This window comes from Trachurus trachurus (genome assembly GCF_905171665.1).
Source record: "Trachurus trachurus genome assembly, chromosome: 5".
In the NCBI taxonomy this organism is placed as follows: domain Eukaryota; kingdom Metazoa; phylum Chordata; class Actinopteri; order Carangiformes; family Carangidae; genus Trachurus; species Trachurus trachurus.
Window position 1 is genome coordinate 4,208,430 of NC_139896.1, and position 65,307 is coordinate 4,273,736.

Genomic DNA, 65,307 nt, shown 5'->3' on the forward strand with positions numbered 1-65,307 from the left:
AAAACTTGTTCACCTGGAGCGCTGCTGTCAACTTCACCGGAAAGTGCAGATTTGAAATTCTCTCCCAGTTTTTGTTTGGCATTGATGGACCATGTAAAACCGGAGATATGATGGTGTTAATTTGATGTTACAAAAACATTTATTTGAGCGTAAAGATGGGATGAGATGAGCAGGCAGCGGATTGTTGTGTGTTTCTCTCGATATATTTGTCTCTTTTTTTTGTCATTTTGGTTTGGTTTGGTTTTGATGGAATCAGCTGATAATGCTCGATGTGATTTTTGTGAATTTTTGGGCCGAATATGTCAATAAAGTAGGTTAAAGTGAAAAAATAATTGTCATATCATATAGCTGAAGTTGTGCTGACAAAAAAAAAAGATATCAAACATGAGTATGGTGAATAACTTTCTATAACAAAACAACCAAAACAGGCTCAGACCTCTAAGGGTTAAACAGCAGATCATGTACTGGTTGTGTATTTGTATATGGGGGGGGGGGGTTGGATAATAAAATAGACGACATATCACATTACAGTAACTTGTTTTTTTTACTGTAATTACTGTAAGTACTTTCTCTAATGGCTTCAATCGGAGCAGAACGGTGAGTGGATGTTCTGTGGTGCAGGTTATTGCATTTGGTGAAACCATGTAAATAAGTCATCGTCACTAATAGACCGTAATAAAAGCAGCATTTTGCCGGTAATGTGGCACTTTACTGTACATGAACACCTGTGGACTCTCTCTCTCTCTCTCTCTCTCTCTCTCTCTCTCTCTCTGTCTGTCTGTCTGTTTCTTTCTCTCTCCTCATGTTTCCAGCTCGGGGAGTCACAGTGGTGTCCTGTGTCCTGTGTCCTGAGTGGAGCAGCCTGGGAAGTCTGCAGCGCTGCTCTGGGAGAATGGAGCCATTATGAGGCACAGAGAAACAAAAAGGCCCGAGAGGGGAGAGAGGGGAGGGAGGGAAGGGGAGGGGGGAGAGAGGCCCCTGGAGCTGTGACCTCTGGTGGCACCAAAAAAAAGAAGAAAAAAAAAAAACTGGAGCCCCACAGAAAGAAAGAAAGATGTCCGACAGCTCCAAGGAAACAGGTCGATCCCAACGTGTTTGCTTTGAGACGAGCTGCCAAGTGTTTGTCTTCACTGGGCCGGTGGTGAGCGATGGAGGGAGGAGCGGAGGAGGAGCGGAGGAGAAACACAACTATCTGTCTTCATGACTGGATGACTGGACTCTCTCTCTCTCTTTCTCTCTCTGGGGCCCTGAACGCCTCACAACTCGTCCCAGCTGACTCCCCCTACGAGCCGAAGTCGCCCGGCAACAAATTCAACACAAGAAACTAAAAGACTGAGAGTGGAGGAGTCGTGTTAGTGTCAGCGTTGTGCTTTAACACACTCACTGGGTCGAGTCTGACAAGCTGCTTAGCATCTGAAAACCACTGTCACCGTGGAAACTATTGATAAAACGTCAACGCAGTGCTTTAAAGAATCAATTCAGTATCAAACCATCAAGAAAACTTGCTCTAGTGCTTCAATTTTCAAAATACGCATCATGTGTCAGCTGCATATTAAGAGGCCATACAATAATAAAAGGCTGCTGCATTTCTTTACTGCCTGAAGGCCAACAGGAAGCTAGGACCTTTATTTTGAAGGGCGCCGTGCAAAAGTAAGTGACTGTAGCGAATCGGAAGCAAGTGAGGTGTTGGAGGCTCGACCACGGATGGAAATGAAATATTGAGTTGTAAATTTGTTTTGTCAATAAGAAGAAGTCAAATTTAGAGTAGGACAGTCACAATCATGAAATTATAGTTGACGATTAATTGCCGTACAAATAATTGCAATTAACGATCAAATTGTCTTTTTCTGATAATTTTATGCCGCTAGACAAATATAGTTTAATAATACACATACACCTTATGAAGAAGAAGAAGAGAATGCATTTCCAGAGGGAAATACGGGTGAATGCTGAAAGCTGGAAGCTGAATGAGCTGAATAAATTGTTGAAATGATGCTGAATTGCTGAAGCAATCTTGACAAGATGAAACAATATCTGAAGAGTAAAACTAAAACATGTAAGAAGGAGGCTGTACTGTATGAAATGGTTGGAAATGATCATCGAAATGTGGTCGCTCATGTGTCATTTAACCATAGCAGAAGAAGAAAGGGGTGTAACGTGATGATGTCATTAAAAGAGGACCAGTCAAACCTCAAACGGAGGAAAACGACGAGGAAACAGAGATGAAATCTGACATTTCTGTTAGTTTCATCCAACTACTGTTTTTATACAGATGAAGGCAAAACCATTTGAACCATTCTGCAAAATGATCGCGGACAGCTCAAATGATTGCTGCTACAGTATTAGGTCGACTTTAGAAGTCGATGAAAAGTGAGAAGATCCACTAAATTATACCAAATGTCACGCCGATCCATCAGGAAGTCATCTAAATATCAAACTCTAGAATCACTAAACTCTGAAGGATTCTTCCACTGATGACCACGAAGGTCTAACCTTGTGTTGAACACTTTGTAGAGATGTTCACCACAGTGAAACATCTCCAACGTGCAGCAGCAGCAGCTCTGAACCATGTTAAATGTGCTGAATTCAGCAGGAAGACACAGAAAAAGTATCACTGACAGTTCACAGAGGAGCCGACAGACAGATGGGGGCTGAGGGTTAAAACACAATACTACGTATCAGCTGCAGATGAGCTGTTGGAATATTGTGTTGCCCTTGAAACAAAAACTGGCCCCAGAGTAAACTCCCCCTGAACAAACACAGCAGGGGAGGAGGGGGGGGGGGGGGAGGAGGAGGAGGAGGAGGAGGCCAAGCGCTGCTGCAGTCTGAGTGCTCAGCTGCTGAGGAACAGGCCGGGGCGGCTGCAAGTTCCCCACATAGCTGATAGGGGAGTGTTTTTAATCGAGTGGTGGTGGGCATGTGTGTGTGTGTGCGTGTGTGTGTGTGCGTGTGTGTGTGTGTGTGTGTGTGATTGCAGCCGAGGATCCTGCTGCTGCTGCTGCTCTGACTTGACAACCCCGACCAGCTGAAGATCTGGACGTCTGACAGACGCACTTGGACGACTCCTGCAGGAATGTGAGATGAACACACCCGGCCGGGGGGTTTTTACACTCTGTGTGTGTGTGTGCTCGGCAGTTGTTGCAGCCGTTCATCATGGCACCTCCTTCCTCCTCTTCTTCAGCTCAACACACAGAAATCTGTGTAACATTCGTTCTTTCCGTTTTCAATTGGCAGTCAAAAATCCCCCCAAAAAGGTTCTGGTTATTTTGTTGCTTGTTTTTTAATCTAACACAAAAAACGAATAATATTAATATTATCATATCATATTTATATCATTAATATTTCATATTTCAATTTAAGGCTCAGATCAAAGATATGAAATGGAAAAACGGGCCACAGGACTGAATTTTTGAATTAAAAAAAAGTTCCACTACTGTTATTCATTTGCACTTGTATCGCTGCTATTGTGGTATTGTCACACATGTGGTTCATCTAAACCAGGGAGTGTGTTGACCGTGTGGCCCATGAGAAGGTACGAAATTACATTGATGACAAAAGAGACATAATATTGTTGAAAATGCATATTTTTCTCAAAAGATTTCCGGTTGTTCAGAATATATTTTGTAAAAGCAGTAAGTCAACATTTAATAATGTAGTTCTTTGCACTGAAACAAAGGGGAAAAGTTCTCATTATTTATAGGTTATTATGCTAATATTTTCCTGTTTGTGGCCCCTGAACTAAAATGAGTTTGTCAGCCCTGGTCTAAACAACACATAATAGTCCATGACAACGTATCTTTAATGGCTCATTACCAAACTTCAGGGTCACGCAAACCAACCGACCAATGAAATATTAAAATCAAATTCAGTCCTGTGGCCTGTTTTTCCATTTCATATCTTTGATCTGAGGAAAAACTTGACTTTAATTTGTTTTTTTGTGTTAGATTAAAAAACAAATTGGTATAAAACACTAAAAACTGTCACTTTTTCATTCATTTTTTTGTTTTTGATTGTCACAGAGGGCGTTATTAAAAAATGGATGCCATATTGCGCCAGGAATTAAACTAGTATATAAACATGAATAATAATAAATAAATCTACGCTGCGATCGCCACATCTGCTTTTAACTCCACGCTGGCTGGTGAAGACATCAGACGGACAGAGAGACTTCCTGTCTCTCTCCGGAGCAGGAAGTCAGGACCAGATGAGGAAGTGGATCATCAGGTTTCAGCAGGAACTGACCTTTGTGTCGCGTTGGTGTCGGTGGCAGAGCAGAGAGAGAACGGACCAACAAACCAAAGAGCTGGGTCATCAAACCTTTACATTTCATCTCAACTCAACAATTGGGACAAACTGGGAACGAGTGGAAGTGAATGAAGCAGGAAAAAGGCAGAGCGGAGCTGGCGATATGAAGAAATAAACTTGTAATCTGGATAATCTGTGCATGCAACACTTGCTATTGTCTCCCAGCGAGGCGAGTTGGTGCTGGTCGGGCTGGGAACAACAAAGCACCACACGATGACGTCATCATTTCACACTGTTTTAACCGCACACACTTGGGAGTTAAAGATCCGTGCAGCCGCGTTCACACTGAGCTGATTCACTGATTAATAACAATGTGCAACAATCTACAAGTTTACACAGCGACCAATCAAGTTTACACAGAAGAAGAACTGATAATAAAAAAAAAACCCCGAGGGCCCTGAACGCAACACGTTTCCTGTCACCAGAACAAAACCCGGCTCGTATATAGGAGCTGAGAGACAGAAACTCTATCATTATTATCCTTTTAATCCATATTTAACCTTTCACACACCTCACACACACATATATACATGCAACAGAAATGGGAATAAGACGGAGAGGAGGAAATCTGCTCCCTGAGTTTGTGGCTTAAACAAATCAGCTGTTTTTCTGTTGAGCTGCGTGCAAAATACAAAGTCGAACATTTGCATTCACAAACATGAGTCTCTGGCTGTCGCTGAGCTTTGAATGTGGCTCGAGTGACTGGGTCCCAGTGTTTGTGTGGACTTCATGGTCCTATGGTCCACTGGTCTGTCCTCTATCAGCACAGCTGCTTCTCCACTTCTCTATCACACATTCACCTACAAATACTTTAAACAAAACTCCAAACATGTGCAACTTTGTTAAAAAACCAGTCTAAAGTAATAAATGTTTCCCTCTAAATCCTCATAATCCACATATTTGTGACTACAGCCTCCAAACACGCAGCTTTCTGATCATTACACACTACACAGTTATGAAAATTCCTGATTATTCCCGACATTTTTATATATTCTCAGTCTCTCTCGTCTCTTGTCCATGTGGCTGTGGGCAGTGGACGCTGATAATGGTCACTTGTTGTCGAAGGTTTATTGGTACTATCTCACTGCTTCTCCCTCTTAATCTCCTCAATCCCATGCTCCGTGCAGACAATAGAGGCCTTTCAACTACAACAAGGCTGCAGAGCTACTTATAGAGAGAGAGAGAGAAGCATGAAACACAATGAGGAGCCTTTTGAAGAGAGTCACATGATGTCACTGCTGCATGTGTGGTGTATATTATACCCTATGTCAAGAGGCTGGAATCTGGATGTGGTTGTTAACGTAGTAAAATCGTGACAGAGAGGTTGAGTGCGAGGAACTGATCTCCAGCCAGTGAGACGGAGGAGCAGCTCCATGAGTCGGGGGTTTGTGGTGGAGAGTCCATATGTCAGAGAGAGACAGAGTGGATAGGAGATGATATACGTATGTTTAAGTGTCTCAGAGTGTTTCACCGACCACTGTCATGTCCAGACATGTTCTGACCTCTCAGCAGCAAATCATAGTCTTCATTCAATAAGTTAAAGACGAACTATACTGAGATATATTATGTACCTTAAAGGGATACTTCACCCAATTTCCTACTCACCGTCATGCCAAGGAAGGGTTTGGAGAACTTTCAGAGTCATCAAAACACTTTAGGAGTTCCAGTAATGGCGGCGGATAGAGTTCACTTTTGAATGGTCCAAAACACACACTATGAAACATCCAGATACCTCCATACTGCTCGTCTGTACTGACCCAAGTGTCCTGAAGCCGCCACATGGAAAAGTTGTTCAGAAAAAATTAATGTGATCTCTGTTTTTGCAAGATTTGCTGCAAGATGTTGGTTCGTCGTTGTAAACCATTGGATATATGATGTAAACACGGAAGAACATCTCACAGCAAATCTCACAGAGCCACTGGGAGCTGCTGCTACAAGAAGGATAAAAACACAGATCAAATGAATGTTTTCTGAACAACTTTTCCATGTGGCGGCTTCAGGACACTTGGGTCAGTACAGACGAGCAGTATGGAGGTATCTGGATGTTTCATAGTGTGTGTTTTGGACCATTCAAAAGTGAACTCTATCCGCCGCCATTATATGAAAACCCGTTGCCAGCCGAACCCCCCCTGGAACTCCTAAAGGGTTTTGATGACTCTGAAAGTTCTCCAAACCCTTCCTTGGCATGACGTAAGTAAAAAAATTGGTGAATTATCGATTTTGGGTGAAGTATCCCTTTAAAAAATGCCCCAAAAAATATACTTTGAGGGGATATTCCTCTGTAAATTTAACCCATGGTCTATCTCACCATGAGACCCAGTAGACCCCCCCTCCAGAGATCAAGTTACCGACTGCAAACTTCTCTAGTCGTAGCGACTTCAGCACAGACAGCCAGATAGCAAAACACTGCTGTCTATGGAGCCACCAGCCAACCTCCATCAAAAAAGCCGCTCATAGTCACAAATATTGCTCAGAACAGCACCAAACTTGACCAACAATACAAAGATGGTCCCATCCCATAATACGAGGCATCAAACACCTGCTAGCTTTGACTGGTTTATATTGAAAAGAGACGAAAACACAACTCACCCACTCTCCTCTGACTGCTTCCTACTGATACCGAGTGCATTAGCAAAGTAAAGACGACCAGTGACGTTTAGTTCCTAAAAGGAAGCAGCTTTTCTGGCTGTGATAGTTTGAGCAACTCTAATCATTTCCCTGTTTAACACTCGCTAGTTATCGTTAGAAACAGAGAGGAACACTGATGCACTCGGTAATCGACTAGTCAGGGCTTCCCCACAACTAGCGAGCGGCTGGAGAAGAGTGGGTGAGTTGTGTTTTTGTCTCTTTTCAATACAAAGTCGGTGAGAAGACAATCCGTGGAGCGATGTCTAGTACTCTGGAGCTTTTTAAGGTACGAATATAGCAGAGTTCCACCTTAAAGGAGACATATTCTGCCCCTTTTTCACAAATTAAAGTAGTTCCCAGGTGTCTTAAAGACACGTCTGTGACATGCTTCGATCAAAATCCCCCAAGGATCAAATATCACAGCTCTGTTTTCAAAACAGCCCTGTTCATAACGGCTGGTTTCAGTGCCTGTCCCTTTAAATGTAAATGAACCACTGCTTGCCCCGCCCCTTCTACCGGTCCCAGGTAGGGCTGGTGGTATTATGCAAATCTGAAAACTAGTTGCATTACATCACTGCCAGAGAACTGAGGGAACAGCTCGTAAAACCACGTGGATTTCAACCTCAGGAGCCTGAAAATGACATGTTCTTTTGTCAATTCTCACATTTTGGGACCGGAAGGCAAGACAAAAACACCCAAATATATGTTAAAGAGCCTTCAAAAAGTGATATTCCCATAATATGTCCTCTTTAATATCAGATTGGTGCTTCCCCAAGTTTCTGCCGCAGTCAAATCACATACATCAGTGAGTAAATGGTGATGATTTGTAGGTGGGTTTGCTGTAGCGGTTCAGACACAGTCGTGGTCCAGACCTCCGTGCAGAGAGTAGATATATATATTGATGTGTACATGTCTGCAGTACTTCCACTGCAGCTCTGGGGCCTCATTTATCATTGTGGATACACGCTTTTTTACACGCTCTTTCCCCCATTTTGTGCGTACGCACTTTTCTCCGCCTAATTTGGGATCTATCAAACCAAAACTTGTCGGGAGTAAGTGCAAAAATTTACGACCAGTCCGACCATGGCGTACCGGCATTTACACGCTTTTTGAAGAACAGGAGGAATTGGCGACGCCGCTGCAGAGTCAGAGAACTGCAGTATGCGAGGGAGAGAGGAGCGCGGACACTGTTTGAAGTAGCAAGTGGTGGTGATGATGACCCCCCCCCCCCCCACCCCCACCACCACCACCACCACCACCACCGCACACGTGTTGACGTCGGCACTTTACATGAAAGCAGCGACTCTGATTTTTCCCCTGTGCATTTACACTAGTTTACTCCTAAATACTGGCTTTATAAAACGAATTTCGTTTTCTTTTGATATCATATTGATATTTTCCCCCTGCATGTAGGCTACACCTCTTCCACAACCAGTCTGTCCAGTCTGGAAAATAATTTCTGCGACGTGCGTGTGTTAAGTAGCCAGACTGGACACACACAAGCAAGCAGCAAGCCCAATAATGTCGGCGCAAATCAAAGCAAATGAGAAAACATGATTGATATTTTTTGTGTGAATAATATTTATTGTATTTAACAAAAATGGGTGCTGCCCAACATCATTTTAGGAAAAGTCACAGACTGGTGGACTTCAATGTTTTTTTTTTTTTTTTTTTAAATATAAAGCTATGCACAAATGAAAATCAAATCTTCCAGTGAACGGAAGTTGGGGGTTAAGGGGTGCAAAGTAGTACTGACTGGCAGTGGAAACCCTGCTTTAAATTATTATGACATAATCTAAAATAAGGGGCAGAATAAATATGATTCTTCTTCTTTCTGCTCTGTTTCATTTAGATTTGGGAGTTTTTTGTTTTTATTGTAGCCTTTCAATGCAAGATGATGTTTCTGACTGATATTGCCTTGTTACCGTGTATCTCGCTTTCAGAGAAATTCCGCTTCTTTCTCCGCTCTCCGTCCGTCTGTTGTCTTCACCGTCTTCCACTGACGTCATTCCACAGGTTTCCAGAGCGCACATGGCTACTTAATATGCACGTAACTGATTTGCATTGACCACATATGGTTGTGTGGGGCTGTTTAGGGGGCTGGGTATGAGGCGTGTTCTCATCCACGCTTTTCTCAGGTCCGGTGTGATCTATCAAGGGAAATACCGTGCAGCCGTGTGTACGCGGAGTTTGATAGATCTGAAAAGAGTGTATATTTTTTGGTCGTACGCACATTTTGCCTTTCCGTCGTACTGAAAATTTAAGAGGACTTTTACACGCTCTTTGATAAATGAGGCCCCTGTCATTTAAAGCAGCCATTTACCCCTCTTTGTCAGACTGCACTCTGCAGTAATTGTACCTCCTACAGCGATCTCATCTCACAGGCCCAAAATATCACGTATGTCCTTCATTTTTGTTTTCCGAGGAGACACCAACACCCCGGCGATACCCGGTGTTTAACGGGCTATAAGTAGCTCCGGGGACGTATGGAGGCTCAAAATGACGGGTATCGCTTCTTCATGTGGTTTTCCTCTGTGACAATGGGGCTTCTCTTTACACCCAGGAGTCTCTCTCTCTCCAGACCAGATCAGACCAGATCAGACCGGACCAGATCAGACCGGACCACGGACTTGGACTCTGGGTTACTCGTTAACAAATACAGTGTAGGTTGATGTATTGAGTCGTACCTCAGCCTTTACCACACAACTAAAACACTGCTCAGGAGGATTTTACCTCTGAACGTTAGTTAAACTCACACTGACCTCTCTGTTACTCAACAACTGGTTTTTAAAAAGCCAGATCTGTTTTCTGAACAACGATTAAAGCAGATATCAGCTTCACGGCCGTTTCGGCTAATGCTGCGTTCAAGGCAGGCTTTTGAAACCGTAAGTTACAGCTTCAAGTCACAACTACGACTTGGTAGCGTTCCAGGTAACCCGTAGCTCGTGTTTTTACCATCCTGTTGTCTGTGAAAGTTCCCTATAACGGCCACTCGTAACTTCCGACCCGTGAACTCGTACCAGATCGAACTGGTACGACTTCACAGGAAGGAAAAACACAAAGTACGAGTTTCTTTGAACGCACCATGAGTTAGCAGCCCCCGCCCTTGTCAGGCATCAATTGGTCCTCGTGCTACGTCACCACATTCACGCGCATCCCTTGGCTGCACACACAGCCCTTCATGCCGTTCTCTCTCCTCATTGGATAACACTTGTATCCCACAAGGAAAATTTTCTCCTCGGGTTACAGCAGAGCAGAGTGACGGAGAGACTCGTGTTTAGGCTGAAATACTTCATGTAAGTGATTGCTGACGGAAAATAGGACTATTTAGGACTTATATTAACAAAAACATTCCACTGATATCTGCTTTAAGTAGAAGTAGAACGATCTAGTCCATCTGAACTGTTCTTAGGAGTTTTGTCTTTGTTGAAACCGATTACACACACAGCACAGCAGGCTCATTATTAGATTAACCACAGCCATGATGATGATGATGATGATGAGTCCTCATGATCATGACGAGCTCATCACTCATCACTTCATCAATCTGTCCCTGAATCAGACGCCCGAGCACGTGGACCGACCGCAACACAACAGATTAACTCATTAAAACAATCACCATAGTTAACACAACTAGTGTAAAACTACATTTGGATCTGTTGTTTCCTTCTGGTTTCTCCAGTTTATCAAACTTCATACTGCAAACGAACGGTCAGTTTCACTTTAAAAACTATAAAAAACGTCCGACGTGATGTTTGTTTGGTCTTGTACCAAAACAAACATCCGATTAGAATATGATTTGTTGTCCAAGGCGTCTCTATAGCAACACAACACTGACTAACAACAACACACAACAATGTAATGAGTCGACACATCTGTTACCTTTATAAATAGATATAAAAGAGTTGCCGCTCCTGTGATTTGGACATTACAACTGTGATCTTTACATTACATTACATTGCAATTAATAGTGCAGCCTTATAGTGTGTAATATGAGCACTAATTATAAAGTACAGCAAGCAGCGAGGGTCATTTTAGTCAGCTGTTAACTACTGTAGATGTCTATTGGTAAATGGATTTGCATTGATAGATCACTTTGCAAAGTCTCAACGACCACTCAAAGCACTTCACACACACTTCTATCTACATAGCAAATATCTTTCACACACACACTCACCCACCAATGATGTGTGACAAAAGAAGCCGAGGATCGAACCACTGATCCTCTGATCAGTGGACAACCATCCACCAGACTGAAATGGGGTTTTAATTAGGAACTATTCGTTAACCATCCCAATGTACGAACTAGAGCTGCAACAATTAATCGATTATTAAATTAACCGTCAACTATTTTGATAATCTAATAATCAGTTTGAGTAGTTTTTTAAGAAAAAAAAAGTCCAAATTCTCTGATTTCAGCTTCTTAAATGTGAATATTTCTGGTTTCTTTGTTCCTGTATGACAGTAAACTGAGTCTCTCTTTGGTTTGTGGACAAAACAAGACATTTGAGGATGTTGTTTGGTGGTTTGGGAAACATTGATTGATGTTTTTCAATATTTTTTAACATTTTATTGACCAAACAACTAATCGATGAATTGTTTAAATCATTGACGGGTTAATCGATAATGAAAACAATCGTTAATTGCAGCCCTAGAACGAACGATGTGGACGAGGAGGAGGGCAACAACAGGACACCAGCTTCATTAACAGAGTGAACTCCAGCCTGTGGCCCCGTTGTCTTCAGCAGCCTTTGTTTATAAAAGAGAGCAGATCCAAACAGCAATTACCCCCAGACTACAAATTAAATCTACTGTAGTTCTCATAAAACCAGAATCCCTCCAACGACACTCACTTTCGCTCGAGGACATTTCAGTGTTCGTCATCGTCGGTGCTTCCAGTTTTTCCTAAAGTTCATCTATATGGTGTGATTAATTGATTACTGGAGTAAAGATGAGTCAGAGTGGTGTTGAAACATCCCACAGACAAAAAGATGAAGATAAAAAATGTAAAAAAGGCACGACCCTGCTGTGAGCCTCTGGGTTAATTAAAGGCCTCCACGCGGCTTAAACAACATGTGCAGTCTTAACTTTCATCAGCCCTGCTCTCCTCTCCTCTTTCCCAGGGCAGGGACGAGGTTTCTCCTTCTGAAACCATCTGGTGCAGCAGCCAAGGCAGACAGGCAGAGAGCTGTAACTACAGACTCTATACTCTGTCCCTCCCCAGTAAAGACATGGAGCTGAAGGCTGTCATCATCATCATCACACTGGCCCCGAAAAAACCAAGCGGCACCACTCACTCACTCCTCCTCCTCCTCCCACACAGCGGAGCAGAACCACAGCACCAGGGCTCCCTGCACGCTACGTGGGCCCTGAAGGGTCATCAGATGTTTCTGGGTGTAGTTACTCTGCACACAGGAAGTTCAAGTGTCCAGATGTGGAGTTTATTATCATTATTATTATTAATAATAATAATTAATAACAAGAACTATTAATATTATTAATAATAATACAAAATGCATAAGATTTAAATCACAGAGGAGGTAAAACTGGCCAGAGCCACAGTTCTGCTGGGTTGGTTGGTGCTGCTGCTGCTGCTGCTGCTGCTGCTGCTGCTGCTGCTGCTGCTGCTGCTGCTGCTGGGGGATTTTGGTGTAAAAGCCTGGTTGGGTGCACAACAATAAAGCCCTTATTATTACGGATCATTATGTCTTTGTGCTGCACTGCAAAAACTCAAAATCTTACCTAAGAATATTTGTCTTATTTCTAGTCAAAACAAATCTCATTATACTTAAAATAAGACTCATCACATTAAAAAGTAGCTTGTTTCTAGACACTTTTTTACTTCTTTCAAGCCTATTTTCACTTGAAATAAGTTGAAAAATCTGATAAGTTTTTCTTTCTTATTACAAGCACAAAAACTTGCATTTCAAGTGAAAATCTGATTGAAATAAGTGGAAATTATCTAAAAACAAGTTAATTTTTAGGTGATGAGTCTTATTTAAAGTGGAAAGAGATTAGTTTTGACTAGAAATGAGACATTTTGACAAGAAATACATACAGTATTCTTGGACAGATTTTGAGTGTTTTTTGCAGTGTGTGGAGTTGACGGATAAGTTGCATTATCCCTCAAGTGCAGGAAAGTTTCACATAAGAAAAATAAGAAGAAGAGGAGGCAGCAGCAGCTACGTGTTAGTTACAAACATTTTCCAGCTGTGGAGTTTGGCTCTGATCAGTCGTCAGCAGCAGCAGCAGCAGCAGCATCTGGACTGGAGGGGGATCACTCATCCATAATCAATAATACACATATACATAATGAATATATATAATACCGCAGGGAGTTATTGTTTCCATGGAGGTGGTGGAAGTTTCAAACACACACAGGCAAACAGACAAACTTCATGTGCAACAACCATCAACACACACTTTATATCAGAAATAATACATAATATGATTCATAGTAAAAGTTTCCATTAAGTTAAAGTGTTTTATACACTTACCGAGCGAGGTGTGTGTGTAATGTGGAGCTTCCCAGTCGGCGCTGTCAAACAGGAAAAACAGCCCACCATGCAGCGACACAAAGCGGCGGAGGGGAACCAGGGAAAACCGGTTCTCTTCTGTACGACCTGGATCACAGTTTAAACATGTTCATACGAGGAATAATAATAAAGAAAATTCCTCTTATTCTTGTTCTTCTCCTTCTTGTTGTCGTTGTTCCTCTCTTCCTGTGGTTTACGGCTGGAAGTTAACGTCTCGATCGGCTTCGTTTTTCCCAACTCGGGATCGGGATCAGTCGGGAAACTCCGGAGCGAAGCTAAAAAACCGTTGACGTTTCAACCGAAGTAATGTTAACTAACTCCCGACAAGACAAGTCTTTGGAAAATCTACACGATCCTCCTCTCCTCTCCTCCTTTTCTCCTCCTCTTCTTCCTCTTCTCCTCCTCCTGTTTAAAGAACACAAAGGAGGAAAAGTTTCCCCTCCTTTTCTCTTTCTCCTCCTCCTCTTCTTCCTCTCCGGAGCTCCGCGGCCACAGCAGCTCCCTCCTCACCTCCGTCCACTAGCGACGGTTGGTCCGTTGGAAAACGAGCCGAGGGGGAAGAGGAGGAGGAGGGAGGAAAAGGGGGGAGGAAGCAACAGATGAGCCCCAGGCCTCCTCCCCCTCCTCCTCCTCCTCTCCCCCCGGGCTGGTTCAGTTCTACCTGCGGCAGATCTCCTCTCTCTGGGTGTGTTTACAGTTTTGGTTTTTAAATGACTCAGATCTAATCTCTGATCAATGAACGTTGAAAGTTTATTTATTTACAGTTTCTCTTTGGCTCCTTCCTGTCGAATCCAGCCCTGATGTAGGCTAACGTTAGGTTCAGGGGTGCAGATCTGATTGGGACACAAAAGTGATCTATATATTTTTGCCTGTAGGCCAACTCATACCATAATGCCACCATAAATCACAACTTGGTAGAGGCTCGCCATATGGGAATCATTTATGGTGCTTAGCTTTCTTGTTTCGTACTGCTTACTCAACTGTTATATTAGTAAATCATAATTTTAAAGGGGACATATTATGCTAATTTCTGCTTCTTGACATGGTACCTTGATGTCTAAAAGTAATGTTGGTAACATGCTTTGGTCAGAAAAACCAAAAGATTGAGCACAGCTGGGTTCTCTACACACCAGTTTCATAGCCCTGCTCCAAACGATCGGTTTAGGATCTTCGCTCTGGTAGCTGAGGTAACCGTGGTAACCATGGGAGCTAGGGCTTGAATATTCACATCACCGGCTTGTGATGTAATTAGCCGGGTGAAATTAAAACGGCTTGTTAAGAGACACATTTTCTGACTATGGCAGTTTACAAAATGTTGACGTAGTTCTCAAAACGTACGTTTAAGAGGTGAGGAGGCACAAGGCGCAAATACACATACTAAAGCAATGAAAAAGTGAGTTTTGCATAATATGTCCCCTTTAAGGGTCTCGGCCATGTAATGTCTACTCAAGTTCTTATCTTTCACCCCCCTCCGACCCTCCCAGATCCCCAATTCTTCTCACCATCTTCCTTTTCTCCCAGTGTATGGGAGTACTTTATGCATGATTAATTGATATGGATTAATATCAAAATATGAAGCCCTAACCAAGTTGTGTAAACCAACTGATCATGTTTTTACAATGCCAGTTACGCTGGTAAACGGTTCTAAAAAAGATGTGAATTTTAGATGTGAATCTAAAATTTGAAGAATGTGAAGTCTGAAAATACATTTGTTCAATTTTGAATAATTTAGGGTATTTTTTATTGAAGGGGACAATTCATGTTTTTTAGAAACTGGGGGGGGGGGGGGGGGGGGGGGGGCATGTCCCCCCTGGCCCCCCGGGATCTGCACCCATGGTTAGGGTAATAAAATCCACCTTAACAAGGGTTTCTGTGGGTCTAATAACTTATCAGCCAGAAAAACAAACAAAAACAACATTTAATGTAATAAACTCTATAACAGTGAGTCACATAATGACACACAGAGGAGAGGAGTGATTCAATCGTCAAAACTGTCAACTTGCAGGGATTAATAAAGTTTTTCTGGTCTCATCTGAAAAGAAATGTGATTAATCAAAGATAATGTTGGCCAAATAATATAGTATAGCGCTGGGGCCCCTCAGACAGATAACTTACTTTGACTTATTTTATACAACTTAACATCAATGGTTCATCAGAAAGGTTAATATGTCACCAAAACATTTCATTTAAACCTGGTTCGGTTTACTTTCCATGTTGTCTTTTGTCATTTGAGCCCAAATTGTCCAAATTTAAGACACTTTTCCTCCATAATAGTCACAAATTACATCCTTGATTATGATTGACATCCTTGTGAAAACGCAAAATCCAAAAATGTCACATCCTCCAGAGGTCAAAATGTTAATCTGTCTCCTCTGGTTTTGGCAATTTGATTAGTTAGAAATGTGTGTAGTTAATTATTGCAGGTCAATATGAACTCAATAGGTCTAAGTTGGAGCAGCAGTGGTTTACTTCATGTGGACGTCACTCTCCAATAAAGTTGTGTGTGATTACATTACCAAGAACTGGGACATGTGAAGAGCTTGTAAATGGCTTTAGTAATGAATGACAAGACATATTTCATTATTAATTTGTTTATATTGACTTTAAACATGCATTTAACTTGCTTAAAGGCATTAGATTACATTTTCAAACCTTTTTAAGGTTGTTTTTTGACACAATTAAGACAGGACTAACATATAAAACTGTCTCCTCGGTCCCACTTTTGTATTGGAGTCAATGGGCAGTAGCGAGGGATCAGGCTGCACTCAGAGGCTCCCAGTTCAGATTCTGTTAGTCTCTGTGCTTTTGTGAGCACATTGTGTGAGAGAGGACAAGTTTGACTACAACTGTGGAGAAATTCATGTGTGTAGAGTGTAATTTGTGGCCGGGAGAATAAGAGAAAGAGAAAGTTTCAGACGATTTTTTTAGACCATCTCCTGCTCTTGCTGATGATGTCACCCACTCTAGCCTGGAACATTCCGCACAATTCACACCCATTATAAAATTGAATTTTCATAATGATTTTTAAATTGTCATCAATCAAAAACTGTTGAAGATATCAATAAGCTGAGTTGTATCTGAATAGTTGGACATTTTGTGAACGTTTTAGAAATTGAATGAAGTCTGTAGCTGAAAGTATGCTGAAGTAGATGAAGTTCAAAGAAGCAGAAGATTTTGAAGAGTTTGAAGACCGTTCCCATTCATTCTTAATGAGAAAACAATTGCTGCGAAAGTTATGTGGAAAAAGTGAGTGTGAGTGAGTGCCAGGGAACAGGATTATATTTATTTATTTATTCATGAACGACTGCACAGACTGAAGTGGCCACAACACAAACAAGCTCAGAAAGGACACCCACGTGTTGTTGAGTGTTTACCTCGACCAGTGTTTGACATATGGAGATGTTTTTGTTTTGTTTTTTTTCTCTTCAGCTCAGGTTGGAAGTGAAGTGATTCCTCTGGCAGGCCTCGATCGCTGCTGCTAACTCAATATTTCACTGGCTCATCATGATGAATGCGTTTCCAGGAAGATTTAGCAACAGACAAAGTTGTTTGGCTAAACAGCTGAGGACAAAATACACAGTTGATTTAATAACTGAGAAACTGCAGCGTCCCCTTTGTGTCTCTTTCTCTCTCTGTGTGTGTGAAGTGTCTGATGTCACTGTGGATCAGAGCCACACTCATTTATCATATTCTCCTATATCTTCTTCTGGAAAGATATGAAGTAAGTAAAGATGTTGTCCAATGTCCTCTCCCTTCCAGTGAAGTCTGAATCACTGCTCCACAAAATCAAACAAAGAAAAGGCCAAAAAGGAAAAAAACTGGAAAAAATCTTGAACTTGAGAGAGAAATTTCCAACAATCCCACATCACATCTCCGAGTCGCCTCGTGTTGTGTTGTGTTGCACAATACGTAGTTCAGTTCAGCTCTAAACAGGTTTCGTGGTAAAACACAAAAGCAAAACTCATTGCAGGTGAATTTTTCCAGCCCTCGCAGTCGCAGATGAATTTCCAGAGAATGTGCCCAACGATTAGACTGTGCCCCGAGGAAACGACAACAGCAGAGAGTCTGATTCACCTTTTCATTCTGTGTTGCTACCGTTTGAAAACTCCAGATCAGACCTAATGTGTTATACGATACGATATCTAAGTCTATACACCAGAAATAATTTATGACTTTCCTTCAGCTTTTCAATGAAACCTCACTCACCTCATTTCCATTAATAAAGCACCTGGTTTCCATTTACCCACACAGTTTGCACAATAACTGGCAAAAAATGCATCTGTTACTCACATGTATGCGACGCAGCCCCTCAGGCGTTTTCCTTTCATGTTTCGGTTTCAATGAGTTAATGCGAGTCACTCTGGTGCATGGATGGTAAATCATCCGGTTACAGTGTCTTAATGTCGCAATCTTTTAAAATATGAATTAATATGTTGGACTCGGTCCAGTCAGTGTAGAGTAGGTATTTTTCCCATTGATAAGAACATGCAAATAGGAATATTCCTATAAACGTTTGTACGTATGATGGTTTTAATATGTTCCCTGCAGGCTGATATATAAAAAGCTAGTTTGGTTTGAACTCTGATATATACGTTTAAAGGGATAGTTCACCCAAAATTCAAACCTACTCACTCCTATTTATCTACTCACCCTCATGTCGACTTAGGGCTGGGAGAAGTTTCAGAGTCCTCCGTGGCTTCTCTGAGTTACAGGGGGTCTCGGCGTAGCAGTGCATGTTAATATAACGGTTGCAAATGGATACCAACTGTCTTCATAACAAAAAGACACACCAAAAAACATCCAAATACCTCCATGCTGCTCGTATGTAATGTCCGTCTTGTATTGAAGCCCCGAAATGCGAAATTGTCCCGAAAAAAGTCTATATTTCAAGCTTGTTTTGTAGCGGAAGCTTCTCGAAGCTCCTCTTCCCGGTTCGTCAAATTTGGACGAACTGGGGAGAGGATGGACCCTGGTTAGTCCAAATTTGACGAACTGTGAAGAGGAGCTACGAGAAGCTTCCGCTACAAACAAGCTTGAAAAATAGACTTATTTAATTTTTTCTCGGGACAATTTCGCATTTCGGGGGTTCAATACAAGACGGACATTACATACGAGCAGCATGGAGGTATTTGGATGTTTTTTGGTGTGTCTTTTTGTTATGAAGACAGTTGGTATCCATTTGCAACCGTTATATGGACATGCACTGCTACGCCGAGACCCCCTGTAACTCAGAGAAGCCACGGAGGACTCTGAAACTTCTTTCAATTTTGGGTGAACTATCCCTTTAACCTCTATGAACAACACTCACCCTCCCTCCCTAGCCTGTGCACACATGCTTAACTCACAGCGGTGTCTGCAGACTGTCAGGTCGGCTCCTGGCTCCGTGGGATGGGGGGAGGAGAGGGGGTTGCAGGGCAGAGCGGAGCAGATGCAGCGACAGGAAGTTACTAACGTGGTCCAGATGTGAGGACAAGAGACCACCTCCGACACAGCTGGAAAACGTGGACGACTACAGGCAGCGACTGCAGACAGACACACACACACACACACACACACACACACACACACACACACACACACACACACACACACACACACACACACACACAGAAAGATCCACAAAAAACATTTGCATAGTTTCAAATATTAAAACTGTGATTGATCTCTTTACTCACTGCAGAGGAGTGTTAATAAAGTTTTGTTTATAACTTTATTCTAATGTGGCTCATTAACAGGTTCTAATGGGATATAAAGTGACTCCACTTATAACATAGTTAACTCCTCCAGTGAGTAATCAAAGCTGTGCATTCAACATGTCAGCGCCCTCTAGTGTTTGAAATGATGCAATGCAAGATTAAAGAAAAAAAACACTTAAATTTAACAAGAATTATTCTTTTTTTTATTTAACTAGATTAATTAATTTGACAGAAACTCAGTTACAATTACAGGTACAAAACAACTGAGACCAAGTCCAAACTGTTCTCAGACTGACAACAACAGATAAAAAGAACTTAACCAGGATTAAGCAGAACTACACAAAGGCACAAAATTAAGTGCTTAATATAAAGAGAGAAAACAAAACTAAACAGTTTAATAGGATTTATGTATAAACAGGACTCAGGCTCTGCTGCTTTGGGCTGTTTGTTGGTTTTCCATTGGTCACGTTTCCATTGACTGGACATTTTTCAGACTTTTTCAGACACAAGGGACGTCTGTGTCTCTCTCTGTCCAGGTTTTTTTTTTTTTTTTTTTAAAGAGTCCATTAGAGGCCGTCACTAATCCTCATCATCCTCTTCATCGATTAAAACCATCTTCCGTCGTCGCTTCACAGGAGCAGAGGTGTTCGCCTCCTCGTCCGAATCTGCATCACCGTCCACGTCCATCACAGAGGAGGAGTCTCCTGTCAACAGACAAAGTGCTGCGGATTATCCCTTTTTTTTGATGATTTTTTGTGACTTTTCTTATTATTATAGGTTTAGGGTTAAGGTTTATTACTTATTTTCATTTTTGTTTTTATTCTTTTTCATATATTTTGTTTATTTGTAGCCTGACAAGCCAGACTATATCATTAAAATGTCTAGTCTGGCAACGACCGGTAGACCTCGGCTCAATCCAGGGGGATGAAGGCTGTCTTTCAAACTGCCTCTGCACGCAATAGGGTAGCACTACGACCAATCAGAGCAAAGAGCAGGATGACGGAGCAAGCTGGTAGATTAAACTTTTCCCATATCCCGTCGGCAAAACACCAAATACATCCTTCCTCGAAATGAACGACTTCAGTGCAGTTTCTTGCTCAACTTTTAAAGAAAATGACAAGTTTAATTCTTTCAAAGTTGATGCCAACGCCGATTCAAACGACTGTTTTTCACCGTCGCAAGTATGTCGTCATGGCGTTAAGCCACCCAATGACTCTCTAAACAGATCGAGCGCTGTGATTGGTGAACACAAACGGTGTTCGAGACTCAAAAAGTTCCTATGGCTCGTTTCTAGACCCACCTACGGAGCAAAGAGATTTGCTGCTGCTAGGGTGCAGCTAGATTTCTAGGCTACCAGTTTGTGGTGTGTGTCTTTGTTTTTCTTCTATTGTTGAATCTGCTTGTGCGTTATGTCCTTATCTATACTTTTAGACATGTTAAAGGGATAGTTCAACATTTTGGCAAATTGGCCCATTGCCATAATCGCTATAGTCATAGCAGTAGGTTCATTACCATTATTTGTCAGTGTAGGCTATTTTTAGAACGGCGGAGCAGAGCCGTGAGCTGCTCAGAGCTACGTATGGAAGCTAAAGGAATTTCTTGGTTTCCCTCATCAAACTCATCAAATACAAAATCCCAAAACTCCAAAACGCTTTCGTGGACAAGTTGTGACCTGCACATTCACCACGCTATGAGATAATAATGGAACATTACGAAACTGAGCCGTTTTCAAGGTAAATACAGGGTAAATACAGAGTCTGCTTGCTAAAAAACTGTCCCTGCATCAGCGGTTTTGCATGAATTTACCTCTAAAACAACTCTGTCTGGTAACATTCTGTTATTATCTCATAGCGTGGTGAATGTGCAGGTCACAACTTGTCCACCAGAGCGTTGTGGAGTTGTTGGGTTGTGTATTTGATGAGTTTGATGAGGGAAACCAAGAAATTCCCTTAGCCTCCATAGCATAGCTCTGAGCAGCTCACTGCTCTGCTCTGCCGTTCTAAAAATAGCTTGCACCGACAATTAAAGGTAACGAACCTACTGCTAAAACTATATGGCAATGGGCCAATTTACCAAAATGTTGAACTATCCCTTTAATAATAAAACAAAACTCTTGTGTCTGAATTAATGTGAGAACAGTACCATCCTCCTTCTTCTTCTCCTTCTCCTCCTCTTCATCATCATCATCGTCGTCCTCCAACACTCTGCTCCTGCTCCTTTTCGCTGACGTCTTGCGGCTCTGGGACCTGGTGGTGATTGTGCAGAAAAAAGTTGAAGTTGAAGAATTAAAGGAGATTAAAAACAAAAAATAACACATTACTCAGCTTAACTGATAAACAAAAACATTCCTCACCTCTCAGATGGACTGTGTGTTTTCTCAGAGGGGGTGGGGTCTGAAACCGGAGCTGAAAACAAACACACTTAACACTTTAACACATTAAGCAGCAGATTTAGTAATACAACACATTTTTTAAAACGCTGCACCTGGAGAAAACCTGCTGGTCCCTGTGGTTTCTTATCCGGCCTCTAACAACCGACGCTCCGGAGGAATCTGATCGCTACGTGTGATTTTACACTTTCCATTCTTAACCTCGCATTGCTGCTTTTCTATGTTCGACATTTTGAAGCGAAAACCATATGAGTGAACAAGTCTTTACAGTCAAAAACTGCATTTCTTCAAAGAGAAATGGAAGAGATGAGTAAAAGAAAATGGAAATATGGACAGTTTGCTAAAACAAAAACTCCACGTGTTTATATTTGTTTCTTTATTTACCTGTATTAACTTTGGTTTTATCTGTATAAGGATTGGCAAGATGCGCAATCCAGAAATACATTTAAAAAGTGTTTTAATAGCATGCATCAGATGCTTTAAAAAGTACATTTTGTATTCATGTTGGTTTTGTGTAATTTGAAATGAGATCTGAACCTTTTTGAATCAAAAAATAAGAATGATAAATATTAAATATTTTATCCACCTATAGTGGTTTTAAGTGTACTTACTGTATAGAAAATCCGTTCTTCTGAAAACATTAAATTGAAACAGATTGTTTTTGCTGTATTTCTATATTCAAAATTTTAATGCATTTGGCAATACTGAGCAGGACATCTCCTAAAAACACCACTTTTTCTACATAATGTGACAAATTATGTATTTAAAAGTGAATTACATTTACAGTATTCCACATCTGAGTCCAGATTTATTTTCCTGTATATACTTAAGATCTGTATGAAAGAATACTGGTTACCCCAGTTGACACTTGACACCTGGCTGTATTCTTTATATCTATTCTTGGCTGCTTGACAAACCGAAGCAGTTTATATTATATAGGAGGCGGGTTTAATTGTGCACGGTGTCGCTTTACACCGGTCTGTGACAGACAGAGCTGTAATTAAGTGGAGTCATCTGATCCCAGGAGGCAGAGAGCATGAAGTTCCCACACATACCTGTCGGCTCGGGGCCAGGGGGCTGTTTCCTCTTCCGAGCGAGCAGCAGAGCTCTGAGGGCCTGAGCTCTCTGTTCACCTGAGACCTCCTCCTCCTCCTCTTTCTCCTCCTCTTTCTCCTCCTCCTCCTCTTGGGGATCTCCAGCTGGACTCTTCGGACCCTCCTCCTCTTCCTCACCACCTTTAGCTTCCTCCTCTGTGGGACTCAGAGCTGCAGCGGCGCTCCGGAGCTGCGACACGCTGAGCTTGGCCGGGATTCTCCAGAAAGTTTCCTGATTAACAAACAAGTCAATTATAACTTTATTGTTTTGCAGTCAAACACACAGACAAACTGAAGCTGTGTCTCACTTCCAAGACTTCCATGAGTCCACTGTCATGTAGTTTACTATCGACTAGGCCTGTTTGATTCATAATTTTGAAATCGTAAATTATTTAGTTAGGACCATGTGAAAAACGTGTAAATTGTAAAATCTAGGGTAATTACTGTACAGTCCCCCCATTCATGTATCTGGGAATTTCAAACTGAAATGTACATTTTTTTGATTTATCTTTACAACAATTTAGGAGAGCACTAAAGTCTTTCCTGCTAACCAGCCAATACTTTCCACATGGTCTGCCTATCTAAACTGGGATTATTTTATATTTCTTATCATATGTTTATTAAGCTTTTTGTATTGCATTGTACAATGTTAAATCATGTTAAACCATGTTTGTATTTATTATGTATGAACGACTTTTGTACCTCACAAATGTATGCTCATTAGCTTAGAACTGTAGTCGGAGAATGCCACCCTACAAGCCCCTGGAGGGTTTTTTGGCATTCCCCTTCACATTGTTTTGGATTTTATATGTTATATCTTTTTTAACTTTGATATGTGAAAATAAATAAACAAACAAACAAACAAGCCTGAACTGAGTAAGCCCGGTTGGGTCGGCTTGGGCTGAGTCGGGCTCGGACAGCGGAGGGAGAGGGAGAGAGAGAGAGAGAGAGAGAGAGATGTAGATGTAGGCCTGGGTTTTGTTATTATTTCTGTTGGAGGATACATAAGCAAGGTGCCTTTTTTGTGTTCCAAATTTTTACTTCACAAAATTGTGTTTATTCTATATTAATTTGATGATATGACATAGATAAATATTCATTATAAGCGATTGTGCGATCGCTTATAAATTGTGCGATTAATTAGTTTGTTTTTTTAATCGATTGACAGCCCTAGTTTTGACAGTCCGTGTGAACGCACTTACACACTCAAAATAGTTAGTGTAAGTGTGCAAGTATTAGAATTGAGACAAAGCATGAAGACTAGAACAACTGATTTGTTAGTGAAATTGTAAGAGCAGATTATGATGCTGATTGTTTTTGTAATGAGTCTGACTGTGATTGGCTGTTCAGGAACCTTTGTGTCTGGGTTAGGGTGTTTCCAACCGTAAGAGGAAAAACAGTGTCCGGCCGCTGTGCAGCATTTTGCTCCGTGTGGATGTATTGGTTTGAGAATGTGTGATTATACAAGTTTAGATGTCAAATAAATGAATTTTGTGCATCGTAACTAAAAATTCAAGTTGATTTGAAATATCACACACACCTGTTCATCTGCAGGAGCTCGGACTCCCAGTTTGCGCAGCAGCTTCTTGAAGCTCTTGTTGTCCATGGCTTCTTCATTGTCCTCGGTCAGAGGGACCAGAGCGGCGGGCTGAGAGAAACCTGAAACATCCCATCAATACAACTCATCAACTCACACATCATCACTGCCACTAAAACAAAAAAAACAACTTTCAATAAAGAAATAAAAGTGAATGAGTGAGGAAAGTGTTTTTCCGTGAACACTCACCGTCTTCTTCGCGGTCGTCGGCTGTTTTGTACAGACGGTTCTGCAGCCACAACAACGGCCCGGACATCCCTGATGGACAAGAACAAGAAGAAGGGTCGACGTTACAAGCTTATAGCTTCAGCCGAGACCTTTTCGGTTACCGTATTTTCCGGATTATACTGTATATCGCACTGAAGTATTAGTCGCATCTGTCAAAAAACATGTCATGAAGAGGGAAAAAAACATATATAATGCTGCCTTCATGTGCTATGGTACAGATGGTATTTTCCACTTGTGACCTGGTATTTACCAGTGCGTTGTGTTCATGTGCTTTTGATGTTGTACAGAGAAAATAAAGATGGTGGACACACAGATTCAGACCTGTTACTTGGGTAAAACAATCTTGGATTGCCTAGTTCATCTCTTTCAGCAAGAAGATGAATTATCAAAACTCAAACGGTAAATATTAATATTCATGGAGATTTAGCACTGGCTATTTGGCTAGCTTTAAAAGTGTTTTTTTACTGTACACGCACGCATACATAAAGTGAGTAGCTGCTAACTGTTTTCTAAAGGCTTGCCTTGCTTACCATTCACGAATCTTGCGTTAATTGCTCGCCGCCATGTTGAAAAGGTCAAAGGTTATTCTCATCTCGGCAGCTCGGGCATCAAAAAATTCTACGAGTTGCCCAGTGGAAAATACCACATGAGAGGGTGTTCATGTGCACTTTTCACGTCGCCCTTTTCGTATTTACCATAATTACCATAGCACATGAAGGCACATTTATTTTTGAAACATTTAATTAATAGCTGGGTCTCAAATAATGGCTTTGTTTAGAAAGTGGTCATAGATGACATAGCGTATATTTCTGATATATAAGTTGCTTCTAAATACAGGTCGCATGACCAGCGAAACTACTAAAAAAAAGCGTTGTTGTTTTTTTTATGTTGCTTTGTTGATTGACCGAAATAAATCAAATCAAATCTTGAAAAATAAACCTAACCTTTAAATGATGAACTCATCAGGTGGTTCGTCTTTCTGTCTCACCTTGCAGTTTTAGAGCTGTCACCATGGTGACGAGGTCGGCTCTCCTCTCCACGCCGTGGCTCCTCCTCGCGCCGCTCTGTGATTCCTCCCTCTCGGGGTCTTTATCTTTATCCCCATCTTCATCTCTATCTTCCTCTTCCTCTTCCTCGCTCTCCTCAGACTCGTCCTCCTCGTCCTCGTCTCTGTCCACAGAATCGTCTGGAGACTCCTGCGTCAGTCCGGTGAGGAACTCTTCCTCAGTCTGCCGCACAGAAACAACAAATCACTGAAACACGTCTGTCCACACACTTTATTACAGGTCGATTACGTATATAAGGATGTCACGATTATAGATTTTCTTGGTACGATTATTGTCAGAGAAATCATCAGGATTATTATATTAAATAATTTTACAACACGAAGAATATGTAAAATCAAATATACAGGGTCTCTGCAAGTTTCACCAGCTCAAATTTAAGACTTTTAAAGACCTTTTTAAGACCATTATGGATGAAATTTAAGACCTATCATGACAAATAAAAAACGTACAAAAGAAATGCGGAGTCACAAAATTAGAATTTGATTGCAATATAAAAGTTGCCTGTTAGGCTTGTTTGTAGTTGAAAATACATTCAATAAAGCACAATGAAGTGTCGCAGCAGGAGCATTTTATTGAGCATTTGCGGTAGCGAGGGCTCTACCATAACATTTTTCCCAAGGAGCCTAAAGTAAACTATTTGGGGGCACAAAAAGAAATTGGGGAGCGAAATTAAAAATGTTTATGGAACATATTATTTATTCAATTCACTGGCAACCAACATGCAGATGGCCTCCTTGTCGTGATATTTGAATTCAAATTTCAAAATATTATTGCATTACTAATTATATACTATTTAAAGTACTATCTATTAATATAGGACTAATTATTATTCCTTCAGAGGGAATGTTTGAAGTTTAGGTACGTTAGGTAAATTGATTAATTTAACCCAGTCACTGTGTATTTACCTTTACTTCGCCGTACAAAGCTGGGTGAGTTTCATATCAGACGTATTTCCTCCTTTGGCCGCTACATCGTTGTCATTGCATCATGTTTGACAGGCTGATGAGCCGTCATCGACTTAACACGTTTGTTTTTTTTTGTTTTTTTTCCCATTATTTGCATCTGCATTTATTGTTGCTCTGTTTGAAAATTCATTATGTAATTCTCCAGTCAGCAATGTTTTAGTAGTAAAATGATGAAGATTTACAGCTTTTTGCAACTTAACATCAAATCATCAAAGTGTCCTCAAAAACCCGTTTGTTTGGAGGGAATCGCTTTCCTCTGCCAAACTTTACCACTCGGTCACGTCTCGGTCTGCAACTGGCATAGAACGAAAACAAAGTTACACTCGCGGTTGTTGTGTAACTTTGTTTTCGTTCCCGTGCCATTTGCGCTGATCTGCCGACATGGCTCCGACATCATCTTTTTGGGAAAATGACGGTATTTATTTAGGAAACTTTACGATTATATAAGTGTGGCGATTAAAGCAGAAGTAAGCGATCCGGTGGTTTTGGCTAACTTCTTGTCAGCCGATGGAGTTAGCAGTCCCCGCCCTCGTCCCTACGTCACCACATTCACGCGCATCCCTTGGCTGCACACACAGAGAGGACCGCCCCTTTATGCCGTTCTCTCTCCTCATTGGATAAAGGTTGTAGGATACAAGGAAAGTTTTCTCCTCGGCTCAGAGCAGAGCAGAGTGACTGAGAGACCCGTGTTTCAGACCAAACACCCTATAGAAGTGATTGCTGTCGGAAGATATACCGTAAAATTCGGAATATAAGTCGCACTGGTATATAAGCCGCGGTGTATTTTTGAGGGCCTCAAACTGGGAAAACAAGGTTTTCTGTTGCTATTTGGTAATAAAAACATTATACAGGTTCCACATGTTTCTGTGCTGCGGGTAGCTCTTTCTTGTTATTTTATATTTAAAAAGAAACGAGATCGCGGGGTAATTAAACACTGTACATTTAGCGCGATATAGTGCATAGCGTCCTTGGTTGCCTTACTTTCAAGTGGTCCAGCTCTATCTGACTGCAGTCTGATCACTGAGAACGCATGCTATTACCAGTTTTAAACGGGGTTGACATTTACCTTGGTCTATAGGTTGCACCGGTGTATAAGCCGCACCCAACTTTTTAGATGAAAACAAAAGGAAAAAAAGGGCAACTTATACACCACATTTTAAGGTAACAATTTGAGACTTATTATATATATATATATATATATATATATATATATATATATATATATATATATATATATATATATATATATATATATATATATATATATTAACACAAATATTCCGCTTACTTCTGCTTTAATTGTGAAAACAAGTAATCGTGACATCCCTATAGTATATATATTATATATTTATATTTATTATGGGTTACCATTCCTCTCCCGGAGCTCTTCCCCTGAGGTTTACGACTCCTCTTCTTGTACAGCTCCCTCCGCTCCGACACCAGACCCAGACTCAGCAGCTTGTCCACCACTCGAGCACGAGACCGTTTGGCTGTGAGCATCTTCATGATGTTACCCAGCACATCTGTGAGAGGACAGACACATACAGTAGAAAACCATTAATTCTTTGTTCCTTTCATGAAAGTGTAGTACAATACAATATGATGGTACACAAATCTATAATTACATTCAAATTCTTCCCTTTAACGGATTGTAACTACTTCTATATTATTCTACTTTTACTCTTCAGATATAGTTTCATCTGTATTAGTAATGGTTCAACAATGTTTCCAAACTGTCAGTTTTAAATACGTATATTTGAGTAGATTTTAGCTTTTCAATTTCTTCATACTAATCTTCAACAATTCAACTAATTTTCAACCATTTCATACAAAATCAGCCTACTTCTTACATGTTCTACTTTTTAATCTATTTTCACTTGTTCGGGTTGGCTGCATATTTCAACTCTTCCAAATCTTCAACTGTTACACTTAAACATGCAGGATTTCTACAATTTCTTCTACCCTTTTTAACCATTCCTACTGATGTTACTACCTTTAGGAGGTATACATCCCTCAGCTTACAAGTTTTATGTTTCAGCTTTAGCGTCGACCTTTTCAACATTGCTTCAACAGTTTCTTCACTTAATTCAGCATGGTTTCAACAATTTCTTCAGCTCATTCAGCATTGCTTCAGTATTGGCGTTCAGCTTTCAGGATTCACCGGTATTTCCTTCAGGAAATGCATTCTCAAGTTAATTCTTTGTTCCTTTCATGAACGGGTAGAGTATAATACAATATGATGGTACACAAATCTAATAATTAACACCTTTCATGATTGGAAAGGAGCAGTAAGAAGAATATAACTTAAACTCAAAGAATCTTAGCTTGTCGGTCACACCCTTAATTACATAAACAAAAAACAAAACAACCCAAATAAAATGTATTTACAAGACCTCAACAATTCAAAATATGAACATCTAGTAAAAATTTCCATTGTATATTTTCTCATTTGTTTCTGTCTTTGCTTTTTTTTTTTTTATTTCTTTTAATGAAAAATATCTGTACAGCCCTTCAAATCGTTCTGTTGAGAAATCCAAAGTTTTACTCCAACAACAGAAGTGCACATTTGTTTTAAGCTGGTCTGAAAAATGGAGTCTAGTACCGTCTGAATCTCTGAACTCGTCAAACAGCATCCGCAGCTCCTGCTCCTGGTCCTCAGTCCACAGAACGATGCGGGTGCCTATCCTTTTGGAAAAATAAAATCAATAAAAATTAAAATTGACCACCATGTGTTGTTTTATGCCAAGTTTTATGCTTTTACTTTAGTCAGTTTCAAGTTATTGTGGGTTTCCTCCTGACGATACTGACACATCAGTAATCATGTTCCCATCCACATGTTTTTATTCACATAAGCAATATCGAAATTAAAAATGCTTCATGGAGACAGTAAAATTCGATTAAATATCATGATATTTGTCGAAACGAAATGAATACGATTGATCTCATTGGATTTTCTCTTGATCGATACAAAGTTTTTGCAACAAACGCTGATGGAAACAGATAAATAGCAGCCCGACCTCCGATAATCGGTTAAAGATGAAGGATGAATGTCCGTCTGTTTTGCGATTTAGAACAAAAACGAACGGAAACACCTTGAAATTGCAAGAAAACAATTCGATTTAAAGGTCTCAGATGGAAACGCACTTGAACCGGCATTATTTGCATTCATATTTTTAATCAATCTTCATATAATTCGATCCACAGGTGAATGGAAACATGGTCAGTGAGAACTTACTTCTGTTTCTTCAGCTCCTTGGCGTTTCCCACCAGGCCCAGATGAACCAGCTGCGTCACCACTTGGCGCCGGTTGCGGGAGCTGTTGCTGAGCAACGGCAGCAGAGTCTCCACGATATCTGGAACTGAAGCACAAGAGAAAGACGATGGAAGAAGAAGAAGAAGAAACAGAGTCAATAACTTCACTCTGCAGAACTTAACAACGGACAGAAAAGATGCACAAACTAAAGTTAAAAACAGGAGCTGAACCTTCAGAGTCGCGGTGCTCCTCGTAGAGTCGACGCAACTCGTCGTCCTCCTCCTCGGTCCAGGCTGGTTTCTTCCCCTCTCTGACACACGATGGACAAAGAGAGATGAGGTTTTAAACAACAGAACCAAAGATTTGGTTCAATCGTGTTAGTGATTTTCTTGGTATGATTATAGAGAAATAATCACAGTATTATGATTAAGTCATTAATTGTCATCTATGGCAAATGTTTAAGTTTGTGTTTGTGTTGGTCTGCCGACATGGTTCCCTAATCTTTTTTGGAAAGTGACGGTATTTAGGAACCTTTGCGATTAGTTAATTTTGGTGTTTAATACCGCGACTCATTGTGAAAACAAGAAATCGTGGTTTCCCTCATCAAACTCATCAAATACACAATCCAACAACTCCACAACGCTCTGGTGGACAAGTTGTGACCTGCACATTCACCACGCTATGAGATAATAACACAACGTTACCAGACAGAGTTGTTTTAGAGGTAAATTCATGCAAAACCTCTGATGCACGTTGCCTTCAGGGACAGTTTTTCATCAAGCAGTCTCTGTATTTCCCTCTAAAACAACTCTGTCTGGTAACGTTGTGTTATTATCTCATAGCGTGGTGAATGTGCAGGTCACAACTTGTCCACCAGAGCGTTTTGGAGTTGTTGGATTGTGTATTTGATGAGTTTGATGAGGGAAACCAAGAAATCCCATGAGCCTCCGTAGCGTAGCTCTGAGCAGCTCGCGGCTCTGCTCCACCGTTCTAAAAACAGCTTGCACCGACAATTAAAGGTAACGAACCTACTGCTATGACTATAGGAATTATGGCAATGGGCCAGTTTGCCAAAATGTTGAACTATCCCTTTAAGAGTATTGAATACCAAAAAAAAAAAAAAAAAAAGGGAGCGACCGACCCTTCTTGGGTGTAGCCTTCTGTCATCTCTCGTACGGCCCCCACGTTCTTCCAGAACAGCAGTTCGACGTACGCTTTGTTGTTCTGAGCCGCCACAACAAAGAAGCGGTTCAGCACGAACTTGGAAAACGTCACCAGTTCCTAGTGAAGGAAAAGGAGAAAAGAGAAAACTTCAGCTGTTGTATCAAACCTGCAGGCGACTTTATATCACCAATCCAGTTGTTCAAAGGTAATCTGATCGGATTTAGGATAATGGATTAGATCAAATCTTAAAAAAAACAGATCCTGAGATCAGATTAGATCATGTGATCCAATCTTGGTTTTAATCTGGATCAAACCCTCAGTTTGTGTTTTTAGTAGGATCGGGTTAACTTTGATCCAAAACATCTGGATTATTCTGATCCCAGCAGTTTGGTGGATTCAAGGTGGATTTCAGGAACAAAATGTGATTTAAATTAAATTCAAACTGGTCAAATAAACAATATTTATAATGTCGTATATATACATTTAATGATTTATATGTTGCACCTGATTTTTAAACCATAACAGTGATTAGTAAATAAAGTTACCTTTTGAATATTCTACAACTGAATAACTTGTCCCCAAACTGAATTTAATGAATTTTAAAATTTGAAGTTTAAATTTTAAACATATTCACAATGTATTTGACTAATGTACTGTATATTTGCTTTTTTAAAATGTATTTAAACAGCCAGACTAGATGGGGTCTGGCTGTGATCAGACTGTGGACTGTGGATCAGACTGATCCAACTTTGCTTTGAACAACTGGGATAAAAGTAAAAACGTGATCCTTAAAGGTAAAAGAATTCAAAATCTGGATAATTCTGATCCAGATTAACCCTTTTGGACAACTGGGCCCAGAAGCTGCTCCACATTAAACTTTCATATCTTCTCTGGTGTTGCTGCTCTACCTTGTACGCAGCTGCAGCGGGATCGCTCATGATCTTGTTGAAGACGTTGAAGACGGAGAGCTGGTAGAGCAGCGCGTCCATCTTCAGGTCGACGGCGAGGCGGTGCAGCATCCGGGCGATGCAGTGGTTAGTGTGAGGCGTGTTTTTGGAGTATGTCTTCAACAGGAGGATGTACGGACGCACGATGTTGGGGCTGGCAAACCTGAGAGGAGAAAGAAGAGGAAGAAGAGAAGATGAAGACGAGGCTCACTACAAGGTTACTACAGGTTTTTGTTAATTAGTTTGTTTTCCTCACCTCTTGATGAAGTCTAGGAAGTTGAAGTCTGTTTCAGAAACCTGGACCGACTCCAGCTCCTCTTCCTCCATCTCTGCTCCGTCATCGTCCTCCTCCACCACCGGATCGGGAGGAGCAGACCCTGAAACCAAAACATGAGGTTAGTTCATCAAAAGAAAAAAAGAAACACCAACTAATCTGACAATTTAAAGCAGAAGTAAGGTAGGGGGGTGGGGCTGCGGGCTGGTCCCCCACAGGCTGATAAGGCCTGGCAGTATCATTAATATAGTATTGTTGTTGTTATTAATATTACTATTGTTACGTCACTTTTTTTATTTATTTATTTATTTGTTTTTTTTTGTTTTTTTTTATCCCCCCCCCCCACTCCCTCATGTCTATTATTAATTACTTATCTATTTTATTTCCTTTTTACCTAATTGAAGTATTACTATTATTATTTACCAACCTGTATAGATATCACATGTGCGCACACACACACACTCACACCCACACCCACACATACTAACACAAATATTGTTGTTTGTTTCACAATTTCTTCTTGTTATCTTTGTCACATTTTGTTTTTGTCCACTGTACTGTATAATTTCACAATAAAAAAAAAATAAAAAAAATAAATAATATTAAAGCAGAAGTAAGAAATCCGGTGGTTTTGGCTAACTTCCTGTCAGCAGATGGAGTTAGCAGCCCCCGCCCTCGTCCCTACGTCACCACATTCACGCGCATCCCTTGGCTGCACACACAGAGAGGACCGCCCCTTTATGCCGTTCTCTCTCCTCATTGGATAAAGGTTGTAGGATACAAGGAAAGTTTTCTCCTCGGCTCAGAGCAGAGCAGAGTGACTGACAGACCCGTGTTTCAGACCAAACACTCTATAGAAGTGATTGCTGTCGGAAGATAGAACTATTTAAGACTTATATTAACACAAATATTCCTCTTACTTCTGCTTTACGGGTTTTTTTTTTATGGAGAAAACAACTTGCAGATTTAATCGACACTCAAAACGATCATTGCATGTGACGATGATCAGACGTACTGGGCAGGTTGGCGTGCAGGATCTGTTTCAGCAGCTCCAGTTCCTCTTCCGGTTCCACATCAGCCGAACCGAACACGTCTCCCTCCGGCCAAACCTCCCTGAGTGCCAAGAGGAAAAAAAAATCTTTAAAAACTTAAAGGAATAGTTCACCAAAAAATGAAATTCAGTCATTAGTGACTCCCCCCTCATGCTGATGAATACTCCGGAGTAGTTTTTTATTCCTCAAAGTGCATCTGGAGACCCAGGAGGCCGGTTCCTAGTCCAACCAAAACTTAATATAAGAAAAATAGGGCCTGACACAAAAACGTCCATAAAACTACACAAAAAACATTTAATATTCCTCCACACTGCTCAGAGTGCAATCCAGGACTGTTTAGGCTGTAAAAATGTCCTAAATGACGTTGTTTCCAGTAAACTCTGGACTATCTCCCTTCAGGACACTTGGATTGCAGTGGACGAGCAGTGTGGAGGAATATTAAATGGTTTTTGTGTAGTTTTATGGACGTTTTTGTATCTCATATTAGGATTTCGTTGGACTACGAACCGGCCTCCTGGGTCTCCAGAAGCACTTTGAGGAATAAAAAACTACTCTGGAGTATTTTAAAATGATTTGTAAATAAATAAATAAATAAAATAAAGATCAAGGTCACATTTAAAAACCTGTCTAAGTCAAAGTGCTTTACAATAAAATAATACAAATATACAATAGTGAAAGGTACAACAACACTAAAATGACATGAAATACACATGGATATAAGACAAAAAAAGGTCAAGTCAGAACTCCCTGTAGGTCTGAGAGTATTTACAGAGGACTAAACCCTCTTCAAAGACCCGGCAGCATGTCTGACGTGTAATTAACTGACCGGGCGGCTCGCAGCATTCCCAGAGCTTCCGGTCCGGTCCGAGCCAGCAGGGCGTCCTGCACGCGCACCATGGCCTCGGTCCGCTGCTCCTCCAGAGGAGTTTCAGATGTGGCGTCGAACGGCACCAGACTTTCACTTAGAGACGCCGACAGCTGCACAAAGAAGACAGACTTTTTACATGTCATGTTTTTGGGAGGATAGTTAACCTGTTACCTGCTGCGAAAGCACCGGAGCTATGTTTACTATTTTACTATTATATATATATATATTACTGTAATGCCCACAATTTCATTTTGAAAGGAGGGAAACAGAAAGAGCAGAGAGCAGAGAGCAGATGAGACATTGTGTGATCCTGTGGTGTTTTTTGAGAGAAACAGTTGTGTGTGTGTTTTAGCGGTGCAACGGATCATTGTTGATCTGTTGATCCATTCATATCGCTCTACGCTCAGTTGATGGGAAAAAACTAAGTTGTGCATGTAGTGTGGGAACACTTCTCTCAACATATGTACTTATTGCACTGTTTTTTTTTTTTGTAAACCCAGAGTCCTAGATTCAAAAATGACTGATTGTTTCTCAAAATGTACAGGTTTCCACTTCAAATGTCAAATCAAAACTTCATGTGCAATAACAGTTTTTTTCCTCACTAAACTCCTAAAAAAAACAAGCTCATTTAGTGTTTTTCTTTATTTAAACTGCTAATACTTCCTCACCATGTGCAATAATCATTTACTCCTGGAAAAAGGGGCCAAAGCACACAGACCTAGGGGCATCTTCTGACCATTTTATACCCTTAATAACAATATATGGAGTCCACTTAAAGAGTCTGGTGTCAGATAGATGAGCTACATCTGCTCTCTTCTCTCCCCACTGACCTGAAACCCTGAAGTCTTCAGCTCTTCCTCCACGATCCTCCAGCTCTCCGCCAGCGCCTCCGGACTCGTCTCTGGAGCCGCTTGTTTCTTTCCACCTCGAGACTTTCTCCGCTTCACCCTCTTCCTCTGCAGCGTGAAACAGAGACGTTAAATATATTTTAAAGCCAACACTAACGAGAAACATAAAAGTTTAATGTAACAGAGGAGCTCACCTGAACGACCAGGTTGTTGCGACCTTTGCAGAAACGCTCCAACATGCGCAGGAAGAGGTGAGTGGACTCGACCAGGTCTATGAGGTACGAGTGAGGCTGCTTGGTTTCATCAAACTTCCTCAGCAACGTCAGGAAGATCTCCCTGTACTCCATCAGGTAGAAGATGTTGCCTAGGGAACGACAGGAAATAGAAAAGAGGAAATTATCTTCTCCATCTCATCTCTTTTCATTTTATTTTATGTCCAACATAAAACATAAAGCACACCATACAATAAAACAATGCATACAAAACATCCAATACACACACACACACACACACAACATTAAACCACAATCACTACAATAGCGTAACATACCATATAATAAATAAGTAGTGCTTAGTATAACAGGCAAGAGTAATGTGCAAAGTTTGCAAAGGTGCTTGTTAGAGAATATAAAGTGTCAGCAAAGTCCTGGATGCCAGCGATGGTGAACTGTGGTGCAAAGGAGTTATGCACACTAGAGATTTAAAGCCCATACAGAAATGTTACAAGGACAAATCTATGTATCGATAACACAAATACAAGGTATAATACAGAAATTAAAATAGATTTTTAAGTGGGTTTTCCCGCGGGGCCTATACATGTTATATGAACCACGTGTTTGCCCATTCAGAAATCACAGTCAGTATCACCAAGGTCAAGTTAAAGCTGACTGCGAGGCAAGGAGCCATTTTTTGTTTCAAGACAAAAGAGATTATGATCAAAGATTTTTTTTTTTATCTTGGTAGGGAGCTTATTCCACTCCTTGATTGGCTGTTTAAGAAAAGGTGGTTTGTTAACTGTCCATAACCTTATTTAAAGCATTGAATTATGTTAAATCTGAACTCTCCAGGTCTGGTCTCTCCTCTCCTCTTCTATCTTAGTTTATTTATTACTGAGAGCGATGTTTTTATAATTGTTTCATTTTAAAGTGTGTGTGTGTGTGTGTGTGTGTGTGTGTGTGTGTGTGTGTGTGTGTGTGTGTGTGTGTGTGTGTGTGTGTGTGTGTGTGTGTGTGTGTGTGTGTGTGTGTGTGTGTGTGTGTGAGAGTGAGAGTATGATATATATATATTTTTTATCTACTTTTGTGTTTCATTGGTACAGTCGAGAGCTTGGTTTTTTTGCATCTATCTATCTATCTATCTATCTATCTATCTATCTATCTATCTATCTATCTATCTATCTTATGTGTCTCTAACCCTCTCTAACTCTAAAAATGTTGCATAGCCACGGGAAAAATCCTGCTTAGTTTCCCTTTAAAACAGGCTGCCTATATTTCACATTTTAATACAATTCATCAATCAATTTATCTGAACTGGAGCTTCTGAGCTTCTTACTTTTAATCACATGGCAGCTCTGTCTGATGCTCTCGTCCTGTGAGCGGTCCATCTCGTTCACCGTCAGCAGCAGCTCCTGATACGCCTTCAGAGCCAGGTGCATCCTGGGAAAAAAAAACCAAAAAACAACTGACATGAGTCTGTGGTCGATTCACTGGTTTGATGGTGTTTTTTTTTAAAGGGATAGTTCAACATTTTGGCAAATTGGCCCATTGCCATAATCGCTATAGTCTTAGCAGTAGGTTCGTTGCCTTTAATTGTCGGTGCAAGCTATTTTTAGAACGGAGTTATTTAGAGGTAAATGCAGAGACTGCTTGATGAAAAACGCGCATCAGCGGTTTTGCATGAATTTACCTCTAAAACAACTCTGCCTGGTAACGTTCTGTTATTATCTCATAGCGTGGTGAATGTGCAGGTCACAACTTGTCCACCAGAGCGTTTTGGAGTTGTTGGATTGTGTATTTGATGAGTTTGATGAGGGAAACCAAGAAATCCCATGAGCCTCCGTAGCGTAGCTCTGAGCAGCTCACGGCTCTGTTCCGCCGTTCTAAAAACAGCTTGCACCGACAATTAAAGGTAACGGACCTACTGCTATGACTATAGGGATTATGGCAATGGGCCAATTTGCCAAATTGTTGAACTATCCCTTTAACAATTTGTTTCTGGGCGCTCTCTTCACCTGCGGGACCAGGACGTGGCCTCTTTGCGGTCGGTGAGCAGCATCTCGTAGTAGTTGGTGATGTTGCGCTCGATGAAGTGAAACGCCCGGATGGACATGGTCTCGGAGACCAGGTCGGCACGGAAACCGTTGCCGCGATTGAAGGCCATGAAGAAGCTGAGAGCCCACAGGTAGTAACTCTCGTCGTGTTCCTGGGTCTTCTCTCGGACCAGATTCTCCTGCAGGAAGAAAAACAAAGAGACGGCCCCTTCAGTATTTTATCCTCGTCCTCGTCAGAAAAATAAATCGAAGATTCGTTAACATCATCTCACCTTGACCAGGTACATGAGGCGGTTGTAGCAGTTCTCCAGGAAGTCGACACAAAACTCTCGCAGGAAAAGTCGAACGTTTAAGGCTGAGCGCCGTTTGTCCTGACTGTCCTTGATCTGACGGTTCCTCTTGGGAACTCGTCTCACTGATTTACCCGTGTCATGAGTGTAATTCTTGAACTGAAAAACAAACAGAAAAAGGAAGATGAAAAGAAGAATATGACATTTGCATTAAAACTTAAGACAATCAGATCAAGTTATGTTCATATTTCAGATGAGTGGGAGTTGTTGCACTGCTCACGTTGTGAATATTTCTGTGATAGATCACATCTTTGTCTCCGATCGCCTTCAGACCTTGAACCACGAAGGAGCCTCCAAAACGAGAGTGTCTGAAAGAAAAACATCAACTGTGAAACAGAGAGAAAACACACACACGTCTACTCCGATGATTGTACTTCTAAAACAACTTTACAAGGAGGGAGGAGGAATATTTTACCCTTTCTGTATCATTAAGATGACAAAAGATTTATGTAAATGACACGATTTCTACAACATTATAAACACATTTAGTGTCATCATGCAAAAGTTTGTCCACCCCCTAAATGTCTGTTAATGTGAACAGTTCATCAAGTGGAAGATGAAATGATCTCCAAAAGACATAAAGTTAAACATGAAACACTCTTTTTCAATATTTTAATCAATATCAGTGTATTATTTTAGTTTTCAGTAGTTTCAGAGTGAAAAAGGGAAACAAAGCAGCAGCCTGCAAAAGAATGTTTTCTAATCACACTCTTAAAATCTGTCACAAGTTGTCTGCATGTGTAGTTGAATAAAAAAATGTATCTTGACAGAAAACAGAGCTTTGTCACCTGGTTCCTCTTTGTAACGTTCGGGAGCGTTTCTCTGCCTGCTCCCTCTGCCTCAGCGCCTCCAGCTCCTCAGAGTCCTTCGTCTTCTCCTCAGCTGAACGAGCCTGACCGGCGCTCACCAACGCCTCCGGGGTCTAAAGGGAACAAAAAAAAAAGGAAGGAGGACTCATTAAAACAGAAAAATCAGCTGGTTTGCTCTGTCAATCAAAACCTCAAACAAGTTGTTCAGTCCGACCTGATCTCTGAACATGAGCGAGATGATCTCCAACACGTGCATACTCCACTGCTGCTCGCTCTGCGCCGACGCCAGGAACTTCACCAGGTCGTCGAAGCCGCTCATGTGAATGGCCCAGAGCACGCGGTCATGGATGCTGGCGTCATCGTCCACTTTCTACAGACGGAGAGAGAGAGGGAGAGAGGTTGGACATAACTTTCACAACACGATGAATGTGTAATATAGTCAAAAAAGAATCACATTACTAATTATATACACAAAACATTTTAAGTATCTATTAATATAGGACCAATTGTTGGAAATGTTTCAATTATTTCAGTGATTATTTGTCTATACTAGGACTGCCCCGACCAAAGATCGTCTTGGTCGACCAGTAGTCGTCATTAATGGCGATTAGTCGACTAATCGACCCACGTTACCAGACAGAGTTGTTTTAGAGGTAAATACATGCAAAACAGCTGATCTGATGCGCGTTCCCGTTGGGGGCAGTTTTTCATCAAGCAGTCTCTGCATTTCCCTCTAAAACAACTCTGTGTGGTAACGTTGTGTTATTATCTCATAGCGTGGTGAATGTGCAGGTCACAACTTGTCCACCAGAGCGTTGTGGAGTTGTTGGATTGTGTATTTGATGACTTTGATGAGGGAAACCAAGAAATCCCATGAGCCTCCGTAGCGTAGCTCTGAGCAGCTCACGGCTCTGCTCTGCCGTTCTAAAAATAGCTTGCACCGACAATTAAAGGTAACGAACCTTCTGCTATGACTATAGGGATTATGACAATGGGCCAATTTGCCAAAAATGTTGAACTATCCGTTTAAGTGATTTGTTTTTATTGTCTTAACTTCTGTTGTTAATCTATGTTAGTAATTCATGTATTTTTCCCACAGTAATTTATATTGCTGGCACTGGATTGTAACTGAGGTTGTTTTTAAATGTGCTTTATAACTAAAATTTGAGTTGAGTTGAGTATTAAAGTATTAAAGTTTCTTTTTGAGATGGGTGTCTGAACTGTTACATGATGTTATATTGTGGTTAGAGTCAGACCTTCTCTTCACACGGGTCTGCAGGGACATGCAGCACGTTCCTGACCAGCAGCAGGATCCTCTCGATCAGCAGGTTGTCTTCCTCCTGCCTCTGCTCCCAGTCCTGGCGGAGACGAAGGTGAACGAGGAGGAAGACGAGCAGGAACCGAGGTTATTTCATCTGATTTTATTTCATCATCATCACACAAACAGGTGGATGTTTTATCAGTGGAAACACTCACCAGCTGCAGAAGGTTGTACAGCGTCTCACTCAAAATGCCAAACACTCTTTCGCTGGCGAAGGCCTGAAGAATAAACACAGAAGTCTTAAAATCCAACTCAACAACATCAACAACACTATTACATATTTACAAACATATTAAAATTAAAAAGCAGACTTCACCTCTTTATAGGCTTGTAAATGAGACGTCACTCGCAAAAAGTGATGTCTGAACACCGGGTCATCTGGGATCTTTCCAAAGCAAAGCATGGCCGGCTGAGTGAGGTTGACCATGAGCCTGAGAGAAAAAAAACACATGATTATTATTATTAAAACAGAACTGACTTGTAAAACTGGTATTTAGTTCATTCAGTAAGACAGCATTAAGGTTCTGACCTGATGCAGGCATCAAACAAGGTTTTATCTTGTCTGTGCTGAGTGATAATGGGCAGAAGGTCGTTCTGTATAATCTGACCGGCTCCCAGCTGCTGACGCACGTCACGCGTGTCGTCTTCATGGCGTAAATACCTAATCAAGTCTTTTATACTCTCTGCAACGCACGAGACAGGAGGACAAGAGGTAAAAGATGAAAAAGGTTAGAAGGTGAAGGTCCCAGATTGAGTTGACAGCTGCAAAGACTTTTTTTTTTTTCATGTACAAGGACACGTATGACTTTATCTGCTGATATGTTGTTGCTTTCTCTCTTTCTGTTTCGTTTAGTATGTTTTTGTAAAGTGAAAATAAAATAAAATCTGATTATCAAAAAAAAGAGATGAAAACGTAAAAAATAAAAATGTATTTTTAAACGTATTCCCTGTAACTGAATATTTTACTACTACACTCACCCAAACAGTCGCTCTCCTTGTGATAGGTGTCTCCCTCCAGATAACCAAGAGCGCTGCAAGTCGCCAGAAGTTCACAGTTCATCCTGAGGAGGTTCACACAGGAAGATAAAGAGAGAGAGAGACACAAACATTTATAATATCAGTGTCAGTCAATGATGAACAAGTTTAATAGAGCATCACAAAAACCTGAGCAGTTAAAGCACCTTAACCAGACTCATCTTTACTGACAGCTAGTATGAGAAAACTTAAACTTTTCCACTGTGTGTGATCAAGTTTGGTGTGTTGACTTTATCCAATCTGAATATTTAGAGTGAGTTTAGTGTTGTACGGTGGCCTGGAGGGGTCAACGCACAACAACTTAAAGGCCCCATGCTGTGCACTTTTCTCTGGGTTTATTTACCTGATGATATCCCTAACAAGATGTATCATTGGTTTTGAGCACCTGTGATCTGCTTAATATCGTTTCTACTGCCCCTTTCTGTTGCCTCTTTCTGGAGTTCTAACAGGCACAGGTCATTTGGCCAATCAGAAGAGAGAATGAGAACCTCTCCTCTGATTGGCTGACTGTTTTAGAGTGTCATGTGGTCGGGCCAATCACAGGCAAGTAACTGAAACCTAAGCTGCATTCATACAAATTGAAAAAAAACAACTGGTCACGGTGGGCGGAGTTACCTTGTGTGTGACATCACAGAAAGGAGGAAGTGCTATCTGCTCGTCTTAAATAGAATGTTCCTACAAATGGGCGGTGTGTGTCTCTCCGTTTATGACCAGTTTGATGCATGGGGCAGTTTATACGTGGCCCAGAGACCTCCCCAAGCACGAAAAAATAACCACAATCACATTTTTCATGCCATGGGGCCTTTAACACATGACAGAAACATGCAACATATTCAGAAAACAACTTGAAAAAACCTCACAACACGACAGAAGTGTTTCCATGGACACAAAATAGTGACGAACATAACTTATACTGTACTTATAGCAATCCCATTTTAATCAAGTGATATTGACAGTTTGGAGACATTGTAAATCAGTGCTGCTCTCAGCACAAACCATGATTCAAATGTGTATATATTTCTGTGTCTTCTTATTTATTATTTTATCTTAATCATACTCTATTGCAAATACTGCTGCCAGGTCTAGGTTTATATACCTCTATTCACAGGCAAATATACTTTACTTTACAAATAGACGAGTAAAAACACATGATTTGGATTTAAAGTGGTTTAAATATGTTTCTCTGATACCGACTACACTACCATGAATATACTTATAGTGTGCTAATAGTAAATCTTAGCAATAACATCTGGATCATGTGACATTGAAAGATATTATAATAAACATCCAACACAGCATATTTTACAGGACAACCCCCACTATCCGTCACTTCATTGTGACTTTATTTAACTATTTCCAACTTATCTACATGTATTTGTTTAGACATATCACTGCTGGCTAACGTAGAGCTGTAAAGTAACTTAGTAGTTTTACTCAACTTCTGAACAAGTTTAGGTTCATAAACCTCGATTCACACAGGCAAATATACTTCAGTATACAAAATAGACGAGTGAAAACACATGATTTTTTAGGGTTTAAAGTGGTTTATATGTTTCTCTGATACCGACTACACCATAAATATAGTTATATTGTGCTAATAGGAAATATTAGCAATATCATCTGGATCATGTGACATTGACAGATATTATAATAAACATCCAACACAGCATATTTTACAAGACAACCCCCACTATCCGTCTCTTTATTGTGACTTTATTTAACTATTTCCAACTTATCTACATGTATATGTTTAGACATATAACTGTTGGCGTAGAGCTGTAAAGTAACTTAGTAGTTTTACTCAAGTACTGTACAAGTTTAGGTTCATAAACCTCGATTCACAGGCAAATATACTTTACTATACAAAATAGACGAGTGAAAACACGTGATTTTTAGGGTTTAAAGTGGTTTAAATATATTTCTCTGTGACCGACTACACCATAAATATAGTTATATTGTGCTGATAGTAAATATTAGCAATAACATCTGGATCATGTGACATTGAAAGATATTATAATAAACATCCAAACAAACACAGGATATTTTATAAGACAACCCCCACTATCCGTCACTTTATTGTGACTTTATTTAACTATTTTCATCTTATCTACATGTATTTGTTTAGACATATCACTGCTGGCGTAGAGCTGTAAAGTAACTCAGTAGTTTTACTCAACTTCTGAACAAGTTTAGGTTCATAAACCTGGATTCACACAGGCAAATTACTAACTTATACTTTACTATACAAAATAGACGAGTGAAAACACGTGATTTTTAGGGTTTAAAGTGGTTTAAATATATTTCTCTGTGACCGACTACACCATAACCGCTGTATTATATAATGATAATATTATTTTACGGTATGCTAACATTAACAACAACAGCTGCTGTTCTTCCACCTGCTAATGTTATGTAGCCACCAGTTACTGTTAGCTGCTGTTTCCAACGGTCGGAGCGCGCGCTCTGGTTCAGAGGAATAAAACACGACATATTCAGTGAGTTACCTGGCGGTGTGGACGTTGTTCCTCTACAGGTGTCGTGTTTAACAGACTGTCCGCTGTGAAGTTTGGCTCTTTTTCATCAGGACGTCGCTGATAGTAGTTTTTTTTTAGCCCCACTCCCCGGCGACTCGGACAAGTCTCGCGCCAATACAGCGGAAGTAGAATGTCGTCACTTCTCTTAGCACCAGGGCAGACGCGAACCCTCAGTTTGGTATTTCAGGCAACAAGTTGTCGGGCGGTTTTAGAGACAGGTAAGGAGTTTACCAGTGACATGGTGATTGTGTAAAGGTGTAAGTTGATAGAGCAGAGACTGTGATTGATTATGTTTCTCTTCTGGGTGCCAGACTTTAGGGAGACAGCGAGATTTACCTTCAGTTTGAGCCACAATGTCGCCTGAAAGGTTAAACTGAGGGCATAACCCGTTAGGAAAACCCTCTTATCAACGTGGTTAGCTTCTTGGCGTTTTTGGCTGTTGTCATTTCTCCACATTGATAATTTGATTGTCCGACAAAATGCGCCTTTTCTAATTAATTTTTTACCAAAGACAGTAAATAGTAAGTAAACAGACGGTGGCCCTGAGGGTTCAACTCACCACATAACTTAAAGCAATACTTACCTTTCTGGAACTTTTGCACATTTCTTTGTCTAAGTTAAAATGCTATTAATAATCTGATGATACATTAAAATGTAAGAGAAACCCAACAGGGTTAAAAACTCATCATTTTTTAATTCTCATATAATTCTGAGAAAAGTCTGACCAATAATATTATTCGGTCCGATTAATAAGATTTGACGAGCGACCGAACCTACTTAATATGTAATCACTTTGCGCACCCCTCTCCTCCTCTCCCCCCTCCCGACCAGGAAGAACGCTTATTGACAGAGCAGTAGCAGGACATGAGCAGAGGAGACTAGAGTCACAACACACTAGAAAGAAGGTTTTTGGAAATAAATCGTTTTTTAAAAGAGCAATAACTGCAGCCACAGCTGGTCATGGAGTTTCATGTCTGATATTGTAACGTTGATAGTGATCAGCCCCGAGTGATATGTAAACACAGGAAGTCACATGTGTCTATAAAGCATCCAGTGCTAACGGCTAGGCTACTGTTAGCTCCCTTAGCTCTGTGAGTTCTCAGCGGTCCGGACCCGGTTGAACTCCGGACCGGCGCGGCTCGACTCGGCTCGGTCTGGATTTATTTTCGGCCTGAACCAGCGCATCAGGTGGCGCTGGTCCGGCCGCCAGCCCGGCTCGTTGAGAACTGTAATCTGTAACAATCACTTCCCCTGCATCTCCAGTAGCAGTAGGCTAACAACAGTTTATTATAAAACTCATCAGTCATCATCACTGAGTCCGTTTATAGTTTAAAACTCCGGTGTTGTGTTTGTTTGTGTTGTTCCCGTTTCACTCGCGTTCCTGTTCTGTTTACCGTTGCCATGCCAACGCATGCAGCAGGGAGGGAGGGGGCTCGTGGAGATGCGGCAGGAGTGAGAGGTGGGTGGGACTTGTGAGGGAGGTGGAGCTGTTGATTTTCAAATGTTTGTGCTGTGCTGAGTGAAATGCCAGATCGGTAAGTATTGCTTTAAAGGCCCCATGGCATGAAAAATGTGATTTTGGTTATTTTTTCGTGCTTGGGGAGGTCTCTGGGCCACGTATATACTGCCCCATGCATCAAATTGGTCATAAACGGAGAGACACACACCGCCCATTTGTAGGAACATTCTCTTTAAGACGAGCAGATAGCACTTCCTCCTTTCTGTGATGTCACACACAAGGTAACTCCGCCCACCGTGACCAGTTGTTTTTTTTCAATTTGTATGAATGCAGCTTAGGTTTCAGTTACTTGCCTGTGATTGGCCCGACCACATGCCACTCTAAAACAGTCAGCCAATCAGAGGAGAGGTTCTCATTCTCTCTTCTGATTGGCCAAATGACCTGTGCCTGTTAGAACTCCAGAAAGAGGCAACAGAAAGGGGCAGTATAGACGATATTAAGCAGATCACAGGTACTCAAAACCAATGATACATTTTGTTAGGGATATCAGCAGGTAAATAAACCCAGAGAAAAGTGCACAGCATGGGGCCTTTAAAACAACACATGCAAAAGCACGCATTCAGAAAAAAAAACTTACATTTGACAGCAAATTCACTGTAAAAACTCACACAACATGTCACCTGCTAATTATTAACTTACATGAACGTGCTGCAAAAACTCAGACGACCATCTAATCGGAGGAGTTTCCTTGGACACAAAAAAGTGACGGATTGTGTAGCGCTCAATAACTTTAGAGTGCAGACAGCTACCTGTTTTACATTCAGGTGAGTTTGTTTGGTTTCTTATAATATCAATGTCAATATCACATGATTCCCACATTATTGCTAATATGTAGTGTTATCTTAGCATTAGTCCAGGGCTCCAGGCTTGCTCCGAAATGGGGTCATTTTGCCCCTAAAATTTGAGAAAGTGCAAGTAAATTTTTCATCTACTTGCATATGCAAACAGTATATTTGCCTTTTTTTCTGGTACTTCTGCTGGTTCTGCTGCCAGTACTGGTTTTGGTACTGGTTCTGGTACCCACTTTGGTAATGGTACTGGTGGTTTTGGTACCAGTTCTGGTGTTACTTCTGGTACCGGGTTTGGTACCGGTACTAGTTCTGGTACAGATTCTGGTGTCAGTTTGGGTACTAGTTCTCTTACTGAGTTTAGTACAGTACTGGTACTGGTACTGAGTTTAGTACCAGTACTAGTTCTGGTACTGGTTCTGGTACCGGTTCTGGTGTTAGTTCTGGTGCCGGGTTTGGTACCGGTAGCCTACTTGTTCTGGTACCGGTTCTGGTGTTAGTTCTGGTGCCGGGTTTGGTACCAGTACTAGTTCTGGTACAGATTTTGGTACTAGTTCTGGTACTGGTACCGGTTCTGGTGTCAGTTTGGGTACTAGTTCTGGTACTGAGTTTAGTACCGGTACTGGTTCTGGTACCGGTTCTGGTGTTAGTTCTGGTACTGGTACCGGTTCTGGTACCAATTCTGGTACTGGTTCTGGTGTCGGTTTGGGTACTAGTTCTGGTACCGGTTCCGATTCTGGTGCTAGTTCTGGTACCGGTACTCGTGCTGGTTCTGCTGCAGGGTACTGTTCTGGTTCTGCTACAACTGGTGCTGGTCCTGGTACTGGTACTGGTACTGGTTCTGCTACTTCCTGTGTTGGTGCCGGTGAGTGGTACTAATACTAGTCCAGGTAGAAATGATACTGGTTCTGGTGCTGGTGGAGTTTCCACTGGAGAAGAGACTGGTTCTGGCACTAGTGCAGCTAAGACTGGTAAAGGTCCTGGTGCTGGTTCTGGTTCTGGTTCTGGCACTAGTGCAGGTAAAGGTCCAGGGGCCTCATGTATCAAGACTTGCGTGGATTTCCTACTGAAACATGGCGTACGCCAGAATCCAGAAATCAATGTAAATAAGGCCTGCCCTGCACCATAGATTCCCTTCTCTTTACGGTCAGATAACACCATGAAAAACTGTGAGGAACAGCAATTTAACCAAATTTGAGTTGAAGGTGCTCCTCGATAAAGTTGAGCCACGTAAACATCTTTTTTTCTGCCGTCCTCCGGCACCATCACCCCCCGATGCTCCATGTGCATCGGGGGGTTACATAGGACAATTAAACAAATACACTTTGCGCGCATACAGTCCCAGCCTGTAATCTGTCCCCAATTATGCTGAATGAATGAATCGTGCGCTGAACCAGCCATCTCGCCACAATGTTTGTTAATATGTGATGCATTTACGCATCACATATGATCTGTACATTTATAGTATAAAAATGCTTCCTGTTCACAGTGTGGTCAGCACCTGAATGGAGGCAACCTATGGCTCCCCGCCGTGTCGCGCTCTCAGGCCGGTTGCAGCGCACAGCGCACAGTTCCAAGAGAATTGCCCTCGGAAACCAAAAGAGTCATAATGTGCAAACAAAAAAAAACCTCCGGGACTCGTGTGCACTTCGCACTGCAGCATCTGCAATATCTTAAAACTAAAGCTGACGCTATTTTCTGCACCACTTTGCGCATGCTTTTCTATCCACCTATCTAATTGCAACATGTGGATGGGTTAGTTGTTCATAAATGTGTCTCTGATGTACACATTACTCTGAGGACTAATTGTTTTCACATTATTAACAGTTTCCCAGCTTCACCTCTAAGTGTCGCCAAAGGAACAATAGCTGTAGAAACGTGCGTACGCCAGCTATGGAGTTGGCGTGGGGCACCGCACTTTTCCACGGTCATTTCACTTTTGATACATCTGAACGTTGGCTTGGAAAATGACATAAGCCACTTTTTTGTGCGTACGCAACATTGATACATGAGGCCCCTGGTGATTCTTTGAGCCGCTTCTTCCATGTTTCAACAGTTTCATTGAAACATGGAAAAGAAGCGGCTCAAAGAATCTGGAATCTGTCATTACAGGTGTCGGGTCAATGTGTGTGAGGATCATGAATGAAAAGGAAATGTGAGTATTTGCTTTGCAAGTCGACCTACAGTATTCACCTCAAAATTTTCTGCATGTGCTCCAAAAATGTTGTTAGGTACTAGCCACTAAAAAGTTATTCTGGAGGCCTGTGTCCATCTGTTTTGTTTTAACACTTTAATTGTGTAGTGAATTATTGCAGTGCATGTGATATGATTTTTTTTTTTTTTTTTTTTTTTTTTGCATGTTTGTGTCTTTGCATGTGTTTTCTTTCGCTGCAGTGTGTTGAGTGTCTCATGTGGCCATAGTAGGAAAACTCTTTTCAATGTAGAGCACCTGTCTGTGATGTCACCTGAAGTTGAAGTATAATTTTCCTGACTGAAAAAGTGGTTGTGTTTGATTTGTGACTTACAGTATGTTTTTTCAATGTTTTTCTTTATTTTTTCATGTTTTTTTTTTGCTATGGCACTGGCTTTTACAGTTTTTCCTAATCATTTTATTCATCCTAGTTGTCACCCTTGTCTTTTATACATAGCATACTTGCAAACTCGCCCGATGAGTTTCGGGCTTTTACCGTGCCCTGCTGTCATGCTGTCATGCATGCGCGCTTCTCTCTCTCTGTGTGTGTGTGAGGGCTAATAACAGAGAAAGAGCGCTATGATCAATGAACGGAATGATATTGCGTAATTTATTTGTGGCATATCTGTGAACACCTCGTCGGGCTGTGACATACAGTAACAGGGCTGGCGTCGGCAGCCTTCCTCAAATTTGAGGCGGAGTGGCCACCCTGTTTACCACAGAGATTTTGTGTGCGGTCATATGACTACCTGGCTCCGTCTGATTGGACGTCGCCAGTGGCTGCATTTGATTGGTGAAACATTGTCATTTGACAGAGTATCTGTTGGAAGCAGCCAGAGGAGCGGCTTCATTAAAACAAAACAAACAGATCGCGCATTGGATCAATAAAAAAAGTAGCGAGTATGTGTGTGTGTAAAATCTGCAAGAAAACAAAACATCGCCGATCGTCCTTCCAATCGCCGATAGACGATTGGATCGCCGATCAGCACAACCCTAACTGATACTGCCGGTCTCCTGCCGCTGTCGACGTCGGCACGAGTGGATCTGTTGGTCCGAGGGGACGTGGCGTCGCGGCGGCATTCGGTTTCATTCCCCCTCCCCCCTCCGTGCACGTCCGCGGTGCACCGCTCCACCCCCCATAGCAGAGGAAACCCTTGAATGGCTGGTCCAGACCAAGGGGGCAGTTGTCAGTCTGAGAAGTGAAGCTCACTTCCGTGTTCAAAAAACGGCAATCCCCTCGGCTGTCGCTGGGGGCTGGCTCCAGAAGGGAGCAACTCCAATTGAGCCACATGTTAAAATAGCCGACTTTGCAGCTTAAAAAAACATATTTACAGCCTGGTACATTTTATTTTTTTTTTACGTATAAACGGGGCCTTAAAATCACTCCAACCATTCTTGCCTTGAACCTCAGTCAGTACTAAATGTGCTTTTTTTTAAAAATCTGAAGCAAATGTCGTCTTGTCTGTTCCCTTTATGTTCTTCTCAGAGTACACCAGAATGTTTCATTTATGTGTTAAAATCACAAAAATTTCCCCCCAGACCCCTCTACAGGGGTCTAGTGACTCACCTTTTTTACCCCTTCTGAGTTTACAGATATGCATCTTCAGGTATGCACACCTACAGGGTCACCTTTGGTCAGCCTTCTGGTACTCATTTCAACAATTAAAACTGCTCATTTTTTCATTGTCCTCAATGGTAAACAGAATCATTTATTGAATATCAAGGAAACAACAGTTTCAGAACAAGGTTACTTCATCAGATTTAAAATACAAGGCAAGAAATTACGACAATTTATAGGCACACCTGGCGAATGAACCCTGATACACCGATGAAAAAAAACTCCCTATTTTTCAAATATAATTAGTGGGATCTAATTCACTGATTCTGGACTCCATCACTCCACCTGATGGGAAGAGAAACAGTCAGATAAGATCATTTTCATCTCATATATTTGTAAGTAACTGATGCTTGTATATATACAGTATATTCCTCACAATTTCCTTAATGCAAATAATACCAAACTATGTATTTTTGCATTATGTCTTGTCATTTTTTTGTACCTCTCCATCTCTAGTCTCTGTCCTTATCATCACAGGCCTCATGCTCACACTGTCCGGAGTTTGTTCATGGTCTACGAAAAGTCAGATTAAAGCTTCGCTGAGAATTCTTTTTTACATTCAAATACAATTGATGGAGTGGATGTATGAGTGAAAAGTGAAATGGAGCTGTTAGATTGTTATCATCTTATATTTGATCTGAGATCTGTCTTACCTCGGTCTCCAAGGTGATTGCTCATGCAGATATTTAAGCTGGGGACAGTGATCCTAAACAGGAATATGAGGAATATTTTGTTATAACAAAAGGCCTCTGAGGTTATTAACTTGACAGACCTGGATTACAATCTGACTACAGAAGAAGAAGGAAACTAAAACTAAAACACTGAGAGTACAGTTCCTCACCTGCTCTCCTCCCCCTCCAGGAGTTTACGGTAAGTGGCGATCTCAATGTCCAGAACCATTTTCACATTGAGGAGGTCCTGGTACTCCTTCAGATGGCGAGCCATCTCCTCTTTCAGTTGGCCCACGTTGTCCTGGTAGTTGCCGATGTCGTTGCCAAACTGGTCCTCCATCTCATGCATCTGCCTGAGCAGAGCTTCGTTCTGGAGACAAAACACAGCACAGCAGCAAACGTGAAAAAGTTTTTTCTCATATATGTGGCAAGGCGAAGAGGGCCCGGGGGGGCTTTAAACCCCAGACTCCCGAGTAAGAGTCATGCGCGCTAACCACTTGGCGAAAGGGACATCCCCTTGGCCAAGTAGCCAGGGCCCATGATCAATTGGAGGCATAGTGACAGGACCCTCAACTGTCACATCTAGCACAGTACAATAACTCACCTTGCTCTTCAGTGCATCGATTTCACATTTAAGAGACTGAATCTGCCTCTTGGACTCGTTGGCCTCCTGCTTGGACTGCCTCAGAGCGTCGGTGTTTCGCTTTGCAGACTCGGTCAGATCGGCAAACTGTTGGGAACAAAAGATGAAACACACATGAATCAATCATCATCTTGTCCCCGACCCCACACACTCCTCCTCCCTCTGTCTGATGATGTCGTACCTTGGACTTGTACCAGTCCTCAGATTCCTGCATGTTCTTCTTAGCGATGTTCTCATATTGAGCCCTGATGTCCCTCAGAGCTCCGGTCAGATCAGGTCTGACGCTGCTGTCCACCTCCATCTTCTGCTGCTGCATCTGGACGCTCACTTGTACATCCTGGATCTCCTGATAATTCATGAATGGATGCAAAATGAGCAAAAGGCACCAAAATACAAGCAGAAACTCAAAATGCTCAAAGAAAAAACCATGCAAGCACCCCAAAAACAGAAATTAGGATGTGGTTTAAGCTTCTTAATTCCACCACTGATGATCATCTCCGTCAGCGTCCAGGTAGTTTACACCACCGTCATGTGCAGCGGTCCGAATACTTTCTGAGCCACAGAAGAAGCAGCATGACTTACTTCATCATGGATCTTCTTAAGGGATTCAATCTCGTCCATCAGAGACTCGATCTTCCTTTCCAGCTCCAGACGGGACAACGTTGCATCGTCCACATACTACATGTTTATGTGTGAGAAAAAGACATAAAGGACTGTAGTATCAATTTTCTTTTATGCTTTGACCACATAAATTATATTTTATCATCATATCACAATATCATAAGTCTCTTTTAGTGCATAGAAAGTACAAAGAGTCTGGAAAGGCTTCAGTCAACAACTTACAATGATTCAGCAGATTTTTTGGGGGGATAAATTAACAGTCAGAAAAGTATTTGCACATCCAAAATGTTAGATGCAGGTGCGTAGGAAAGCATCACTCGTGTCTTAAGAAATGGAAAAAGAAGGTCCTCTTCACACTGCTCTTGCAAATCATCACCGTTTAATAATGAAACTGACATTTTGATCGTTATTAAATGGTGATAATTCAGAAAAAGAAGAGTTACGGGATCTTGTTTTACTTTTACTGAGGATAAATGAACAAACAAAACAACAGGGATACAGGTGGATGTTTTTGTCCTAGGTCAGTGACATCTGTATAAATCTGCTCTGTCATGTTACATTATTAAACAGCTGCTTTTTTTCTCTCTTTTTTTCTAAACAGCTGCTTTTGACCTGTTACATGAGCCCGAGTGAGGACGCTGTAATCAATACGATCATCACAGCCCGGTGAGTGCAGCAGCATGTGTTTACCGTGCGGTAGGCGACCAGGTTATTCTCAGCATCTGCCCTCTTCTGGCTCTCTTCATACCACCTTCAGGGACAAAGAGCAACACCAAATATTTCAACAAACAGGAAACAGAGACAAAACATGTTGATTCTTTCTTTCTTTCTTTCTTTCTTTCTTTCTTTCTTTCTTTCTTTCTTTCTTTCTTTCTCTCTCGTCCTGTCGTGAGGTTGCACCAGCTGACATAAAGCTTCCTGGATCAATTTGTTAATTCACTCTCCTGTCTTTTGTTTCTTGTTTATTTTTTCTCAGTTATCTCTTACTTTTGTGATTTGTGTTGTTGTCTCCAATGGCATAAGTGTATGTAGCAGGCGTAGGCATTTATGTGTATGTTGAATATAATAAGTATGCACATGAATTTATACCTAAATTAGAAATATAATGAATATAATTCGTTATTACATAGTAAAAACCTATTACATAATGATACAGTAACCCGGAAGCTTGTAATTAGGGGCCACAACCCATCAGGAGCAAGGTGGGTAAGGTGTCTTGCCCAAGGACACTACAGCAGCAACCGGGACAGAGCGGCCAACCCTCTGATCAGTGGAGGACCCGCTCTACCACCTGTCGTGTCATGATCGTTACGCCTTCATGCAACACTTTCCTGTATCACAACACCAACCTCTGCTTGAGCAAGGCCATGTCCTCGGCCAGGTTGTCCCTCTCCAGCTGGTACTGGTCGCGCTCCTTGCCGATGGCGTCCATCTGGTGCCGCATCTTCCTCACTTCCTCCTGGAAGATCTTGGAGGCGCGGTTGGGCTGGCCGAGCTGCTGCTGGCCCTTGAAGGTGTTGAGCTCCTGCTGCAGGGCGCCGTTCTGCTGCTCCAGGTAGCGCACATTCTCGATGAAGTTGGCGAAGCGGTTGTTGAGCTCCTGTAGCTCGGCCTTCTCATTGCTGCGCGTGGCGAGGAACTCCTGGTTGATCCCCTCGGCCAGGGTGAAGTCCACCTTGTTGTAGGTGAAGCGAGGCAGCTGAGCGCTGGGCCGGGAACGCTGCTGTTGGTGGTTATGGTAGGCGGCCGCACGCACGACGTACTGCGCCCCGGAGACGAGCATCCTGGAGGACACTGGGGAGTAGGAGGTCATGGAGATGTGGTGCGGGCCTCCAAACGTGCGCCGGGAAGAGGTGGAGGTTTGGATTAAAGAGTGGCCGATGGTTCAGTTCTCTGTCAAGAGAGAGCTCGGTGATGCTCGTCGTGAAGCAACAGGACATCTGACTGGGGGTTTTTATGCACTCAAGCTGCTGGCTATCCCTCCTCCTCCCTCCCTCCCTCCCTTCCTCAATCTCTCATCAGCATACAGGCCACTCCCTGCCCTGCCTCCATCCGTGTGTTTTCCGTCTCACTCTCCTCCTCCTCCTCCTTCGTCTCGACTCCTCCACCCTTTTAACCAGAGCACTTGGCTGGAGGCCAGAGCAGCTTCCACATCAGTTGCTGCTTTGATAACTAAAGATGGTTGTTGAAGTTGTTTTAGAGCTAAATTTATCCAAAATGTTTGTCATGGGTTCGTTTTGGACGAGAGAGAAAAATGATGGCTCAACCGGCAAACTTCTGTGTGTAGTGAACACCAATTCCCAAAGAGTAGCACAAAGTGGCAAAAATGTTCACAAAACAGGACGGAGTACAGACAAGAAAAACCAAGGTATCTACAGGAAGGTTGAACACTTACACTGGCAGTTAGTTACCCACAATGTCACTAGGCCGAGAACTCCCCCTTGAGTGAGCCGAGCTCCCTTTAAATACCCCTAAGTTTGGATGGAGCTTTGCTCCGCTGGAACAATGAAAGTGCTGCGCACGCTCCCGGCACCCGCACTCTCCATAGAGAGAGAGCGCACCGGTCAGGGAATGGCGGGGCGTTCAAAGGCGCTCACATTATCCCCCTCCTCCCCAAGGTTGACGATGTGCCGCAACCTGGAGAGATAATCTGCTACAACGTTGTTCTTGCCAGCTTGATGTCGGATCTGGAACTGGAACGGCTGGAGAGAGAGATACCAGCGGGTGAGACGACTATCATGGTCTTTTCATGGAGTTCATCCAGGTCAGAGCCCGATGACCGGTCTTTAAGTCGAACTCCCTCCCCAGCAGGTAGTAGCCTACCTCAAGCTCTCCAGGGCCCATTTGTTGGCCAGGCCCTCCTTCTCCACTGTGGAGTACCTGGTTTCACGTGGCAGCAGCTTGCGGCTCAGGTACAGCACAGGTCGTTCTTCATCAGGATCACCTTGGGCCAGGACTGCCCCCAGTCCCACTGCAGAGGCATCAGTTTGGACCAAGAACCGCTGGCTGAAGTCAGGACTCCTCAGCACTGGAGAAGAGCACAAGCCGGCCTTGAGGGTTTGGAATGAGGTCTCACAGTCCTCGTTCCAGACAACAGGGTTCCTCTGGTCCTTCGTCGTCAGCGCTGTCAGGGGGGGCGGCAATGGTGGCGAATTTCGGGACGAGCGGGTCAAGCCCAAGAAGGACCTCACCTCCTTCTTTGTGCGAGGGCGTGGGCAACTGCGGATGGCCTTGACCTTGTCCACCTGTGGTCGGACCTCGCCTCGTCCAAGCCTGTAACCTAGGTACTTCACCTCCTCCCCGGCCCACTGACACTTGGCAGGATTCAGTGTCAGGCCCGCCTGCTGGATGTGGCTGAGGACTCCCTCCAAATGCTGCAGGTGCTGCTCCCAGGTGTCGCTGAAGATGACCACGTCATCCAGGTAGGCAGCACTGCAATCCTCACACCCCCGCAGGACGTGGTCCATCAGCCGCTGAAAAGTGGCTGGTGCTCCATGGAGGCTGAAGGGCATCATGGTGGAAGAGGCCAGCAGGTGTCTGGAAAGCAGTGTAGGGGCGACTGGTCGCTTCCAGCACACTTGGGGCAGTACGGACGAGCAGTATGGAGGTATTTTGATGTTTCATAGTGTGTGTTTTGGATGATTCAAAAGTGAACTCTATCCACCGCCATTAGGCGTGTCTCCACTGCAGGAACCTCCCCCACAGGGCCGCTTACAGGAACTTTTACGGGGCCGAACAGAGTCCCTGCTTGGGGGTCGGTACTCGGATCGGCCCTGAAGAAGTCCTGGTGGAGCTTGAGATTTACTCTGTGCTGATTGGTCAGACTCAAATCAGGATCATGTGACGCTAAGAGAAAGCCCCAAAATAAGATGCATTTTATAACCCAACGTTACTAAAAATGGAAAAACGGCCGGAAAAAAGAGAGAATAACTCAGTGAAAGCCGAGAGTAGTAGTAGGCCTGGTAAAAAAAAGAGAGCGGTAAATAGGTGATCGCGGCATTACGTGACGATCGAGGCGGCTTCTTTTTTTTTTTAAGAAGGCTATACTGACAGAAAAAACAACAACAACAATAGCAGTAAAAAAAATGTAAAAAAAAACGCTGCACAACGACCACGCAATGATCGAAACTGTTGCACGTCGCCATAAGAGCCCGGTGGGTCCTGTCTGCAGTGGAGACACGGCCATCGAGAGGGCCAAGTGAGAGGACGGTTCCTGTAGAAGTTCCTACCCCCTCCTTTTACCAGGAACTCCTGCAGCCGGAAAAAAAACCTCCGGTACAGCACCGGGCTAAAATGTATGCGGAAGGACACTGTACCGCTGGTCCTGCTGCATACCTGACACGGTGCAGCACACCTGTCGCTCAGCAGCATACCTGATGCTCTTATTTTTTTTAATTAGGATAGTTCCACAATCTGCGGAAAATATTTCCAGTATGCATCTGACCAGTCTATATTGCGTACTGTATCCCACAATGCAATGCGCCCCTGACGTCTAACCGTGACCAAAGACGGTAGTGTAGCCGTGTACCGTAACTATAGTTTAATAAAATAAAACTTAATGCAGACTGATCGGTTCATTGTAAAATATTTATTTTATTATTTTGTTTGATATGAATGTTCACAACAACACTAACAACAACAACACATTTTCAACATTTTTGTTTGTTTAAAGCTCTTAACACATATATTATCAGTTTCTATAACCAAAACAATATTTGATTTATTAAACATTCACTGGTCTTTCCTGTAGGATTTATTTTAGGCTACAAGCTTGTTTCTCGGCATATATTAACTATCATGACAACATAGCAAAGCACTGACAAATAAGACTGATGTGAACATTCATATCAAACTCTGTAACACACTCACCACACAAGCCACACATGCTCTCTCTGTGTGATGGCTGGGTAGCAGACAGTCTGAGGACAGAGAGCTTTCAGGTTGAAGTTTATAATAATGAAATGCACCAATGAAACTGTGCTAGGTCTCTGCTGTACGTCTTGACATGTCAGCTGTTAAGCTGTAGTAGAGGAAAACTCGGCTCGTGCTCCAGTCATTTAAAAAAAAAAAAAAAAAAAATCTGGTACAGTGACCGGGCTAAAATGTATGCGGAAGGACACTGTACCACTGAGGCAGACAAGAACGCATACTGTATGAAAATCCATTGCCAGCCGGGAAAAAAAACTCTGGAAAAAAAAACTCTGGTACAGCACCGGGCTAAAATGTATGCGGAAGGACGCTGTACCACTGGTCCTGCTGCATACCTGACGTGGTGCTGCACACCTGTCATTCAGCAGCATACCTGATGCTCTTATTTTTTTTAACTAGGATAGTTCCACAGCCAACGTAGTGCTACATTCAGCCGGGCCTGAGACCAAACACGTAACACTTGAGAAAATCTAATTATTCTCTTAATCCGACTTTAACTGGACAGCTGAGTGCATGTAAACCATAGACTGTAAAAATAATGGACGTAGCACCTGTGACGTCACCCATTGGTTTGGTGGAGTCTGTTTTGTGCCGCTACTACGGGGGTTTGAACTGCGCCATGTTGGATTCTACTTGCCATATTTGGAGCGGTGCGGCCGTTAGCCGGCCGAGAACCCGCCCACTGGCCTCGAAGCAGCGGTCTCCGGACCTGTCACTCAACGTTTGCGCGCCCTAATTGGCCAGAACTTTTAAAGGGATAGTTCACCCTAGAATGATATTTCGCTCATTATCTACTCACCCTCATGTTGACTAAGGGCTGGAAGAATTTTCAGAGTCCACCGTCCCTTCTCTGAGTTACAGGGGGTCTTGGGGTAGCAGTGCATTTCAATGCAACGGTTGCAAAGGGACACCAGAGCTCTTCGTAAAAAAACACACACAAAAAAACATCCAAATACCTCCATGATGCTCGTATGTAATGTCCGTCTTGTGCTGAAGCCCCAAATTGCGTAATTGTCCCGAAAAAAATTAAATAAGTCTATATTTTAAGCTTGTTTGTAGCGGAAGCTTCTCGAAGCTCCTCTTCCTGGTCCGTCCAAATCTCGCGTGATTTGCGCCGGCGTCAGTGCGGTTACTGCGAATCACGCGCGATTTGGACGGACCAGGAAGAGGAGCTTCGAGAAGCTTCCGCTACAAACAAGCTTAAAATATAGACTTATTTAATTTTTTTCGGGACAATTACGCAATTTGGGGCTTCAGCACAAGACGGACATTACATACGAGCATCATGGAGGTATTTGGATGTTTTTTTGTGTGTGTTTTTTTACGAAGAGCTCTGGTGTCCCTTTGCAACCGTTGCATTGAAATGCACTGCTACGCCAAGACCCCCTGTAACTCAGAGAAGGGACGGTGGACTCTGAAAATTCTTCCAGCCCTTAGTCAACATGAGGGTGAGTAGATAATGAGCGAAATATCATTCTAGGGTGAACTATCCCTTTAACCTAACAACAGTAAAACGGTAGAGTTTAAAAAAAATTCACCCCCCTCAGAGTGTGTGCGGGGGTAGAAACTATCGATTGAGACCAAAAAAATAAAATGTACCAGGCTGTAAATATGTTTTTTTAAGCTGTAAAGTCGGCTATTTTAACATGTGGCTCAACTGGAGTTGTTCCCTTCTGGAGCCAGCCCCCAGCGACAATGGCGATTCTGGGGGGTGGCCTGGGGTGGCACTGGCCACCCCTGAAAACTCATTGGCCACCCCTGTGGCCACCCCAAATTTGATAGGTAGTTGTTGGTTAAGTTCGTCAACACAAGAAACAAGAGGAACGCTGTCACACACTCCTCTACACACAGTCACTGTAGCTGTGCCTCGCTCCGCTCTCTCTCTCTCTCTCTCTCTCTCTCTCTCTCTCTCTCTGTCACACACACACACGGGCGCATAGGTCGCGCTTGACCGCTAATAAACGGTAAATGCGCTATATCGCGCTAATTGTAGTGTTGAAATTAACTCATTGGCTGCCATTGACGTCTATAGACGTCAATCTAATTACAACCGTTCACTGCCATTGACGTCGATAGACGTCAATTGCGTTTTTCAACGGGAAGGGCTGGAGGAAGGTCTGGCGGAGCTTGTCCATCAATATCAGGCTTGTAAACTAGTGTAAAGATGTGTAGCGGCCTGTAGGGGGCAGCAGTGCCCTCTTTGGATGAGAGATCAGCATGTATTACGGTATGAGAAGAAGAAGCGAGATGACAAGAGATATGCTAAAGAAACTTATGCACGGAGCCTATGTGTTCCGCACGTCGGCACATTATGTACCGTGTGTGTCGCGGTAGTTCGGAAAGGAAGAGGGTCGCGATCGTGAGAAAACGACGGAGATCATTGAAAAAGACACCGACGACCGACACCGACGCTGGACACCGGCGATCAAGCCGGGCCGAGCGGCCGGTGAGAGCAGCAGCTGACGGTGTCACCACAGACCAGAGCCCAGCTCAACTGACGGCTCGGTGGACGTGACCCGAGCGATTCCGTCCGGATCAACCAGGAGCAGCAGAGCCTCGTCCCCACGCTCCAGAAAGACATGAAGGTAATAATATAATACATCAATGGTAAAAATAATAAAATAAACTAACTTGCTAGCGAGCTAACTTTTACTGCTTAGAGAAGGGCGGATCGCTTTGATCGGAAAGGTTAAAAAAAAAAAAAAAACTCCACATCACACTTGACTACATCTAAGAGATGTATTTTTATGGTAATTCTATATATTTCTATAATTTACAGGTGGTGGATCGAGCAGTGGTCGACCATGGGGCAGAGGTCATGTGACAGCTACAAACGTACAAAAAAGTTAATGCATTTTTACTGATATTTGTAAATAAATTATTATTTTGCCATCAAAAGTCCTTTCTCAGTGTTGTTTTTGTTGTTTTATAGAAGGAAAACACTGTTCAGATGTGTGAGGTGTCACTAAAGCAAAAAATATCAACGTCAAAGTCACAGTTCTGCTTGACATGTTTCTTTCCACAAAAAGCTCGTTTTCTCAGTGTTTTGGTCAAAAACTGCTGTTTTTGGCGAAACCAGCCTACGTTCTACTGCTGTTTACAAAAGAACGGAAAAAGGTAGAAACAAACTTTTTTTTTCCTATTGAACAAAGAGAGTCTACTTTTCTCTTGGTAGTTTCAGTGTTTATATAGTCATAGAACACAATATTCTGTGGGTCTTATAAGATCGTTCAAAATGCTCTAAAATGGCTGGCAGTATGGGGCTCTCTGATCTGAAAATGGCTGGCAGCCAATGAGTTAACACACTTTATACAGAGTGCAGTCAAACACCAGGCTAAAGAGAGAGGAACAGCAGATCCTCTGACTGCGCAGTCAGCTGCAGGTGAGTGACAGACAGGTGACTGTGAACCAGCGACACCAGTGAGGCACAAGTTAACGTCCGTTTGTGGTCAGACCTTCCGTCACGGGGTCGGGGACGAGCTGCTGCATAACTGACACACATCAGGCTACTGTAGCCTAGGCTAAGTCCTCCTGTTAATATGTTTGCTGTGAAATAGGACTAGACTATATAGCTGTGCAGTACCTATTCTTAGTAGACCGGAAAGCAGCAGATCTGACGCTTCTATCATCTATGATAGAAGCGTCATTACAACCAGAGGAGTCAGGAGATTTTTATTTTTTAGAGAATTGAGACTTGACTTGGATTTGGTAAAAAAAAAAAAAAAAAAAAAAAGACTTGTGAACATCTCTGGCCCCCACTACTTAACTTTAGTTTTCATTCTTGCATTAGAGCATGGCATTTAATGTTTTAATGTCATGCTGTAATTTTCTGTCAAGTTTGTACATTTACTAGCTATATATAATGAATATTGCACTGAAGCTTGATTTTAAGAAAATCGTGAATCAAATCAGAATATCTGCCCGAACAATTGCAATTAGATCTTTTCCCAAAATCGTTCAGCCCTAGATGCACTTAAGAATAGCCTATCCATGTTTTGTGTTTCTAAGAAACTTGTTCTGTAAATTGTTTACTTGTGATCAAAAATCTGAAGCTCAGTGCTGATGCTTTTCTGTAAATACTATAGTTTTCTAATAATAATAATAATAGCAACTTCTTCCAGTTTTAGGCTTACAATTACAGGTTAAAGTCCCACCCACTCCATAGGCTGCATACAGATAATTTTTATATGGTTGAAGAGACAATGGTGTAGCTACTTGCTCATCCCTAGCCATCTGGCCACCATCTGTGTCACCTGTATTGTTACCTACGTTTGCTTTACTAATTTAGGCAGCATCTTGTGATTAAACAAAAACACACGTGTGCTGGCAAAAAACAAACCAAAAAATCAAATTCCAGTATCTCCAACAAATTTAGATGTAAGATAAATAATAACATAAACCAAGCATGTTAAGAGCAATTTCAGTTTTTTCTTACAAGCATAGTTTATCTTTTGCTTACAGATAGGCCTACACTTTTTAATGAGGCCTATCTTTAAATATTAAGCTTTAATTTGAGTTTTTGGGTTTCTTCTGTTGCCTAGATTGCTGTGTTTATTTAATCACTAGATAGGGCTTCAATTAGTAAAGAACACACAGGTAACAATACAGGTAATACAGATAATGAGCTAATGACTGATGAATGTTATTCTATAGGATGAGTTAAGAGCAGGTGAATTTTGCTACCCTGATACAAATTGTGAAGAGGTGAGGCCTTTTATCCACTACAAGGCTCTTAGAAAAGCTGTACCCTATCCTGAACAATTACTGATTAAAAACCGACATGTTAAAACAACCAGAGAGTACCAAGAACTGTGAAAAAAATACTGTTTTTTAAAAGTTTTTTTTTTTTTTTTTTTTTTACCAGTAAACCTTTCTTCTTGACATTTATGAGACAGGAAATCATGGGCGAGAGAGAGGTAATGTGACATGCAGTAAAGAACCTCCAGCCAAGATTTGAACCGCGGTCGGCTGCGTATATCACAATAGTTTTGTTATGCCATGGCCACCCCACACTAGCTTTGTGTCCCATCTTGGCCACCCCAGTAAAAATATCCTGGATACGCCACTGCCCAGCGACAGCCGAGGGGATTAATTTTTTTTGAACGCGGAAGTGAGCTTCACTTCTCAGACCGACAACTGCCCCCTTGATGTAAATGCATTAATCCAACTAATATCAGAACTCTCCAACTCTGATTCAGACAACCAGTTATTGCGATTGGAATTCGACTTTCTCCGGCATGTATACACTTCAGTCGGAGTTTAACTGGACAACCCATGTGCGCTGCTCCACACCTCCCACGCTGGTGTAAGACCCCGGAACAAAAACATCCAAGAAAGCCGGTCACAGAAGCTGTTGTAGCGTTACGGCGTTCTTGTCTGCCTCTCGAAATCACCATGACCATGAGGGATGATGTGCACCGTATCTGCACAATAAGTAACGCACACATTACATACGAGATGACCAAAGCTGTAATGATTAACCATCTCGCTGTTGTTTGAAAACGCCAGTCTACCGCCTGGCTAATAGGTCAACCGGAGAAGGAGCCGTATTCACCTGCTGAAACGACGCATATCGCCACCTGGTGTTGAGGAGGAGGACACGTTCCCATCAGTTATTTGATTATCATGACAACATAGCAAAGCACTGACAAATAAGACTGATGTGAACATTCATATCAAACTCTGTAACACACTCATCACACAAGCCACACATGCTCTCTCTGTGTGATGGCTGGGTAGCAGACAGTCTGAGGACAGAGAGCTTTCAGGTTGATGTTTATAATAATGAAATACACCAATGAAACTGTGCTAGGTCTCTGCTGTACGTCTTGACATATCAGCTGTTAAGCTGTAATAGAGGAAAACTCAGCTCGTGCTCCAGTCATTTAAAAAAAAAGGTAACTCTTTACAATAAGGGTCCCTTAATTAACGTTAGTTAGTACATTAATAAGCATTAATATATAAACTAATTGAAGGCCTGTAAATATCCTGCATTAAAATTAACAGAAGACATCAAAACGAAGTTTGTTTCCAGTGGATCATTTCAAAGTGAAAACACAAACATAATCCATTGCTAAAGTGCCGTTTTGCCTGTTCCCTCCTTGTTGTGACTCGCAAAAGTGAAAGTGAAAGTAAAGTGAGAGCCGGGTTCCTACCATGCTCCTCAAAGCTGCTTAGTGCCAGAGAAAGAGATACAGACCCCCTCAGGCCATGACAGAGGTGTCATTCAACTTGTTGTAAGTCGATGTATCATCACAAAAGTTATGAAAATATTTTATGAAGGTTGAAAAGTTACTTAGTGTTGGTTTAATTTATTAACTAACTTTGAGTAGTAAACATTAATTAACTGCTTACTAATAGGCTACATTAATTATTGTGTTTCCTAATCCTAAGTAATGCATAATAATGATTGTTAATATATCTGTAAACAGTTAATTAATGCTTAATAATGTGCTAACTAACGTTTATTAAGGGACCCTTATTTAAAGTGTTGCCAAAAAAAAACAAAAAAAACTCCGGTACAGCGACTGGGCTAAAATGTATGCGGAAGGACGCTGTACCACTGGTCCTGCTGCATACCTGACGTGGTGCTGCACACCTGTCGCTCAGCAGCATACCTGATGCTCTTTTTTTTTAAACTTGGATAGTTCCACAGCCAACGTAGTGCCCTTTCGGATCTCGGATCCCTCCTCCAGACTTAAGGTGAGCGTGTTACTGTACATGACTACTCACTTCCTGCTTGTGCCTGTAGTACTGTTGTTGTGTTATGTTGCTTTTCCACTACACAGTCACGGCACGGCTCGGTAAAGGTGCTTTCCCACTTCAGCTGAGTTCTCTAGTTCCTCCTCAGCGGGGGCCGGGTCGTCGCGGGGCCGCATTGTCCGTCTCTCTTTTTTCAATACTCTCGTCAGCTCCAAACTCACTTGTCTGTTCCTCGATTACGGACCACGGCATCGTTTTCCGCACGGCAGTCATTTAACTCAGGTGAAGGAATAACAGTATCGGTTCAGATCAGCGGTCGCTGTTGCTGCTCTGTTTTTGAAATTTCCGGGTTTGATTCACATGTCGGTGACAACGCTCTGCCTAATCAGTGGAAGGCAGTCGGCTGACGTCACGTTTTAGTATCACTTCGACTCGCTTGGAACCAGGGCCGAGGAGGTACTAAAAATAGTACCTGGTACCAGGTACTAGGGCTTGTGGAAAAGCAAAAAAAGCAGGCCGTGCCACGCCGTGCCGTGCTAGTGGAAAAGCGCCATTAGACTCTCTCTATCCTCCATCTAGTTTTGTGTTAACTTAACCGATTTAAGCACCACTGTACACTACGCTTGGTATTTTACACACGTTTCTGTCACTTAAGTCTTTAACAGGACTTTGTATTTCCTCACTCAATTCGTAATATTTGCCGCAGGTCCGCTAGCTAAACGTTGGTTCCAGGGTGCCATTCCGAAGGGCCGCCACTCCGAACGTTTACTTTAATTTGTCGGAATGCCGACCCTTAATTATTTATGGGAAAAGGGTGCCATTACGAACCTGAAAGAAAGGGTGCCATTCCGAACCTGAAAAAATCTTGAATGGTTTACGGCACGGAGTAAACAAGTCTAGTTGCGGTGGTAGCGTAGTGGTCAGAGCATCTGCTTTTGACGCGGTGGATCAGGGTTGGACTCCCGGGGGAGATACATATTAACTGCGATTTTATTGGCCTCTACCTAACCTTTTTACTAAACTTAACCAACTCCTTTCTACATTGCCTAAACCTAACCAAAGCACAGAGCAAGGACATTTATTTTCAGCAGGAGTGCCGCGGCTGCATCAGACCATGGATGTAATGCATCAGACTCGCACCTGGGTGAAACTTTGGAGGCGGAGGCGGAGGGGGAGGGGGAGGGGGAGGGGCCGGTCGGGCGCTGTCCCCGCGGCGCGTCGTGTCAAGCCGGGCAGGAAGTCAAACCACGAGAGAATCCGGTCAATTTTCAAAATAAAACACATTCGGAACGGCGGCCCCTCGGGAAGTTCGAAATGACGGACCTTCGGGAATTTTCGGACTGGCAGACCGTCGGAATGGCGGTCCTTCGGAATGGCGGTCGCCCCCCCCTAAACGTTACCTAGCATACTAGCTATGGCTGCTCCCTCTCTTTCCGCTTCTCCCTCCCTCTCCTGCTCTGTGTGCCAGATGTTCAGTTACTCCTCTGCCTCCTTTACCGATAATGGTACATGTATTTGTAGTCCTGGAGGCAAGGCTTATTAGCGAGTTAGAGTCCTGGTGTAGGTACCAAATGTGTCCGGGCTGCCAGAATTGTCCGGGGCCCTGCGCCGTGTGATGATGTGGCACGCCATGATTGGCCGTGATGACGTGTTGCATTATCATTGGCTGGACGTTTACCCGGCTAGGATAAATACACAAGAAGTGGGCTCAGTTTCAAAGTGTATTTTGTATTGAAATTTCTTCTGCTTGTAAGATTTGTAATATTATAGCCGCTTTTTTTTTTTAACACTGTTAACCTGGAAGAATCGGCTCAAAGAATCTGAAATCTTTCATTATGGGTGGTAGACCAATGTCTGTGAGGACCATGTATGAAAAGGAAATGTGAGTATTTGCTTTGCAAGTCGATTTACAGTAGCTATTCACCTCAAAATTTCCTGCATGTGCTCCAAAAATGTTGTTAGGGGGGCCACTAAAAAGTTATTCTGGGGCCGTGTTTGTCTTTGCATGTGTTTTCTTTCGCTGCAGTGTGTTGAGTGTCTCATGTGGCCATAGTAGGAAAACTCTTTTCAATGTAGAGCACCTGTCTGTGATGTCACCTGAAGTTGAAGTATAATTTTCCTGACTGTCTAACTTAAAACTGCATGTTTCTGCATACAGAAAAGTGGTTGTGTTTGATTTGTGACTTACAGTTTGTGCCTTAAATGCACAATTAGAATAATAAGTAATGATGACCTTGGCTTGTATTGGAACAAAAACACTGGAAAAAAATGTATTAACACAATTGTTTTGTCACTCCATAAGCATCACACACACACAGCACAGATGAGCTCCAATTAACTTTATTTGCACTTAACATGTTCATTCATCAGTCGTGCCAGATACACACAACATTGCA

The 65,307-nt window shown here is 42.2% G+C and overlaps 2 protein-coding genes across 2 annotated transcripts; both read right to left on the reverse strand.

Annotated features, from left to right (window-relative positions):
• Window positions 1-19,744: 19,744 nt before the first annotated feature.
• Window positions 19,745-43,315, reverse strand: timeless (timeless circadian clock; the record flags this gene model as incomplete). The annotated part of the gene is made up of 30 exons (XM_083971792.1): window positions 43,200-43,315; window positions 40,639-40,721; window positions 40,190-40,343; window positions 39,977-40,091; window positions 39,816-39,878; window positions 39,596-39,697; window positions 38,554-38,709; window positions 38,319-38,452; window positions 37,751-37,838; window positions 37,453-37,629; window positions 37,142-37,359; window positions 36,463-36,566; window positions 35,106-35,275; window positions 34,894-35,019; window positions 34,022-34,173; window positions 33,159-33,256; window positions 32,126-32,246; window positions 31,831-32,032; window positions 30,900-31,039; window positions 29,989-30,068; window positions 29,741-29,864; window positions 29,108-29,190; window positions 27,874-28,028; window positions 25,462-25,702; window positions 24,435-24,503; window positions 24,189-24,307; window positions 22,610-22,880; window positions 21,519-21,570; window positions 21,308-21,411; window positions 19,745-19,869 (listed from the first exon to the last, which is right to left on the reverse strand). The coding sequence occupies exons 2-30, from the start codon at window positions 40,718-40,720 to the stop codon at window positions 19,745-19,747; spliced, it is 3,825 nt and encodes a 1,274-aa protein (XP_083827918.1). The 5' UTR covers window position 40,721; window positions 43,200-43,315.
• Window positions 43,316-49,621: 6,306 nt separating this feature from the next.
• LOC310985600 (plasticin-like) lies at window positions 49,622-54,795 on the reverse strand (the record flags this gene model as incomplete). The annotated part of the gene is made up of 10 exons (XM_083971217.1): window positions 49,622-49,630; window positions 49,788-49,858; window positions 49,999-50,051; window positions 50,187-50,386; window positions 50,621-50,746; window positions 50,841-51,005; window positions 51,242-51,337; window positions 51,971-52,031; window positions 52,630-53,166; window positions 54,104-54,795. The coding sequence occupies 10 exons, from the start codon at window positions 54,793-54,795 to the stop codon at window positions 49,622-49,624; spliced, it is 2,010 nt and encodes a 669-aa protein (XP_083827343.1).
• Between the last annotated feature and the right edge of the window lie 10,512 nt (window positions 54,796-65,307).